Source organism: Adiantum capillus-veneris, chromosome 14 (assembly GCF_014529385.1).
Source record: "Adiantum capillus-veneris isolate H3 chromosome 14, ASM1452938v2, whole genome shotgun sequence".
In the NCBI taxonomy this organism is placed as follows: domain Eukaryota; kingdom Viridiplantae; phylum Streptophyta; class Polypodiopsida; order Polypodiales; family Pteridaceae; genus Adiantum; species Adiantum capillus-veneris.
Genome location: NC_140944.1, coordinates 79,658,012 through 79,730,100, shown reverse-complemented (window position 1 = coordinate 79,730,100; position 72,089 = coordinate 79,658,012). Strand labels below are relative to the sequence as shown.

The window sequence follows — 72,089 nt, the reverse complement described above, 5'->3', positions numbered from 1 at the left end:
CTGTGGACGATCTGATCATCCCACTCATATGTGCTATAAGCGTCGATTCGACACAGATCGGAATAGAGCATATGCTACTGAACATTTAATTGCTGTCCATTATCATTATGTCAGGTATGAAGTACGCAAAGGAACCATTATGGTTGAGCACTGTCCAAGTGACCAGATGATTGCAGACATTTTGACCAAAGGCCTCAATGAGTCACGTTTCATCCTCTTGCGCTCGGAGCTTGGAGTTGCTTCGGCCTCACTCTTTCTAGATTAGCTTCTTTGCTATTGTAATAGCTTTGTACATATGACATTGTAATCTTTTAGGTACCATGCACTATGCACACTCCACATTTTCACCTTGTGATATCTAAGTCACTTGAATATTTGTACATAGATGCATAATTCACTTTCACATCATCACCGCTGGTTCATATTTCACATTGTATAGGGGCTTGGGTTTTTCCCTTGAACTCCCCAAGGGTTTTTTCATCCAAAGCTAGAGACCTTTGTTTGAGTGGGGGTGTTGGAGCTATATATGGCTCACTCTACTGAACTTGGTCTCACCTATATATTTGTATCTTGTCCTCAATATGAATCAGTCTTTGGGAGCGTATATGGTGTGTCTCTTGTCTTGTCTCTCTCTCTTTCTCTCTACATCTCAACACTTGAGGCGCTTTGCCTTATTAACTTGGCACTGTTGGCAGTTTAGTACGTACTCTTAAACATCATGATGTAAGCCCAGCTAGTAAAATTCCATCAAACTAAGACATACGTCTTACAGATACCTAGATGACCAGCACTTGGACCATCGTGACACTCAAATAAGATTTGGTGCCTAGTGTCTGAGTCCTTTGGCACACATACTCTACTTTTGCGGAGTAAGTAGCCATCGTCAATGGAAAAGTTCTTCCATCGCTAAAGCTCTTCCTGAGTAGGGGTGGAGCTCTGTGTGTTGGAGTTTCTATTTGGCGTTGTCATGCAGCTCCACTCCCATGCTAAGAAAGATGCCAAAAAAATGTACATCAAGTTTGTTTGAAGCTTACATGATTAATAAACAGTGATTAAGGCCTGGTAACAAGCCAAGTTTAATGTTGAATGTATGTCAAATGCGGCTGAAAAGGCCAAAAACATGCCTTAACAATGATAAAAAGTGTTATGCTTGAAGTGGGCACAAATGGGATATTGTGACCTAGAACTGCAAGGCTTGATGTGCTCTACCGGCCTGTCTTTACGGCTCATCGATTGAAGCTACGGTGAAGAAGTTATGGCAATTTAAAGTTCAAGTCGATTGCAAATGCGTAACAAATTGGACAACTGCAGCTAAGGTGACAGAATTGAAATGAATGTACGGGCAAGAAGTGCTCACTCTGAGGAGCGCTGTTAAGTATGGAGCCTGATTTACCCTTGTAATTTTCTATGGTAAAAGCGCACATTTGTAAGGCCCCCATTATGAGGAAAAGCCATCGTGCGTGAAAGAAAATCACTCACCGAAAACCAAAATTTTTACGGACAAGAATCAGGGGCAACTTTAAAGGCCTCGGGGGCGGAGGCCTCCGAGACTTTTTTTTCGCCGGAATATTATGGCCGGACTGCGGCCGGAAAGTGGTCGGAAAACAACCGGTTGGTTGGTCGGTGGCCGGTAGTCAATGGCCGATGGCCGGTGGTCGGAAGTCAATGGCCAGTGGTCGGTGGCCGAATTCAAAAGCGGACTTGTCTTCTCAAGGGCGGCCACACATGGGTGGATTGGAGGGTCCGATTTGGACTTATTCGCACAAGGGCGGCTACACATGGCTGTCTCTCATAAGAGAGGGCAGCCCTTTTGGCCTATAAAAGGAGGCCATTTCTACACACATTTGATAGTGTGAAGTTGATGCAACAAGGTGAGTGTGAGGTGGTGAGAGTGAAGCAAGGCGGGAGCTCCATTAAGGGTATAATCCCTTTGTAAACTACTTCTTGTTTTGAAGTACTAAAGCCATTGAGTGGCTGCTTTCCCGTGGACGTAGCCCACATTGGGTGAAACATGTATATCGTGTGTACTCTCTCTCTCTCTCTCTCTCTCTCTCTCTCTCTCTCTCTACTCTATAATCTCGTGTATATAAATCTGTCTCTCTCCATTAAGTAATCTACTCAATTATCTATTTAGCTACGTCTTATTTCCTAACAACTGGTATCAGAGCAAGGTTTGCTCGTAGCTAAATTATCTCAAGGAAAGGATTCCTTGAATTGAGTGGGAGTTATGGCGGAGGAAGGGAAGCTCAAGATTGAGAAGTTCAACGGCAAAAACTACCAACATTGGAAGATGCAGATTGAAGACTATCTCTACTAGAAGGACCTCTATTTGCCACTAGGCGGTCTTGCGAAGAAGCCCGCAACAATGGCAGATGAAGCATGGATTGTCCTTGATCGAAAGGCACTGGGAACAATCCGGTTAAGCTTGGCGTCAACGGTGGCCTTCAATGTTTCGGAGATGAAGACCACGGAGGACTTGATGAAGTCACCTGATGACTTCTACGAGAAACCATCGGCATCCAATAAGGTATTTCTTATGAAGCGCTTGTTCAATCTAAAGATGGCAGAGAATGGTTCAGTTGCAGAACACCTAAATGACTTTAACACAAACATAAGTCAACTTCGATCAGTGAAAATCAATTTCGATGATGAAGTGTGAGCTCTCCTTATACGATCATCTCTACCGGATAGTTGGGACAGCCTTGTGATGGCTGTAAGTAATTCTATCTTTGGCACAAATACTCTTAAGTTTGATGATGTTGTGGGTGTTCTCCTAAGCGAGGAAATGTGAAGGAGAAGCAGAGGAGAAACATCAAGTGCTGCACTGTCAGTGGAAACAAGAGGAAGGCTTAAGGAGAGGTTCAAAAACCAAAAGGGTCGTGATCGCTCAAGGCGGAGCAAGTCACGCACAAAGTCAATTCTTGAATGTTGGAACTGCGGCAAGAAGGGCCACGTCAAGAAGGATTTTTGGTCCAAGAAGAAGAAGGAGACGGAGTCTCAAGACAAAAAGCCAACATCGGAGGCCAATGTGGCAGGTAAAGTAGAGCAATATGCTCTAATTCTCTCATTAGACAATGTGTCTAATTCCTGGATAGTAGATTCCGGGGCTTCATTCCATGCGACACCACACAAGCAACATTTCCAAGACTACACCAAAGGTAATTTTGGGTATGTATACTTGGGAGATGATGAAGCTTGTGAGATTGTCGGCAAAGGTACAGTTTCTGTCAAAACTGCTAACGGAAATGAATGGAAGCTTAAAGATGTTAGGCATGTTCCTTCTCTTCGTAAAAATTTGATCTCTACAGGACAATTGGACGATGAAGGTCACAACATTGCATTCGAAAACAAACAGTGGAAGATCTCAAAGGGATCTTTGGTGGTTGCCAAGGGTGAAAAATTCGGTACACTTTACTTGTGTACTGTTAGCACGCAACCTTCAGCGTGTGCAGCGACTACAGAAGTTGATAGTGCGGTGTGGCACTACCGACTTGGGCATATGAGTGCCAAAGGAATGCAAATCCTTCAAACAAAGAAGCTTCTACCAGGTTTGAAAGAAGTGGACTTAGAGTTCTGTGAAGATTTTGTTTATGGTAAACAAAAGAGGGTAAAATTTCAAAAATCAGGAAATGAAAGAAAAAATAAAAAACATGAGTTGGTTCATTCTGATGTTTGGGGTCCTGCAAGTACACCATCACTTGGTGGCTCATTGTACTATGTAACATTCATAGACGATGCGACTAGAAAAACATGGGTTTATGTCATGAAGAATAAATCCGATGTATTTTCCATATTTCAAAGATGGAAAGCCTTTGTGGAGAATGAAACAGGTACCAAGGTTAAATGCCTCCGATCCGACAATGGAGGCGAATATTGCAGCCAAGCTTTTGAAAGCTTTTGTGCTAGCAATGGCATTCGGAGGCAAAGGACAACCCCAAGGACACCTCAACAAAATGGGATTTCGGAAAGAATGAACAGGAAAACCATGGAATGAGCACGAAGCATGCGGCTACATACAGGCCTACCGCTTGAGCTTTGGGCGGAAGCTGTAAGTACATCTGTGTACTTAATCAATCGGTCACCCTCAACGGCATTGGATGGGGGAGTTCCAGAAGAGGCATGGGCAGGTAAACCGGTGAATTATGCATTTCTCAAAGTGTTTGGGTGTGAGGCTTTCATGCACATAGATAGAAGCCTAAGATCAAAGTTAGATGCAAAGTCCAAAAAGTGTTTCTTCATTGGCTATGGAGAAGGAGACTTTGGGTATCTCCTATGGAATCCTGAAGATAGTAAAGTCTTAAGGAGTAGGGATGTAATTTTTAATGAACAAAATATGTACAAAGATTACTTGAAAAGAAAACAAACAAAAGAAACAGGTGATGAGTACATGGAGCTTGAGGACGGTGAAGACTCAAGGACTGCAAACGGTGACAATGTGCAACAACGTCAACCAAATGAGGAGCCTCAACCTATTCCCCGAAGATCTACAAGAGCAAGTAGACCTCCAGAAAGGTTTGTTCCTTCCTTCAACCATCTCTTGATCTCAGATTCTGGAGAGCCGGAATCATATGAAGGAGCTATGCAACATGAATCCAAAGAAGAATGGACGAAGAGCATGCAAGTGGAGATGGACTCACTACATCGCAAACAAACATAGGAGTTGGTTGAGTTGCCTAAAGGTAAGTGGGCACTTCAAAACAAATGGGTGTACAAGCTAAAGGACGAAGAAGGTGGGAAGAAAAGGTACAAGTCTAGGCTTGTGGTAAAAGGTTTTTCTCAAAAGAAAGGTATTGACTTCAATGAAATATTTTCTCCTGTTGTAAAAATGAACTCAATTAGGCTTGTCTTAAGCCTTGTGGCTGCTCATGATCTAAATCTCGAGCAAATGGATGTAAATACGGCATTCCCTCACGGTGACTTAGAGGAGGAAATCTACATGCTTCAACCAAAGGGGTATGAAGTAAAAGGTAAGGAGAAAATGGTTTGCAGATTAAAGAAGAGCTTGTATGGTTTAAAGCAAGCATCAAGACAATGGTACTTGAAGTTTGATCGATGGATGTTGGATCATGGATTCACAAGATGCAACTCGGATCACTGCGTCTACACGGAGAATTTGGGAGATGGGAAATTCATCATCCTAATGTTGTATGTTGATGACATGTTGATTGCAAGAGCTAACATGCAAGACATCAAAGACCTAAAAGAGGAGCTGTCCAAATCTTTTTCAATGAAAGATTTAGGTGTTGCAAAGAGGATACTTGGTATGAAAATATCAAGGGACAGGACGAAGAAGACAATAAAGCTATCTCAAGAAGATTACATCAAGAAGGTACTAGAAAGGTTTGCAATGCAAAATGCAAAACCAGTTTCTACACCTTTGGCTGGTCATTTTAAACTAACGAAGGATATGTGTCCAAAGACACAAGAGGAGATAGCCTATATGTCTAAAGTTCCATATGCTGCAGCGGTAGGTTCTCTAATGTATGCTATGGTCTGGACAAGGCCAGACATTGCACATGTAGTGGGAGCTGTGAGTAGGTTCATGGACAACCCAGGTAAAGAGCATTGGCAAGCTGTGAAGTGGATACTTAGGTATCTAAAAGGGACAACAACAAATGCTTTGTATTCTGGAGGAACTGATATTTTTCTAGAAGGGTATGCTGATGCAGATATGGTAGGTGACAAAGATACTCGAAGGAGCACTACTGGCTATGTGTTCACGGTTGGAGGCACAGCAGTAAGCTGGGCTTCAAAGCTGCAGAAAGTGGTTTCACTTTCTACCACGGAAGCAGAGTATGTAGCAATGACGGAGGCAAGCAAAGAAATTCTGTGGCTTCACAAATTCTTAGAAGAGCTTGGATTCAAACAAGACAATTGTGTCTTGTACAGCGATAGCCAAAGTGCTATCCATCTTGTGAAGAACTCAGCCTTTCATTCAAGGACAAAGCACATAGAGGTGAGATATCACTTCATACGCACTCTTTTGGAAGAGGGACAACTAAAGCTAGGAAAGGTGCATACAAGTGAAAATCCTGCAGACATGTTTACAAAGGTGGTCAACAAGGAGAATTTGAGCTTTTGCTCATCTTCAATCGGCATTCAAGGATAAAAAGCCAGAATGGAAAGCAGTCACAGGTTTGGTTTGGAGATCAGTCTCCAAGTGGGAGATTGTTAAGTATGGAGCCTGATTTACCCTTGTAATTTTCTGTGGTAAAAGCGCACATTTGTAAGGCCCCCATTATGAGGAGAAGCCATCGTGCGTGAAGGAAAATCACTCACCGGAAACCAAAATTTTCACGGACAAGAATCAGGGGCAACTTTAAAGGCCTCGGGGGCAGAGGCCCTGGAGACTTTTTTTTCGCCGGAATATTATGGCCGGACGGCGGCCGGAAAGTGGTCGGAAAACAACCGGTCGGTTGGCCGGTGGCCGGTAGTCAATGGCCGATGGCCGGTGGTCGGAAGTCAATGGCCGGTGGCCGGTGGCCGAATTCAAAAGCAGACTTGTCTTCTCAAGGGCGGCCACACATGGGCGGATTGGAGGGTCCGATTTGGACTTATTCCCACAAGGGCGGCTACACATGGCTGTCTCTCATAAGAGAGGGAAACCCTTTTGGCCTATAAAAGGAGGCCATTTCTACACACATTTGACAGTGTGAAGTCGATGCAACAAGGTGAGTGTGAGGTGGTGAGAGTGAAGCAAGGCGGGAGCTCCATTAAGGGTATAATCCCTTTGTAAACTACTTCTTGTTTTGAAGTATTAAAGCCATTGAGTGGCTGCTTTCCCGTGGACGTAGCCCACATTGGGTGAACCACGTATATCGTGTGTACTCTCTCTCTCTCTCTCTCTCTCTCTCTATAATCTCATGTATATAAATCTGTCTCTCTCCATTAAGTAATCTACTCAATTATCTATTTAGCTACATCTTATTTCCTAACAAGCGCATCGGTCTTTTCGGATCAATGATTGGAGTTACGGTTGCCAAGATATTGGCCGTTTAAGATTCACCGGGGGCCGGTTCCATACCGGTCCAGTCGCCTCGGTTGGTGTCTCAGCTGGGAGTTTTTGTCTTTCGTCCAAGTTTTGGAATGCATGGAGCAGTAATTGCTTTGAGGAGTATCATGTTTGGAATGTCGTTTCTTGGAATGCAATGACTACAGGATAAACCTAACAGAAGCAGGGCCAGGAAGCTGGCTGTTTTCAACAAATTCAAAGACAAGATGTGGTCTTTTGGAATGCCATTATTACTGCACATATGTAGCATGGGGATGGTAGAGATGCCAGACAACTTTATGAGATTATGTATAATGAAGGGTTTATACCAAATAAAGTTACTTTCACAAGCGTTCTTTCAACTTGTGCAAATGTTGGAGCCGCAAAAAAAGGTGCTCAGTTGCATGCTCAATTCATAGGTACAAGTTCAAAGCTAAATGTGATTATGGTCACCTCACTCGTGCATATGTACAGTAAGTGTGGTCGAGTATTAGCTGCAAGGCTTTTGTTTGATAGCATTCTTAAGGAGGATGCTATCATTTGGAATGCAATGATATTTGGATTTTCTCAGAATGGACATGGTAATGATGCCCTTGAAATTTTTGAGCAAATGGGAAGAGAGAATGTGAAGCCACCCAACTAAAGGGAGCCCGGCCGCCCAAATCCATTGTAAATGGGGTGGCCACCGAAAACAAAAGGGTTTTGTTTTTTGTGGGAAAGCAAAGAAAGGAAAAGAGAAGCATGGCATCGACCAGGGAAGGAGCACAGCGAGGAAGACAAGGGAAGCTCACGTTGGACTGCACAATGGTCGGTCGGGCTCGTCCATGAAGCGAGTGTTGACGAGCAGCCCAGGGTGAACAATTTTGGTGCTATCTCCATCACAAACGGCACTTGTCAAATCTGCGCTGCCACGTCAGGTAGAGGTGGTTTTAACACCTCCCTAGCAACGACGGTGCTGTCGTTGCTAAAGGAGGAATCGTGCTATTATTAGCGGGGGGGGTTTGCATGAAGGTGAGTGAGAAGAAAACGAGAGCGAGGAAGGGAGAAATCATCTTGTGGGAAGAGGACGAGCAAGAAGAAACTTGCAAGGGTGAAGAAGACGGGGAAGCATGAGCATGAAGGTATTGCAAGGAAAGAGCTTGGAGAAGGAGAAGAGAGGGAGCTTGCTTGAGGTCGAAGTAGCAAGGACGAAGCCGAAGCAAGCAAATTCGGGAGTAAGCAAGCAAAGCTTTCTCTCTCAGCTTGCACAAGGAGCGTTCTATCTCTCTCTCTCTCTCTCTCACTCTCGGCCATTGGTAATCGAGGAGACTTCCTCTTTCAGCTAGGCAAGGAAAGACCAATCAAGGCTCGTAAACAGTTATAAAAGACGAGAGCTAAGCTTCGGCATAGCAATCAGGGTAATCTTTGAGAGCTCGGAGCAAGCCGAGCGTGAAGCGAAGTCAAAAAGTCTAGAGCTAAGGAAAAGGCAAGAAGAAAGTCGAGATAGTGATTAAAGTCATATCAAACAGATGGAACCGACACAGTAGGATTTTCCTCGTTGGCAAGAAACTTAGTTTAATTATTTCTTTTTGATGAATTGCGGAGCTGTTAATGGCCCGAGGTGATAATGGGAGTTTAAGCTCCTAAACTGTTATTAGCGTTAATTAATGGTGTCGTTAATGGCATTTCTTCTTGATTGCATATCAGTTTCGTCGGTGTTACCAGTTTTCGAGCAAGTTTTGTGTGTTGATAGCATTACCAAGTAATTAATAGCTGCTATATTATGTGGTGCGGAAATTTTTCACTCTCAATTTTTCCACAGCCAGCAGCCCGGCGCTGACCGGGCTCAAGTTTCGAACACTTGTCCCCCGACATCTCTGGTGAACCCGATGCGAAACCTGACTCGGGGTGGGAAAATTTTTGAAGCCTATGTCTACACCACAAGAGGCAGCCATGCAATAGATGATGCAATAGTTTGCAACATATATGCAACATAATTTTCAAGAGCGGATTTGTAAAGCTTGTCAAAATGTTACAGAAAAGCTACAAGAATTTGAGGGCCGAGATATTTCAAAATTTTGCAATTTGTATGAGCAGTCTATGGAAGATAATGGTATTGAAGACCAGGATTCAGTGGAAGGATTTCATCTGATTGCAGTGCCGGAACTTAGGGCCCGGATTAAAGAAATTCAAGCGGCTTAAGGGCCAAACTGGCAGGGGTTTTAAGAAGGCGTTGCAAGAGGAATATTTTCTGGAGGATTCTCAACGAGTGACCACACAGAGTTCGAAAAGAAGTTTGATCAGTTATCGTCAGCAAAACAACGTTCCTTGAGGGATCAAAAGGTGGAATTGTTTATTCAAGCTGCTGATCCGCGACTACAAAAGAATTTGGTCCAATTATTGGAGGATCCGGCGGGAGAATTGGGATTGACATCAGATTGGAAAATAGTATCTGAAGCGGTGAACATGATCGTAAAACGACAGAAGCGAGTTGATAAGCAATCGTGAGCGAGGTACTAGATGATGATGAAGAAGAGACTAAAGAGAAGCCGCCCTCTGGAGTACCCAAAGTGGCGGGTCCTGTTCTTGATGATCTGGTTAAAGGTATTCAAGAACTAAATTTGAATTTTAAAACTGTTAAATTTGAAGGGTTAGCTGCAAAGGCGTCTACTTCTGAACCTAAGTAGCAGCAGCCACCACGTAAAATATTGGGATCGATGCATGTGGCGCGATAGTGAAGACCACAGGTATGTGAAAGAGTGTAATGAGTTTGATGAAGCTTATGAGAAGAATGTGGTTTTCTAGAAAGACAAGAAGATTCATCTTAGGGCGATAGGGAAAATGCTCCGCTTGAACTTTGGCAGAGGCGGAATGAAGAAGATAGTGGAGGAAATACAACATAATGTTGCCCTTGTGAAAGCAGCTACATATGGGCTGCAAGTTTGTGGTAAGGAAGATGATGATGGTACATGTGCAAAGGGCCAGTTGTGGCCATATGCTCTAAAGACAGTAGAAACAAGTAAGGTAACATACGGGAAGTTACGACAGGTAGGGAATTCAATTCGAGAAACTACTAGGTGGGCCAATCCGGTGGATTCTCTTTTGGTATATGCTTATATTGCTAATGCCCAAGCCAATGAAGCTATGGTGGAAGAGAAGCGGAAAAGAGATGAAGAGATGGCTGGGGCGTCAAAAAGGCCAACGAGATCCAGCAACAAGAAAGAAGAAGGGCCTGCTCCTAAACCTGCTCCTGAGGTGGTTATGGAAGAGGCTCCGAAGGACAAGAAGCAAGGTAAGCCTAAAGGGCCCTCATATAAACTCAAGTCTGATATTGAACTGGCTACAGATTTGAAGAAAGTTTTTGAAGAACGTATCCTAAATAGTAAAGTGGAGCTCACATTGGGGGATATTCTTGGAATTGCTAAGCGCGAGTTCCACGAAGATACCATCGACATTATAAAAAGAAAGCGGCGAATACCGAGTGATCAAGAGTCAGATCCAGTTAAAAGCCAAGTGGTTCGTCACATTGAAGCAATGTTGGAAGATTATGAAGAGTATCTAGCAGATCTTGAAGAAGAAGAGCCAAAACCTGTAGTGGTTCCAAGCCCGATTATATTTGAGGTAAGAAACATGCATTTTAATGAAGATGAAGATGAAGAAGTTATACCCAAGAGTTAGGCAAGAGCAACGACAGAAACAATGGTAAAGCTTGGCAACATTGAGGAGCCGGTCTTAGCCCTCATAGACCATGGTTCATAAATCAATCTCATGGCACAGAATTTGCACCAAAAGGAGAAGTGGCCTATTGATGTGGATCACGGGTGGCAGATTCGAGCTGCCAACATGCTTCTTGGGGATCTTTACGGTGCATGTGTGAATGTTAAGGTAACTATTGGGGATGTCTGTGATGAGCAAAACTTTTTTGTACAGGATCATTCCTCCTACCCATTGATTCTAGGACAACCCTACATTACGACTGTCCAGATGGAAACTAAGGTGCTAGATGATGGCTCGGCTTATGCCAGGGTTCAAATCCTGTTACCATATACATGTGGTAGTGATGTGTGTGAACACATTAGGACCGTCGGGGCATTTTTTCCCTCTTTAGGATGTTTTTTCCATTGTATATACGCCCATCACTCTAGGGCTATCGATCTTTTCATTGCACACTAAGTAACACACTCTCTATTGCGTGTCTTGAGATTCCTTCATCTTCTCCGCCGTCCATTGTATATACGCCCATCACTCTAGGGCTATCGATCTTTTCATTGCACACTAAGTAACACACTCTCTATTGCGTGTCTTGAGATTCCTTCATCTTCTCCAAGCTGTGTGCGTTTCTCTACAACCCTAATTCCAACAATTGGTATCAGAGCAGGTTGTGTCCGCCCGGGCTTAGTCGCTAGCTGCTCCAGCACACGCCTGCTTACTTTCTCCAATTTCAGTGAGCTTTGGCAAGCGTTCGCAGGTCGACAAATACTTCGATTTGGGCTCATTTCGGCCTCCATTTCCACAACAGGCAGTGCTGCACAGGCTATTTTGTCATTTTGTGCAGAATTTCTGTCAGTGCCGTTTTTTGCATTACAGGTGCCTTACAGTCTTCTACGGTTTGTGCTATATAGCACGTGTTTTTCCCGCTCCATTTCTCCTATTTTCGGGCAGTTTTCACATCACGTGCAACATTTACCATGGCTGACAACAACAACACAGATGTGTTCAAGATGTTTGCTACTGAGGACATGTTGGATGGGGACAATTACCCTATGTGGGCTTATATGATGCAACATGTTCTTGTGTCAAAGGGCATCTGAAACATTGTGCAGGGCATTGATGTGCGTCCTGGTTCTGAGGATGTAGGCGATGTTGAGGATGTTGTAGGTCTTGCTGCAAAGATTGCTGCTGTTAGAGTTGTTTTGCCTACGGCAGAACAAGCTCGTTGGGATGTAAAGGATGCGCAGGCTCATGCATTGATTGCGTTGTCTGTGAAGTGCACCATTGTTCCTCACATCTGTTCAGCAAAATCTGCAAAACAGGCTTGGGATATTCTAGCAGGTCTTTATGCAAGCCGCAATGAGGCTAAAATTGCTTTGCTGCGTAAAGAGCTAGAGCCGAAGATTATGCATGAGGAAGATGATACGGACACTTTCCTTGCTAGTGTCAAGGATATCAATGAGCAACTTATTTCTGCTGGAGAAGTCATTTCAGACAGTTCCCTTGTGCAAACTGTTCTTGATGCCTTACCAGATTCCTATCAGACTTTTGCTAGTACTTGGAGACTTATGACCCAAGGAAATCCAAAAGTTGTCAAGTTTGATGCATTATGCACATTGCTGTTACAAGAGTCACTTTCCAAAAAAAATAGGACTAGACAACGTGCAGTTGAACAGGCTTTTATTGCTTCTCAAAGAAAGGGTGGTAAAAACAATGCAGCCACTTCTTATGGTTCTGCTGCGAGTGGCAAAAATTCTGTTCATCATGCTTCTGCTGGTAGCAATTCGTCTGGAAATTCTGGTGATAAGGGCAAAAAGAAGATGCGTTGCCATTATTGTAAAGCCAATGATCACTTGATCAAGTCGTGTCCTAAGTTGAAGGCCAAAGAGGCTAAGAAGAAAGAGGGTGGTTCCACTGCACATGCTGTTTCCACTACAAATGCAGCCATTGTTGAGTCTTCTGTGAAAGGAGATTGTGATGCTGATGTTGATGCAGAATGGGCTTTTAGTGCAGAGTGCACTTACAATCCTGCTATCCATGATGCATGCTTGTCAGTTTTTGCAGATTCACATGTGTGGCATTTTGACAGTGGTGCTACAAAGCACATTACCTCACATCGTGAATTGTTTACCTCTCTCGAGTCTGTCCCTCATGGGAATTCAGTCACTTGTGCCAACAACGCCTCTTATCCAGTTCAGGGAGTTGGAAAGATTGTGCTCACTACTGCTAATGGCAGTTCCTTCACACTTGTTGATGCACTTTATGTACTTGGGATCAAGAAGAATCTCGTGTCTGTATCCGCACTTGCTAGACTTGGAGTTGTAGTCAAATTTGTGGATGACAGATGTACAGTTCATGATCTCAATTTTGGTGATGAAATTGTTGCATCTGGGCTTTTGTGCCGTGGGCTGTATAAGCTCACTTTGTATGACAAGTGTGGACAAAATTTTGCAAATGTTGTTGCAGATTCAAGGGCTATTTCAGATGCAAAACTTTGGCATGCACGTTTTGGTCATCTGAATTTTGCCAGTTTGCTGCGTTTGCAAAAATCTGATATGGTTGCTTCTTTGCCGCCTCTTGAAGCACCTGTCAAACATGTTTGTGAAGGATGTATTTTGGGTAAGATGCAGCGTTCTAAATTTCCAAAGGATGGTTCAGTTCGGGCCACATGCAGGTTGCAACTTGTGCATAGTGATGTTTGTGGGCCCATGCAAACTCCGTCCTTGGGAAATTACCTATACTTCGTGACTTCCATTGATGATTACTCCAGGCATGCATGGGTATTTTTGCTTAAAGTGAAATCCGAAGTTTTTATGTGCTTCAAACAATTTCTGGCTATGGCTGAAAATGTCTCGAAATGTACTATGGGCACCCTCCGTTCCGATCGAGGGGGGGAGTATATGTCTCATGAATTTAATGCATTTCTGGCTAGTCGTGGGATAAAACACCAATGTACAGTGCCTTATACACCTCAGCAAGATGGTGTTGCTGAGAGGAAAAATAGGTCACTGATGGAAATGGAACGATGTATGGTCAAAAGTCAAGCTTTGCCGCATTCTTTTTGGCTTGAGGCCATCATGTGTGCCACTTACGTACTTAACAGGTGTCCTACGAAAGCTTTGCAATCTATTACTCCATATGAAGCATGGCATGAGAGAAAGCCATCTATTGAGCACATGCATGTTTTTGGCTGTTTGGCATATGCTTTGGTGCCACAAGTGCAGTGCAGAAAATTGGATGATAAGGCTGTGAAATGTATTTTTGTTGGTTATAGTGCTGAAAGCAAAGGTTACAGGTTGTATCATCCGCAAAAAAAACGTATTCTGGTTTCACGGGATGCAGTGTTTGTGGAAGATTCTGTTCAGCCCTTGCTGTCATGTAATAGAGACAGTAATGTAAGCTCACAGGACATTTATGACACTTTGTTGCCTCTTTTCAGTGGTGGAAATACGAATATAAGTTCCAATGAGGCATATGTACAGCCTATGGGGGTTTCTCAAAATGTTTTAGATCAGCCTATTACTAATGGAGATGTACATGATGTACTTGATGAGGAAAGGGCTGAAAATGAGCAGGCTAGAGGTATGCCAAAATGGCTGGTGCACACTTTGCGTGACAGTAAATTGGATGCACCTTTGTCTAGTCATACTCGTTCAAGATGTCTCCATGCATCTTATGCATCAGATTGTTATGCTTTGGCTGTGTCTAGCTTACATGATGTTGAGGAGCCTCTGTCTTTTGATGAAGCACAGAATTCAGAAAATTGGATGGCTGCCATGCAATCAGAATATGATGCACTTATAAAAAATTACACATGGACTTTATGTGATTTTCCTCGTGGCAAAAAAGCCATTGGTACAAAGTGGGTTTACAATTTGAAACGCAAGCCGGATGGTGAGATTGATCGCCATAAGGCTCGACTTGTTGCAAAGGGTTATGCACAGCAAAAAGGCATAGATTATGAAGAGACTTTTGCTCCCACTTGTCGTATGACTACTGTGCGTTTTCTATGTGCATTGGAAGCTCATTTTTGTTGGGATGTACATCAATCAGACATTGTTACTGCTTTCTTGAATGGTGACATATTTGAGGAAGTTTATGTAATGCAGCCTCGCGGTTTTGTCATAAAAGGACAAGACGACAAAGTGTGCAAATGTAACAAGGCTTTGTATGGGTTGAAGCAATCTCCTCGTGCTTGGTATGAGAAAGCTAACACTCATTTGATTAAACTAGGCTTTCATAACAGTCCAACATAAAGCACATTGAATGTAAGGCGTGAGGATGATGTACTTCTCATTGTGGTTCTTTATGTGGATGATTTGCTGATCACTGGGCCAAATGAGAGACATAATGCTGAATTTAAGGCTGATTTGCATGCTACTTTCAAGATGAAAGATTTGGGGCTGTTGCATCATTACTTGGGTATACAATTTAAGCAGTGTGATGGTGGTATTGCCTTGTGTCAGAAAAGTTACATAGAGACATTGCTATGTAAGTTTGGACTTGAGGATTGCAAACCTATTGCCACTCCCATGGAAACAGGTTTTAAGTTGAGTCTACATGATGCTGGTGATCCTGCTGATGTCACTCTTTACCAAACTACCGTTGGCTGCCTCATTTATGTATGCAACACAAGGCCATATATTCAGTTTGCAGTCTCACAGGTCAGCATATTCATGCATAGACTAGGGTCTAAGCATTGGCAAGTTGTCAAGAGGATTTTCCGCTACCTTAGTGGCACTTTACATCTTGGCTTGTTTTATCCCAAGGGAGGATCATTGCCGCCAGACTTACATGCTTTTTCGGACTCAGATTGGGCTGGTTGTTTTGACACGCGAGTGTCCACAAGTGGTTTTTTTTTCATGTTTGGCAGTTCATGTATATCATGGTTGAGCAAGAATCAACCTAATGTGGCCACTTCGAGTTGTGAGGCTGAGTATAGGGCAGTCTTCACAGCTACGGTTGAGTGTGTATGGCTCAGACACCTTATGGCTGATTTGGGTGTTAGACAGGACACTGCCAACACTATCTACACTGACAGCCAGAGCGCATTGGCAGTTGTGAGGAACCCAGTTTTTCATGCTCGCACAAAGCACATTGAGGTGCATTACCACTATGTCAGGGAGAGGCCAACACAAGACAACCTTGCAGATCTTTTCACAAAGGAATTGTCTCGTGAGAAGCTTGAAGCTTTCCGCAAAGCTTTAGGCTTACTCCCCTTTCTGGATTGATCATGTCCTCAGGGCATGGCACTTCCCTTTACTCATGTGCCAGCTCTCGCTCATTGCATCACTCCAGGGGGGGATTTGTTACCATATACATGTGGTAGTGATGTGTGTGAACACATTAGGACCGCCGGGGCATTTTTTCCCTCTTTAGGAGGTTTTTTCCCCCGTGCATTGTATATACGCCCATCACTCTAGGGCTATCAATCTTTCCATTGCACACTAAGTAACACACTCTCTATTGTGTGCCTTAAGATTCCTTCATCTTCTCCAAGCTGTGTGCGTTTCTCTGCAACCCTAATTCCAACAAAGCTGAGATGGCAAGAAAGCGGTTCAATTTCTAATTCTATGTGTTGATCATGCTAGAAACAAAGACAATTTACGTGATCGTCCAATGCCAAAGATACGTAAGGAGTTTAAAGAACAAAGATTTGCTCAGGATTTTCTTGGGGTGCCACTATAAAGCGGGACTATGGTGGTCCAAGTGAGGAGAAGTTCTCGCAAAGAGAAACCTTCTCTTCAAGAATTTTGGGGTTGACATCTGATGGTTCAGTATCTTACAGGAAATTTAATGATTTAACTAAATGGGAGAAACAATATGTTTCAAGCATTCAAATGGACTTGCAGAGATGTGATGTGCTAGAACCGGATGATGTGATTTCAGGAATCTACGAAGAAATCTCTTATGTTGATACTATGTCAGAGCTTGAGGATATCAAGCAAAACAGGTTAGGAAGTGGAACTGAAGTTGTTAAAGTGCACTCAATGGACATGTACGAAGAACTGGACATATAGGAGGCACTTATGCATATTGAGGATGACTTGGATAAAGAAGTTGAAGCACAGGTAGAGATGAAGTACAAGACACTTGCAAAGAAAGTGAGACCTGTGGCTACACCTCTACCAAAGAGAAGTGATGGAGTAATTAAAGAAGCTTCTCGACATCCTATGCTCAGGAATCCTAAGAACATTGGGCACAAATTCACTAAAGAGACATTGCAGCAGTTGAAGGTTGGAGAAGATGGTTTTCTCAACGAAGAGGAAATCAATTGTTTTCAAGGTATGCTCGAAAAACATGGTAAAGATTTTGCCTTTGAGCCAAGTGAGATTGGGTGTGTGGATCCAAGTGTTGTTGCACCTATGGTTATAATCATTGTTCCTCACATGCCATGGAGCTTACGTCCTATTCTAGTTCCTAAAGCTCACTTGCCAAAGCTTATCAATTTGCTTAATGAGAAGATACAAATGGGAATCTTGGAACCATCATGTGGGCCATACTCTAACCGATGGTTCATTGTTCCGAAGAAAAATGGTACTTTAAGGTTTATACAGGATATGCAACCTGCTAACAAGGTAACAATCCGCAATGTGGGTACCGGCCCAATTTGAAGGGGATCGGGGAGCACCACAGACGGAGAGTGAGAGAGAGAAGGAGACACACAACACAGATATGGGTGGGGAGACTCAATGGAGTGAGCAGCCCCCTATACACTTATGCTATGTATAAGGTATACAAGTCAGTGAGCGCCTAGACTCTGGGCGGTCGGGCAAGGCACAGACGCCTATACCCCAACAACCTCCCACTTAAAGGCGACTGTGCCTTTAAGCAAGAGAACCTAGTCTAAAGACTACAAAAGGTGAGAGAAAATCGCTCTCAATCGATGCCCACTAGCTGGCTGTGATTGTGTGCATCCGGCTGTCCTGCTCCCGTGTAAGTCCATACACCACCAGACGTACCGCACACGTACTGCAAGTATGTACGCAATACCTGCATATCTCCCTCGTGCACTATGCCATCATCAGTCAACAAACGACTGACAACCCCAACTGCAAATGCTCCCACTACAGCTACGATATCCGGTCTCAAGATCAGCATCTCATACATGAGACCACCGAATGCCGATGCAATGCTAGCGGGCCCTGCTAGCTCTATGGAGCATGCATCAACATATTTATCCCTGGCAGTAGGCATCTCTGACTGACAAGGCGTGTCAGCCACATGCATCTCCTGACTGTCCGCAAAAGATGCATCAACCTGTCGTGCAACCTCAGAGCAAACCAGCTTCTCTAGGTGTCTGCTGGAAGACATATCCTGCACAACTATATCCCCATGCTGACTGTCAAGCATAGAAAGGAATGATTGCATAATCGTTGACATCTCAGTCTCCTCTACAATCATCCATTGCAAACATGACCACTCAATCTGATGTGACTCACTAGAGCTCTCATGCTCTAACTCCGTATGCATAGACTCTTGCACAACGTCCTCCTGTCGTGACTCACTAGAGCATGACCGCTCTACCTGTCTATCCTGCATAGAATTATCTCGCACAACTGACTCTCTGCTTTGCTCAGTCACTAGAAAAGCATGCATGTCTGACTCTGTCACCTCTCTGTGTGACTGCTCCAGTCGTGCCCCAACTGTGTGCACAACGAGCTCACTACTCTGCACTCCATGCAAAGCATCCTGCAACCCACAAGCAAAAGAGACTCGCTTGCTCTCTCGCTGTCTACCTGGCTGCATGATCACAGAGACAACACCATCTCTTGCATGATCCACATGCAATGGGTAACCTGCACCACTCCTGGCACCTCTCGCAATCACTAGCGAACCCAAATGCAACGCAAAAGATCGCTCAAGCAGCGATCCCCGACATCCACTATCCCGTAACTGTCTGACTGAGATCAAATCCCATCTCAGATCTGGCACATGACGCACATGACGCAGGGTAAATCTCATACCACAGGACAAGGACAAACATACGTCTCCTGCACCCTCAATGTCATACACAACACCATCAGCCATGTGCACACAACCAAGTCTCCCACTAGAAAACGTGTTAAACCACTCACGATGCGACGTGACATGGAAAGTAGCATCTGAATCTAGTAACCAATGTGAAGACAATGTGCAATCCGATATGCAATCCGTAGACATAAGATCATCTGAAGACAAGCTAGATGTAAATGTGACATCGCCGTCACAATCATACTCGGTAACCACCGTACTGATCTCACTAGCATCTGTCATGCCCAAATCTGCATCACGCATCTGTCGCCTCCATTGTCTCAAACGCCTGAAACATCGACGCCTAATGTGCCCTCTATGTCCACAATGCCAACATGTCACCTGTCGGCGTACTCGTGAATGTACATGTCTCACACAAGTCCGTGATGACTCAGATCTATCATACATATCATGTAATCTGCGCCAAAGTGCTCTCGAAGTAGTCTCATACATAACAAGAGCATATACAGATTCCGCAAGGTGCAAAGAGAGCATAGATAGTGCCATCTCCTCTAGCTCCTGCCACTGATCGTCAGAAATGTTTGAAGGTCTACCTGCATCACCACTCAATGGTCGATGCAACCCTCGCTGTGTCAATGCGTCAAGCATACACTCTCTCCATGCCGCAAAGTCTGACCCATCAAACATGCGCATCTGTGAGAGTTCACAATCTGATCGATCACCTGTCTCTACCATGAGCACAATGTAGCAAACTAGAAAGCAAAACCACCTCACCAACAACACCTGGAAACTGTCTACCAATATGGCCAGAAACACAATGTAAAACCTATGAGACACACTCCAAAATAGAGCTCCCGCAATGTCAACCAAATCAGCCCTAAACTGGCTCGAATCGCATCAACAAAAGTCTGCAAATATGGCTCAAAACCTGATGCAAAGTTGCACCAATAACCGTGCAAAACCTTGCACAAAATCACAAGTCAATATGACTCAATCGCGCATAAATATCTGACAAAATTTTGGCAGAGTCTCCTTTGTAACTAGAGCAAAATCTCAACAGTAAGCCTCAAAGAGACAATAATATATGCCACAATGGCCAATCCGGGAATAAACTCGACCGGAATCACCTCACAAAGTCATACATATGAGCATACCCGCTCTTGCTGGAGTACCACTCAACGGCACCTCAAATGACATACATGTGAGTGATGATTGCTGCCAAAATACCTTTCAATCGATGACCAAATGTCTGCCAAATAACTATAGCAACATTTCGCAAAACCTTGCAAGATCTGTCGCTATGCGCAATACGAAATACGGCACACAAGGGCATACACAAGTGACTCCAAACTCCAACCAAATGATGACTGAAAATCACCTGTCAAAGTGGGAGTAAACTCAACCACTAAACTGTCAAAGAGCAACCTACGGATACGTAGAAGCTATGGCGAGAACCTGGATAAAATCCAACAGAGTTTCTTCTATAAATTGAGCCAAATCTCAAATAATCTCAGCCACAAACAAATACACAAATCCATATATGGCATACATAAACCGCCAAGACCATGGCAACATAGCTCACTCTCGCATGAGTGGCTCTCTGGACAAATGCATATCCAAAAACCTGTGTACACCTATGAATTTGCTGGTTGCTGCAGAAAATACTCCGTGTGTGTGAGATATACCAAAAACAGTGTTTTTGGGACCCGAAAGTGCACAAATAAACCTACTGCTGTACCTGCTATAATTCAAAGCAAATAGACATCACCATCGCGTCCGAATCGTGCCAAAACCTTGACCTAGACTCCTGGATCATGTAGATCTGACTCTGTATGACGGAGCTACGCAAAAAACTGCGTTTTAGAGCCCGAAAATGGCAAAAACGAGCTGCACATAGTCTTGAACTTGCTCCTGCTCCACTCTGCGTGATGAAATGTTCTGTCAATGCAAGCTCCAACGCAAGAGCTCTACCACAACAGCATCCAAGCACTCGAATGTCAAGCTCTCCTCCGCCGAGCACTTCTCTAACGAGCTCCACTGAGCTCAAAAGCTCCTCTCACCAAGGAAGCCGCAACCGCTTCCTCGACCAAGCTTAACCACACCAAGCTCCTAAGCTCCAAAGAAAATGCTCCTCAAGCTAAAATCTCTCTCCGTGAAACTCCACGATCGAACTCCACCGTCGAGAGCGAGTGAGCTATCGCCTCGAAGCTCTCAAATCCGTCGTGTTCTTCGCGGTCACCATAGCTCTGATACCAATTGAAGGGGATCGGGGAGCACCACAGACGGAGAGTGAGAGAGAGAAGGAGACACACAACATAGATATGGGTGGGGAGACTCAATGGAGTGAGTAGCCCCCTATACACTTATGCTATGTATAAGGTATACAAGTCAGTGGGCGCCCAGACTCTGGGCAGCCGGGCAACGCACAGACGCCTATACCCCAACACAATTGTGCGTGAATTTGCTGAGGCTTTTGTAGGTAGGTAAATTTACTCTATGGGTGATCTTTATTGTGGATATGATCAATTTCAGTTAGCTTTGGAGAGCAGGGATCTTACTATGATGCGTACACCTCTCAGATTGGTAAGGATGTGCACTTTGCTGCAGGGTGCTACTAATTTTGTAGCTCATATAATGAACAACATGAATAAGGTATTAAGGGAGTTTATCCCACATGTTACTATGCCTTTCATTGATGATCTACCGGTTAAGGGCTATGAGGAAGGCTCAAAAGATGAAGTAAAAGATCAGAGGGGGTGCCGATAGTTTGTTACTCAACATATTGCTGACTGTGATGCTATTTTATATAGGCTTGAAGAATTTAACTTAACACTTTCAGGGCAAAAATCAACTTTTGGTGCCGAAGAGGTTATAATTGTAGGGCACATGTGGAGTCCAGCAGGTAGAAGGCCAAGTCTAGCTAAAGTTGAAGCTATTCAAAAGATGAAGGAAACGTGATCTTCGGTTACTGAAGTTCGTCAATTTCTGGGTGCATGTGTATTCTATCTTATTTGGCTGCCACATTTTTCTCATGTTGCAGAAGTGCTTTATCAACTGTTGAGAAAAGGTAAAAGATTTGTTTGGGAAGAAGTTCACACACGAGCTATAAGGAAATTAAAGAAGATGGTCCTTGAGGCTCTGACCTTGAGGAAAGTCGACTACAAATGCAAAAGGCCAGTAATTTTAACAGTTGACACTAGCCCGACAGGTATTGGATGGGCTATAGGTCAAGATGATGAAGAAGAGAATAGGTATGCTGTTCGCTTTGGAGAAAAAGTGCTCAATGCTCCTCAAAAAGGCTACCCACAGGTTAAGAGAGAACTTTGGGGTGTTGCTACTGCTCTAAGGTTTGATAAAGAATACTTTATTGGAGCTTCAGTTGTGGTAGAGACAGATTGTTTGCCACTGATAGGGATGATTGCATATTGCTCTACTCCAGATATTGCTATGCTACGATGGATAGCCTATATTAAATCTCTTAATCCTAGATTTTGTCATATTGCAGGTAGAGATAATCCTGTTGCAGATATGTTATCAAGAGCTAGGTTTGAAGATGAAGAAGAGATGCTGACCACAAGTGATGATGTTGGCTTGAAGTTCTATTCGTCTTCTTATCTGCATGCAAACTGTGGAAATATTGCTCATACTTTTGAAGTATTTTTTGAAGAGTTCTATGAAGGAGAATGGATTTTGACTGGTCGCTACCTTAGCACTCTTACTAAGCATGAAGGGTGTGTTGGGGAATAAAGCCCAATGTGGTCGCCCAGGTAAGTGGGCAGGCCGCCAAGTATGTACACATATTATTTTGTAAAAACCTAATAAGAACTCACTATGCTCTACACATTACAATAGAGTGAGTTCACCATATCGCCGTGCTCTTATTCTCGCACTCTCTCTCGCGTCGCACTTCCGCTCGTACTCCTTCAACTGGTATCAGAGCTCAGATCGAGGCTCAGGGCAGCACTGCAGGAGGCTAGAGTCACCAACTCAGATTGGAGTGAAATTCGACAGGCGAAGACACGGCCCCAAATCTCGTGGGGGAGCTCGAAGGCCTTGGTGTTGTCAGAATTTCATTCTGAGGTCATCTTGGCCATTGTTCGGCTTCGACAAAGGTCTGCGGAGGCCATTTTCGACTACGTGGTCTCAGCGGGTGCAGATCCGACTCTGCAAATTTGGGGTTTTTGGCCTACCACTGCAGGTGCTCAGGATATCGACACTCCCAGAGTGTTGATTTGTGGCTGTCTACACATCGAAGGATGGCTCACAGTTCTTGGAGGCGTGTCACAGACGACACGGGCGCATCTACACACAGACTGTAGGCGACATCCACTAGTTCATCAGGTAGCTTGTGTTTGCTGCTTGATATTCCAGATTTCATCCTGACATTGCAGGTACTTCCACATGGGATGTATTGTCAGAGATAATGTATGTTTGTTGAGGGTTTGCTAGCTGTGAGTCACGCAGCAAACAACCGCCGCAGCGATTACAGCATATAGTGGGAAATTTGTGGATGTATGACTTTGTGGGAAGTCTATGTACTGTCAGATTTACTGCAGCCTTTGTTGAGGGTCGAGTGAGGTTTTATTGAGCTGGGGGATTCTCGAATGTTGAGATCCTTTTGGTGATACAGGTCTTGGAGCGATCCCTCAAGCACCCTTAGATAGGCAGCTAGGATGTATTGACTGTGAGTTAGACAGTTGGGATTGCATCTTTGCTTTACTGCCGTTGAGGCATTGTCGCAATCTATGCTTACAGGACAGTGACAGGACAGTCAGAGACAGGACAGGTTTACCCACAGCTTACAGTGTCAGAGAGACAGTGTTTTTGAGTTGTTTTTTGGTCTGTTTTTTAGTACACCAGAGCCATTTTACAAAGGAGACTCTGCCGAAATTTATGCAGAATCTGAAGCTTTCTTGGTTCATTTGACAGGTTGATATTGGTTTAGAGGTCAGTTTACAGGGGAAACTCTGCCGAATTTTTCCCAGGAAAGTAAACTACTGTGAAGCGTAGCTATGGCTGGATCACAGGACACTTCTCTTTACAAGATCAAGAAGCTGGATGGAACCAATTTCCCATTGTGGAAGAAGCAGATTTGGCACGTGTTGATACAAAAGAAGAAGATAAAACCTATAAAGCTCAAGGGGATAAAACCAGAAGATATGGACGAAGATGAATGGAGCGAAATGGATGAATTGGCACTTTCTACCATTATGCTGACTTTGGCAAAAAGCATTTACTTCAATGTAGCAGATGAGATGCTGGCTTATCAAGCATGGTTAAAGCTGAGTGATCTTTATGAGAAGCAGAGTGCAGCTTCACAGGTATACTGGCTTAAAAATCTTGTTGACTTGAAGATGAAAGAAGGGACACCTATGTCCAATCATCTGAATGAATTCAACACAATCTATAGTCAGTTGTCAGCTCAAGGTGTCAAGTTGGATGAACCTGTCAAAGAGTAGAAAGTACATCCTTCTAGGCTATGGTAATTCTGGTCAGATGGGGTACAGACTTTGGGATCCCGAATCCAGAAAGGTTGTCCGCAGCAATGATGTTCACTTTAATGAATCCAAATATCATTCTAAACCAAAGAGGGTTGAGGAGATTAGAAGAGTTGTCTTCCAAGAAGATGGACCTGCACGTGCAAGACAAAATGTCAGGGCTCAAGAGGAGCAAGAACAGGATAGAGTGGAACCACAGGTTGTGGCTGAGCCTGAGCCACCTATTGTGCATAGATCTAGACGTGTCACGCGACCTCCTGATAGGTTTGTTCCATCTATGAACTATGTCATGTTGTCTGATTGCAATGAGCCTTCATGTTACAAGGAAGCAGTGCAAATGAAGGACTCTGGGAATTGGCAATTGGCCATGCAGTCAGAGATGACAGCTTTGCATAAAAACCAGACATGGAAGCTGGTTAAACTACCATGGGGCAAAAAGGCTCTACCCTGTAAATGGGTTTACAGGTAGAAGATCACCGCTCATGATAGTCAGCCAAGTACAAAGCAAGGCTTGTTGACAAGGGCTTTAAGCAAGAACAAGGCATTGACTTTGATGAAGTCTTCTCTCCGGTGGTCAAGATGACTACATTGAGATACTTTCTTGCATTGGTTGCCATATTAGATTTGGTGTTGCACCAAATGGATGTCAAGATAGCGTTCTTGCATGGTGATTTAGATGTGGAAATTTACATGCAGCAACCAGAAGGGTTTGTTGAGAAAGACAAGGAAGATTGGGTATGCTAGTTGTCAAAGAGTCTTTATGGCTTAAAAAAATCACCGACGGCATGGTACCATAAATTCCACAAGTTTATGATTTCTCAAGGCTACAAACGTAATGAGTTTGATCACTGTCTATATACAAAGAAGGCTAAGGATGGTAGTTGGCTGATCCTTATTTTGTATGTGGATGACATGTTGATTGATGGCAAGCACTTGGAAGAAATTTCAGCTTTGAAGTCAAAGATGGCAAAATCGTTTGACATGAAAGACATGGGTGAGGCAAGTCATATCCTTGGTATGCGCATTGAGAGAAAAAGATCAAAGAAGTTGATTTGGCTATCTCAAACAGAGTATACTGACAAGGTTTTGCAACGTTTCAATATGGAGAAGGGAAAGGCATTGAGTGTTCCATTGCCACCATATGTGAAACTTAGCAAACAAGATTGTCCTGTGTCTGAGGAAGAACATGCTGAAATGGATAAGATTCCATATGCGTCTGCAGTGGGTAGTTTGATGTATGCAATGATTGCTACTCGCCCAAACATTGCATTTGCAGTGGGAGTAGTAAGTCGATACATGTCAAACCCAGGCAAGAAACATTGGGAGGCAGTGAAAGAAATATTGAGATACCTGAAAGCTACAAAGAGTATGCGTATATGCTATGGGAGTCAGGAGCTAAGTGTAAAGGGTTTTACAGACTTAGATTATGCAGGTGACTTAGATAACCAAAGGTCTACGTCAGGGTATGTCTTTACATTGGCTGGTGGAGCAATATCATGGCGTTCTAGATTACAAGATTGTGTTACTCAGTCTACTACAGAGGCTGAATATGTTGCAGCATCAGAGGCATGCAAAGAATCAATTTGGCTTAATCGACTAGTAACAGATTTGTGAATCAAAGAAGAGATGCCTGTGTTATATTGTGATAGTCAAAGTGCTATACAATTGGCTCGCAATCCAGTTTATCACTCAAAGACAAAGCATGTGGATCATTACTATGCCAATAGGTGTCTGGCAAATGCGGTATATTGTCCTTGCCAGAGAGGATCTTACTAATCAGGTGGAAGGCAAGGCTTTGCGTACCAAAGCTACCAGTTCAATATGCAAGTTCTTGCTTGAGGATGTTATTTCCAGGTATGGATGTGTTGGTAGAATTACTGCTGATAGAGGAGAGCTAGATGCAGATGAAGCTCGGGATTCCTTTGCTCACTTGGGCATTAAATTGGCTCTCACTACAGCATACAATCCAGAGGGTAATGGCAAAAGTGAAAGAGGGTATCCGCCTATTGTTAAAGCTTTAGAAAAGGCATGCCATGGACATATTTGTGATTGGCCTAAACTCCTACCATTTGCTTTATGGGTTGATCAAACTACACATAGTTCTGTTATAGGTTTTATGCCATTTGAGCTAATGTACGGAAAAAAACCCATTATTCCTACAGAGGAAGCGGTTATCTCTTGGACCATAATGCCATGGGATGAAGGTATGTCTACAGAAGATTTGCTTGCATTACACATTCGCCAACTAGAGAGGCGTCAGGAAGATATTGAACAGGCTACAGTAATGTTTAAGGAAGCAAGGTTGAAGAACAAAGCAGCGTTTGATGGTAAGCACAGACTACGACCTCATGCTATTAAAGATGGGGATTGGGTCCTTGTATATGACAGCAGCCTGGAAAACCAGTACACTGCTATGTGGAAGATGGTTAAACGATGGTTCGGACCATATGTAGTACTTTATGTTTATGATAATGCGACCTACATGTTATGCGATCTTGATGGCACTAAGCTCAAGGTGCCTATTGCAGGGAAAAGAGTAAAGTTGTTTAACCAATGAGATGGTGAGATTAATATTGGGGACTTCAACACATATCAACCTCCTGAAGACAAAGTTATGTATGCATCAGACAATGAGTCTGATGATGCTCTTGATGATGCTTTATAAGTGCAGGTTTAGAGGGGGTGGATGTCATGCAGCTCCACTCCCATGCTAAGAAAGATGCCAAAAAAATGTACATCAAGCTTGTTTGAAGCTTATACATGATTAATGAACAGTGATTAAGGCCTGGTAACAGGCCAAGTTTAATGATGAATGTATGTCAAATGCGGCTGAAAAGGCCAAAAACATGCCTTAATGATGCTAAAAAGTGTTATGCTTGAAGTGGGCACAGATGGGATATTGTGACCTAGAACTGCAGCGCTTGATGTGCTCTACCGGCCCCTCTTTACGGCTCGTCGATTGGAGCTACGGTGCAGAGGTTATGGCTGTTTAAAGTTCAAGTCGATTGCAAATCCGTACCGGATAGGACAACTGCAGCTAAGGTGACATAATTGAAATGCATGTACGGGCCTGAAGTGCTCACTTTGAGGAGCGCGTCAGTCTTTTCGGATCAGTGATCGGAGTTATGGTTGCCAAGATATTCGCCGTTTAAGATTCATCGGGGGCCGGTTTCATACCGGTTCGGTCGGCTCGGTTGGTGTCTCAGCTGGGAGTTTTTGTCTTTCGTCCAGGTCTTGGAATACATGGAGTAGTAATTGCTTTGAGGAGTATCATGTTCGGAATGTCGTTTCTTGGAATGCAACGACTGCACGATTAATCTAACAGAATCAGGGCCAAGAAGCTAGCTATTTTCAACAAATTCAAAAATAGGATGTGGTCTTTTGGAATGCCATTATTATTGCACATATGCAGCATGGGGATTGCAAAGATGCCATACAAATTTATGAGATTATGCATAATGAAGGGTTTATACCAAACAAAGTTACTTTTACAAGCGTTCTTTCAGCTTGCGCAAATGTCGGAGCCGTAACAAAAGGTGCTCAGTTGCATGCTCAATTCATAGGTACAGGTTCAAAGCTAAATGTGATTATGGTCACCTCGCTCGTGAATATGTATAGTAAGTGTGGTCGAGTATTAGCTGCAAGGCTTTTGTTTGATAGCATTCTTAAGGAGGATGCTATCATTTGGAATGCAATGATATCTGGATATTCTTAGGATGGACATGGTAATGATGCCCTTGAAATTTTTGAGCAAATGGGAAGAGAGATGTGAAGCCGCCCAACTAAAGGGAGCCCGGCCGCCCAAATCCATTGTAAATGGGGTGGCCACCTAAAACAAAAGGGTTTTTTTTTAGTGGGAAAGCAAAGAAAGAAAAAGAGAAGCATGGCGTCGACCAGGGAAGGAGCACAGCGAGGAAGACGAGGGAAGCTCACGCTGGCCTGCACAATGCTCGATCGAGCTTGTCCATGAAGCGAATGTTGGCAAGAAGCCCAGGGCGAACAATTTTGGTGCTGTATCCATCGCAAACGGCACTGGTCAAATCCGCGCTGCCACGTCAGCTAGAGGTGGTTTTTACACCTCCCTAGCAACGACGGCGCCATCGTTGCTAAGGGAGGAATCGTGCTATTACTAGCGGGGGGTTTTTTGCATGAAGGTGAGTCAGAAGAAAACGAGAGAGAGGAAGGGAGAAATCATCGTGTGGGAAGAGGACGAGCAAGAAGAACCTTGCAAGGGTGAAGAAGACGGGGAAGCATGAGCATGAAGGTATTGCAAGGGAAGAGCTTGGAGAAGGAGAAGAGAGGGAGCTTGCTTGAGGTCGAAGTAGCAAGTCCGAAGCCGAAGCAAGCGAATTCGGGAGTAAGCAAGCAAAGCTTTCTCTCTCGGCTTGCACAAGGAGGGTTCTCTCTCTCTCTCTCTCTCTCTCTCTCTCTCGGCCATTGCTAACCGAGGAGACTTCCTCTTTCAGCTAGGCAAGGAAAGACCAATCAAGGCTCGTAAACATTCATAAGAGAAGAGAGCTAAGCTTCGGCATAGCAAGCAGGGTAAGCTTTGAGAGATCAGAGAAAGCCGAGCGTGAAGGGAAGTTAGAAAGTCTAGAGCTAAGGAAAAGGTAAGAAGAAAGTCGAGTGATTAAAGTCATATCAAACACATGGAACCGACACAGTAGGATTTTCCTCGTTAGCAAGAAACTTAGTTTAATTATTTCTTTTTGATGAATTGTGGAGCCGTTAACGGCCCGAGGTGATAATGGGAGTTTAAGCTCCTAAACTGTCATTAGCATTAATTAATGGTGTCGTTAACGGCACTTCTTCTTGATTGCGTATCAATTTCCTCGGTGCTACCGGTTTTTAAGCAAGGTTTGTGTGTTGATAGCATTATCAAGTAATTCATAGCTGCTGTATTGTGTGGTGCGGTAATTTTTCGCTCTAAATTTTTCCACAGCCAGTAGCCTGGCGCTGACCTGGCTCAAGTTTCGAACACTTATCCCCCGACAATATGCAGAGACATGTTGAGCTGGCTGTTCAGAGACATGTGAGTGTGAGGGATCCCTTTTTAAAACTGCACTCCACACTTTAGCATATGATTGATCCTGTGCACACTTGCCACGTAATGACTCCAAAAATCCAGTCTTTAGTTCCGTGAAAGCAAGTGAATTGATCTGAGGCATCCGACTTAGTGCATTCCCTACTACATTATATCACCCCTTGCAATATCATAGCTTACAATCATAATCTTGAAGGATTTCTGCCCATCTAGCTTTACGGACCTTCAAGTCTATTTGAGCAGTAAACCATTTGATACTCTCATGGTCAAAGACTACTTCAAACTCGGTACCATATAAATAGTGTCGCCACTTTCTAAAGCGTGAATTATGGCATAGAGCTCTATCTCATAGACATAATAATTCTATTGAGCTCTACCTAACTTTTTACTTTCAAAGGCTATAGGTATTCCCTCATGGAGAAGTACCGCACCAATGGCTTTATCACTAGCATCGGTCTCTACCACAAACGGCTTAAGTGGGTCGACAATTGCTAGGATAGGAGCAGTGGCTATAGCTACCTTGAGCTGTTCAAAACTGCATTTTTGGGCTTCTTCCCAAGAATAGGTCTTACCTTTTGCCTTAAGTTGATCTGTCATGGGAACAGTGATTTTGGCATAGTCATGGATATACTATCGATAAAATCCAGCCATGCCTAAAAATATTTGAAGCTCCTCAATCGTGTTCGGATGTGGCCATCGAAGAATGGCAGTGACCTTGTCAGTGTCCATCTTGATGCCAGAATAAGAGATCACATGACCAAGGTAATGTATCTCTGTTTTAAAGAAATCGCACGTGCTTTGCTTAGCATACATCATGTGAGCTCGTAGCTGTTCAAACACTAATCATAAGTGCTATATGTGTTCATCTTCAGTCTTATTGTAAATGAGAATGTCATCAAGGAAAACCACAAAAAATTTTCCCAAGATAGGGACGTAAGACACTATCCATGAGTGTCATAAATGTAGCTAGAGCATTGGTTACACCAAAAGGCATAACCAAAAATTCAAAATGCCCAAACCGTGTTCTAAAGGCAGTTTGGAGATATCTTGCAGTAGGATACATACCTGGTGGTGTCCTGAACAAAGATCTTTCTTTGTATAGTATCTTGCCCATGGAGTTGATCAAACAACTCATCCACTCGAGGCAAAGGATACTTGTTCTTGATGGTTATCACATTTAATCCACGATAATCTACGCATATGCGCACAATATCATCTTTCTTTTTTACCAATAGAATTGGTGATGCCCAAGGCAAAGTGCTAGATCTAATGAAACCACGAGCGAGGTAGTCAGCCAACTGACTCTCAACCTCCTTGGCTTCTTTAGCACTCATACGGTAAGGTGTTTTACTCACCGGTTTAGTGCCTGGCAAGACAACTATGCCATGTTGCATATCTCGTGTAGGGGATAAATCCGATGGTAAATCACTTGAGAATACATCAATATACTCCGTGAGTAAGTGAGTCAGCTTTTGCCATGCAAAAGGAGAAAGTAAACTAGAGTTATGATGGGATGGAGAATCTTGTAATTCCTGTAATGTTTGTTTTACAACAGTTGCACATTGCTCTATAGAATTAAAATTGAGAGCACTTTGCTTGTTAGATTTGTTAACACTTTGTTTATCAATATAATTCATTGCACTTTGCATACCATTACTAGAATTCACCGCACTTTGCTCTTGAGAATTCACAAAACTTGGAGACAAGCAGAAACACAAAAAGACTTCATATATTAAATTTGATTTCTGCAAAATAGAAAGCTCAGCTGTACATATAAGAGGTGCAGATGGTATATTTGTCTCACCAAGAAAAAGCACATGTTTACCATTGGCCATAAAGGATAAAGAGTTGTGTTCATAACTAGTGTGCAATGTGTTTCCTAAACCATGCAGCCACTCCCGTCCTAAAACTACATCAGCACGGTCCATGTTTATAACTTGGAAGTCAAGGGTCATCGTATGATCTTGAACAATAAGCTCAACCCCTTGAACTACTGTGTCCCATACTTCTTTATCATTCCTAGACATCTGCTCTGTAAAGAATGAGGATGCAAGAGAGCTACACAAGACAAGCACAAAGCACACAGAGATGGAAAGCTTCTTCTTCTTGTTCACATAAAAGAGAGTAAAAAATGACTAAGTGCTAAAGCTGAAAAGTAGCACATATGTACATGCGGTCACTAAGTGTGGACTCGCTAGAAGCGTACTAGGCTGGCACTATAAGTGTAGTCCAGCTGTAGAATCACTGGAAGAGATCCTCCGTGTCGGTCACCTAGCGTGCCAATGAGTAAATGCCGTAAGCGGCCAAGACCCGTAGTGGATGCCCGCTCAAGGTGTAGAGCTCGACATCTCAACACTCCCCCTCGAGCTCTGCATGTCGCTGAGTCCAAGCATAGTCCGAAAACGTCGAAGCTTCTCAACTCCGAGGGCCTTGGTAAAGATATCCGCTATATGCTCCTCTGTGCTGACGTAGACCAAGTCGATGTCGCCCGCCAACACTCGCTCTCGAACGTAGTGGTAATGCACCTCTATGTGTTTGGTCCTGGCATGGAACACTGGGTTCCTAGCCAACTGCATGCTGCTGAGGTTGTCACAATGGATGAAAATCTGCTGGTCCACCTGCACTCCCAAGTCCTCAAGTAATGTGCGTAGCCAAGCTACCTCGCACGCCGCAACTGCTGCACCTTTGTACTCGGCCTCTGTGCTCGATAAAGCAACCGTAGGATGCTTTTTGCTGCTCCAAGTAACAGCAGCACTCCCAAAAGAGAACATGAAGCCACTCGTAGATCTCCTATCAACAATGCTACCTGCCCAATCTGCATCTGTATACCCATACAATGCTAATGATGCATCTGCTGCATAGAACAATGTGTAGTCAAGAGTACCTTGCACATACCTAAGTGTGCGTCGTACTCCATCCAAATGTGGCTTCCTCGGAAGCTGCATGAACTGACTCTCCAAGCCTACTGTGTAGCTCAAGTCTGGCCTCGTGATAGTCAAGTAGATTAGACTACCCACAATCTTCCTGTACATGTTGACATCCTCAACAACATCACCCTTCTCTGCACTCAGCTTTGCATTCACATCCAAGGGAATAGAAATTGGCTTACAATCAGCCATACCATACTTTGACAACATATCCAAAGCATACTGTCTCTGTGATAGCCATACACCCTCTGGAGTCCTGATCACCTCAATGCCAAGAAAGTAGCGCAACTCGCCTAAATCTTTCATTTCAAACTCTTGTTTGAGAAGACCCCCTCAAAACATGTGGGCTCGACATCCTGTATCACCTTAGCCATGTAGGCTTGGTGATGCGCTAGATACCCATCATAAGTCAATTTCTGAACTGGATTTCTGACTCTATTAGATTTGCACGGTCTTGGGTCACTCCTTTGCCCTCTAGCATCTTCTTGTACTTTACTTACACCAGGTGTCTTGACAGCCAAAATTCCAAATTCCTCATCAAGACTTTGTTCAGAACCATCTGAATCCATGTCTACATGTGAAAAACCTGATGATGCATCAGCCATAAAGGGAGGTTCATCAACCTTTTTCTTTCCTTTTGGTGATACATTCCCTGTACCTGTTGGTGGAGTAACCTGCGTACGTAGTCTACCATTCCATGGTTTCTCAACAGAGCCACGAGAAGAGGACTCTTGTGGTCCACTCAAAACCTATGACTGTGGCCTCACATTTTGTACAACCACATCATCTTTTACATCAGCCCCAATAGTGCCATGTGCATTACTGTACCAGCTGCTCATCTCATCAAAGACTACATCTCTGCTCACTCGTAATTATTGTGTAGTAGGATTGTAGCACCTCTACCCCTTTTGTTCAAGAGAATATCCCACAAGAATACATTTCTTTGCTTTAGGATCCAATTTCCTACGCAACTCATCTGGTACATGTACGTAAGCTATGCAGCCAAACACTTTCAAGTGTGCCAAATCAGGCTTTGTACCTGTAAACTTTTCCTCAGGTGTTACATCATGCACCGCAGCTGTAGGTGTCATGTTCATAATTTACGGCTTCAGCCCAGAAATGATGAGGCATGTTCTTCTCATTCATCAATGCACGTGCAACCTCTGCAATGTGCCTGTTTTTCCTTTCTGCGACTCCATTCTGTTGTGGAGTATATCTGCATGTAAACTGCCTGCGTATACCATGCATTCGCAGAAAATCTGAAAAATCATTGGAGAAGTACTCTCCCCCTCCATCTGACCTCAATGTCTTGATTTGCATATCTGTCTCCTTCTCAATCATGACTTTGAAGTCTTGAAAGTGACCAAACACTTCACTTTTGTTACACATGAAGTAGACCCATACTTTCCTTGTATGGTCATCAATGAAAGAGACATAATACCTGCAACCATGTATACTTGCAGTATCGGTTGGACCCCAAACATCTGTGTGCACCACCTCAAGTGGCTTTTTACATACATTGCGCTCATGTGGAAATGAGCCCTTTGACTGTTTTCCAAACTGGCATGCTGCACACACTTTATGCATACCATCCACCTTGAATTTGGGCAAACCTTTTACAATCTGTTTTGATTGCATGCTACGCAATCTCTGCTCATTGACATGGCCAATGCGTTTGTGCCAAATGTCAACATCAGCCACAACACTTGTGCCCTGTGCAAATAATGCAGCTTTTACCTTAGGCATGTCTACATTCAGCGTAAACATTCTGCCCACACATTTTCCCTCTGTGATCAGCTTACAGCCATTCTAGACATCTTCTACATAATAGCCGTTTGGATTGAAGCGAACCTGCAAACCCTGTTCAACCATTTGTCCAATAGAAACAAGATTCTTTGTAATGTTTGGGACATGAAGTACATCTGCTAAGTACTTTGATTTCCCACTCTTCATATTTAGAGGTATGTCCCCTACATGAGCAATGGGGTGAGTTGTGTCATCTCCTGTCTGCACATAGCCTGACACATCTGGTTTGCGCATATCTCTAAACCACTCTCCACGAGACGTCATGTGATTAGAGGCACCTGAATCCACATACCAAACATCATCTTGGGTGGAATTCTCAGCAGTCATTGTATTCATAAGATGCTGCATAACAAACATGCGCTTGTTTTTGCTGTCATCTGCATCTCTACTAGTAGATGCATAGTTGCCCTGTTCTCTCTTTCCACTTGCTTTTCCCTTTGGACAGTCACGTGACATGTGACCTCTTTCACCACAAGTCCAACATTCTCTGCTATCTGGAGTATGTTGCTGCCTGCTTGATCCTGCACCACGACCTCTTTGACTCCCCCTGCCTTGAGACTGGTTTCCCCTGCCACCTGTATTGTTTTGATTTGATTGACCTTCCAGAAATTGGCCCCTGCAACCCCTTGGGCCTCAACCACGACCTCTACCTCTACCTCTAATGGAGTTAGAATAGAAGGCCTGTTCAGAATTATTTCTGCCATGAGAAGAAGATGTGTCAAGGTTCTTCTCCTCAAGAATAAGCATAGAAATCAAATCTTGGAACACGGGGATGTCGTCTCTTGTATTCATGGAAGACCTAAAATGTACATACTCATCTCCTAGACCATCCAAGCATGCACGGACAATGTCATCGTCTTCCACTGAGACTTTAATAGATCCAAGAGCCTCAATGATACTCTTGATCTTCAAGGCATAATCATTGATTGAGAGGTTGTTCCTCTTAACCTGATTTAGCTCCGACTTTAGTTGAAGCTTCCTGGCCTTGGTGTTCACCTCGAACACTCTGCCTAAGTTTCTCCATGCAATGGCGGGGGTTTCAGCATCCTGTAGATAGCCCATCATGCCATCTGTGATGCTCATAGAAAGCCAATACATCACTTTGCTCTGGTCTTGTTGCCAGTCCCTCAAAGCTTTCCTTTGTTCTGCTGTAGCATTTGCCTCGGGAATCTCTGGTTCCTTTTCATTGTCTCCTTCTACATAGTACCAATAACCTTTTCATTTTAGGAAATTTGTTATTCTGAACTTCCATGCAGGGTAGTTATTTTTCTCAAGCTTCTCAGTAACAATCTGACTGAAACCGTCAGACATCTTGAAGTACTAAGACAAAATAGCTGCAATCTGCAAAAACCTGCAAATCTGTTGAACCTGCTATCGTGGTACCTGTAACGCTTTCCACACTCAACGAGTGTCCACAATCAAGCGTACATACAACCACTGTACTTGTACAGTAAATCTTTGTGTACTGCACTTTGGAGACCTGTTCAGAAACTTGTGCGAGGCGCCTTCGGCATCTGGTCGTGGATTGCGAACGAAGGGATTGTGATGCTCTTGCTCTCTTAGCCTCTCTTGCCTGCACCAGGCTCTGATACCATGTAAAGAATGAGGATGCAAGAGAGCTACACAAGACAAGCACAAAGCACACAGAGATGGAAAGCTTCTTCTTCTTCTTCACAGAAAAGAGAGTACAAAATGACAGTGCTAAAGCTGAAAAGTAGCACATATGTACATGCGGTCACTAAGTGTGAACTCGCTAGAAGCGTACTAGGCTGGCACTATAAGTGCAGTCCAGCTGTAGAATCACTGGCAGAGATCCTCCGTGTCGGTCACCTAGCGCGCCAGTGAGTAAATGCCGTAAGCGGCCAAGACCCGTAGTGGATGCCAGCTCAAGGTGTAGAGCTTGACATTTCAACATGCTCCACCACATACTTGTGAGAGCAGGGAGTCTGTGTAAAGCTTCACTTTCTTGACTAGCTTATAGTTCAAGAATTTATGAGTTGCACCATCATCCACTAAAATACAAACACATTGTCCGTTAATAGTGCCATGCATGAAAATCAAATCATGGGGGGCAAAGGTGGTGGGCTGCCACATTGAAGCATGCACACAACACTTGTGCTTTTCTTCCATATGAAGAACCTCTACAGCACAACATTTAGGAGATGAATCTAATGTGAGGCGTTGCACCGTGTGTATGGCTTTGTATTTGCCTTGCAAAAGAGGACAATCTTTCTTGTTATGTTGGTCCGAAAGACATCTAAAACACAAATTGTGCTTCTTTGCACGCTCAAAATCAGCAGAGGTGAGAGACCCACGCGGAGTATCTCGTGATTGCTTACACTTCTTAGCCTCTTGTGGGCGTGGAGAGGTAGATTGTCTCTTATTCCTCTTGGAACGTGTGGGAGATCTACCTAGCCATTTGTTCTTAGACACATTTCTCTTAGCAAAAGTATTCTTGGAGAAGGAAACATTTCCTTTCCTCTCTTGGTCATCATCATATCTTTGTGCATGACTAATGGCTTCTTCCAAAGTTTTTGGATATTGGGTCTTGACATGAAGATGATAGTCTTTGTCAAGACCCCTATAAAAACCCCGTATCTTTTGGAATTCATCTAGAACTTCTAGTTTTAATATGATTTTCCGATACTTCCAAAGGTACTGTGTGAGAGAGAGGCCAGGCATGCGACATGCATCCCATGCTAACCAATTCTTATCTTCTTTGCTGGAGTCTAAAAACTCTTTGGAGAAAGAAGCTTGAAACACAGCCCAGGACGAAGGACGAGCATCTATTGGAAATGTCATCCACCACTTATAGGCCTTGCCTTTAAGAGATAGACTGTTTTCGCGGTCGTCTTTATATCCGGGGTGTGTCTTAATCTATGAATATCACTCCATTTGTGTAAGAACGTATTGACCGCATCCTTGTTGCGATCACGCTCTTCCCCGCGAAACTTAGGAATGGTGATATTATTAAGTAATGCATTGATACCTTCTGCATATTCTGCAACACTTGTCTCTTGGACTGCTTGAGTAGTGTGAGCTTGGTTCCCTTGAACCGTACCACTTGTGGATCCTTGAGTCGTCTGTGAATTCATAAATCTCACAAGTAACTCCATAAGATTGGTAACATTTGCATTGAGTGCAAAGAGTTTGCTTTCAAGTATGCTTTGGCGATGTTCCAAAGTCTTGAAGAAGCCATATCTACAAGCCCATGATCTCCTAGATCATCATCATCATGCATATTAGTGTCAGCAGCACCCGTGGTGCCTTGATTTTGATCTATGTGCTCAAAATCAAGCGTGTGTGTAGGTGGGATATCCTCACTGGCCATGGTAAACACACACTAATGCAAAGAGAGAAAAAAACAACAACTTGTACCTTGAGAAACTGAAGTCTTTGTGTTTTGTATGCTACGCGATTTGTGTGGCATGCAAACCTCGTATTGTGGGAATTTAAGCGCTTCACTTATCATTCGTTGTAAGAACACCTTTGATGATTCTTCACAAAAACTAGTCGTTTTTGTGAAGGCTTTTCTTCACTTTGAAGCTACCTCCTTGAGGAAAAAAGAATTTTTGGAGGAAAACTTGCCTTCCTCCAAGAACTAAAAAGGAAGGGTGAAGCTACTTCCTTGAAGTTCGAAGCTTTCTCTTTCCTTCTAGTTTTCCTTTCAACACAAGTAGACTATCTTTCCTTGCTATACACAACAAGGACCAATAGCTTGATGGTAAAGTGTTGTCCTCTTACCCTCATGGGGTCGGTTCAACCCTCCTTCATGCAAGGGTTAAGCGGGCCTTCCTACGCATGTAGCCAATGGTGCCAACGAAAGCCTTCGGAGCCTCGGTGCCATTGAGTTGTCGATCAAGTTTACCTTGGTCGTGCGTTGTGGAGTGGTGGGATGGACCGCTGTCATTGTTTGTCCACGCGTTGCTCGCACAAAAAATCGTGTCTGCCTTCTTTTTGTTGCACAACAGAGACGTCGCTGTCTGCGGAACGTGGGAGAGAAGCAGGGCATCACACGCACATGCAAGCAGCTTTTAGCCTCCTGCAAAAAATAGCTCCGATACCAGTGAAAGGGAAGTGGTAATGCATGTGCTAGTCTCCACCCAATTGTGCTATCTTATAGCCTCCCCCTAGTGTACACACTGTCATGTCCGTGGCCTTGCCCATAGCACCCTTGTCCTTACAAGGAGGCTCTTGTTTTGACACTTTCTTTTGAAGAGGTGGTGGAGGATTGTCCACTGACTTGCCAGATCCGGGGTCCAGTTCTGATGTGGACGTTCGAGATGCCGATGATGATGGCCTATAATATAGGTGTCATTGAGAAGGCACCCCTGACCTTAGCACAAACAATGGAAAGCGCTTTCACAATCATTTGAAGAGCTTGATCCACTCTACCTACACTAATTGCTTCATTGAATGGGAGCAACAAGATTCTCATTACTTGAAGTATATTGTTGATACGATCCAGCTGCGGTTTCCTAATCCCCAAAAAGGCCAATCTTTACCACGTAGTGGATGGAAGGTTTTATCAAGACCTTCCTTTGTAATAAATAGTCCAGCCAAGGTCGGTAAACATCAACACCAACACCAACACCCCAATATCCAAAAAAGGGGTGCCAATATGCATGATGTATAGTGTGAGTTTGCCATTCAAGAGAGGGATAGTCGAGTGGACCATCCTTGATCAGCAGAGGCAAGCAAGGGCAGGACAACAAGCTCACCGTTGGGGTTCCGGCAAAAAGGACATCTAGAAGAATAAAGTGGTAAGTAACATTTTTAGTTTTTATTTGAACCATAATCTTAATGTAAACTAATATAAATAATGCTTAATATGCATGCAAACATCATAGGACATCGAGTGTCAAGGGATGTGGTAAAGTATTGGAAATACAACGACGAATAAAGTACCTACATATAGATGCTCCAAGAAGGCCACATCAATCAAGCATAGTTTGACGCTCTCATCAACACCTTGACCAGTACACAAGTACAAAGTCAACCTAACTAATTAAAGATTTTATTGTTTACTTATTTTAATGTTTACTAATTATGTGGTTTGCTTTGTTATTTTTGTAGAATCAAAGAGGTGACACAAACGAGGGCGAGGACAACAAGGGCGGCCAGGGTGACGATGAGGGTTGCTAACTTACTAACACAATCCCCTCACATTTTGAAAGCCCGTCGACCAAGAGCCCTTGTAAGTATTTCACTTTTATTTTGGATGCATGGCTAAAAGGACTTGTATACATTTTTCAATATAAAGAATTTTGTCAATAAATTGTTTCTAACTTTCTTGTGTTTCAAAAATTGTATGATATTGTTAAATCTTAAATAATAAATAAATGTGATATTTGTGTTAAAAAAAATTCCAAGGATCTTTGGATGATGCAGAGTCTTCACATATGGGGACTTCAATCATCTGAGATCCTTGGATTTTTTTTTAATAAATTGCATGTAGGGTATAAATGCGGCTATAATCAAGGCTATCAGCGTGGCAATTTGTGCGGAAATATTAAACTACATACCCGCGCATATACCCATGGAGTTTGCCACAAGTTGATAGCCACGATAACACTTGCGGTGATACCCATGTGCCCAATTCTTTCTCTCTCCAAAAATGCTTGTTGATGCGTGGCTATTCAAGGGGCATTCAACCCCCTTTCTTATAGTGAGAAAGCGTGCCAATTAACACAATGATAGAATTTGTGGAAGAGATAATGATGGAGATTGCATTAGACATGATTGATATCATGATAACGTTCACGTGAGACAAGGTATGAAAGACGCAAAGACCATGCCAAAAAAGATGAACATAGAATGGATTGTAGCCATAGGGATGGTGATTGAAGGATTTATAAAGAGCATGATGACCACATGGCTAGATACAAGGGATATGCTGGCAGTGATGATGTTGATAAATACAAAGACTGGAGTAGAAGAGATATGAACTTCAGCAAGCTTTATTGGTGGTTTAATAGTAATAACAACCTTTGGCCCCACTCCTACCCGCAACAAGCCCAACCATGGGTGCACTGCTAACCTGTTGACGACTCTAGCTCGAGATCACTGCATGGTCCGTTATCTGCATCCAATTTCCCATGCCTATACATTTTCTTGGTCCAACACATAAAGCCTATAGTGTAGGGCACAAATTCCATTTCTTATAATTATGGAGAGACAACAGTGCCAACTGTCCACCGTACTTTTGTATGGAGCATCTACATGAAATGCACTGTATAATTAGCAGTTTCACTCCTCATTGAAAGACAAAATGTTTAACTATTGACATTGATTTTATGTATCTTGACACAAAGATTGACCTTCGGCTTGAAACAATTGGATGACACATGTACACAAATATCAGGTCCATAGTGCAATTTGATTTTTATAGTTTGTTAATGCTTTTTTTACTTTTTTAGTTTGTCAATGCTTCCTTAAGTTTAGTTTAGCTAGATTTTTTCCTCACTAGAACATGCTCAATCTCAATGATCGCATCTATATATCAAATACATACGCATTTATTCTCTCATAGTTGGGCAATTCGATATATGTATTGCAGTACTCAATGCACTTTCTACATGTTTAATTTACTCCCATGTGGTTGATGTCAATCTACATATGTCCTTGTTTGGAAATGCATTTTATATATTGCAGTTCAATATTCTTCCATTTCTTAGTACGCGAACAACCCTTTATCCCAGTGTTCTCCTCCTCAGATATGTTTTGCACCAGGTTCTGTGATCGATAGTGAAGACAACACGTAACTCTCTCTCTCTCTCTCTCTCTCTCTCTCTCTCTCTCTCTCTCTCTCTCTCTCTCTCTCTCTCTCTCAACTTCTATGAGAAATAAGGAAATATTGATGACACTTGATTTAGAGTAGAGGCTAAATGGCAATTCACAGGTAAAGTAGGTTAGGAAGTAGGGTCTAAGAAAAATAATAAAGCTACAACCCTTTGCTAGATTCAATTATCCCCTTTAGTAGCCCTTTAGTGTATACTTAGCCTATGGGACACAACTTGCTTCTTCCCAATGCTCATCAAGTCCAAACTTGAGCAATTGTTGTTGCCTATTAGTTGGTTCTACTCATCTGCTCATGTTCCATAACAAAAGCTAATGTGATAGCAATCACTACCAACAAAGCAAGTGACAAAATGCACTCCAAAATCTATCAAAACATGTACGAGAAAGAGCGGTGCCTTGGTGTCACTGCTCAAAATGTTGTAGATAAAGCTGTGAAATTGGACCATTTTATAAACAGCTATAGAGGAAACCAATCATCATATATGCAATTCTTTTTTTAAAAATTGTCAATTTCAAGATCCATTATGGTGTCATCTAGACTCTTTCAAAATTCTATGTTTGAGGGTCCAAAAAACCACAGGATTAACCACATGAACCTTGGTCTATTAATGTAGCTAGGTGAACATGATATTGAGAGTGAGGTAAAGTAAGCATCGATGAGTTTCAACCATCCAACATTTTCAATGACCCTCTACTCTCGCTTTCCTTCTCTAGAGAGAGAGAGAGAGAGAGAGAGAGAGAGAGAGAGAGAGAGAGAGAGAGAGAGAGTGGGGGGAGTGCAGACTTATGGAGCTTGTGTAATGAGAGGCAGTGATGTAACTTGGTAGGTGGAACCAAATCTAATTATCAAATTTCACAAAACTAAAGGCTAAATGTGCTTGAAAAAAGAAAATTGAAGCGGTCCCATAATTATCTCATTGTCCCAATACACTAACATAAAATAGGAGATCCATATCCTTAAAGCATGAATATTCATACCAAGAAATCATTCTTAAAAACTGATACCCCACCCTTCATCACCATCTCCATATCCTTACTAATGCTTTGATGATGAATGATGATTTAAGAGAGTGACATTGAATCATGATATCTTTGATCATACTATTGTGATGGATGAAGAGTTCAAACATCAAGTTAAATAGTGAAGTTATGATAGCTTATAAGAATCCAAACTACCACATTGCCATCAAATGTTGCAGCATGTTAATCTTTGAGAGATCATCTATTGAACTCACCTTCAAATACTTGAGCCTATCTTCTCATCGCACTTTGCACCTGAGTAGCGACCCAACTTAGCTCCCACTGCCTTTGATATGAGACATACTATTAGAGAATTTGGGAGGTGTTCTCCATTATTGTAGACTATACCCCTTTCAAGTTTAGTAGGCTTAACTTCATACCCTACTTGACTGCTCCGATTTAATTACATTCAAATTTACTTTCCTCACATTTCCAACCTCCCAACTACATCATGGATGCCCAAATGTCACCCTAATCTCCATAATCCTCAAGCATCAAGAGTCATCAAAATTAACTTAGCCTAAGTCATTTGACATATATGATTTGGTCCTATAGGTCATGTTATAACATTTGATGATGATATTACTCTCTCTCTCTCTCTCTCTCTCTCTCTCTCTCTCTCTCTCTCTCTCTCTCTCTCTCTCTCTCTCCTCTCTTTCTCTCTCTTATACACACACACACACATCACTATTGGCTTTAATTTGTTTTTTCACTAATTTAAAACCTGTTTACGCACACTCACTAAACTATCTCTTGGCAACCTATTGCTACTGGGATACTTAGCTATCTTTTAGTCTTAAACTACTACTATTCATATAATAGAACGACTTCTCTTATCAGCCAAGTTTTTCCCCAATAATAGGGTGGGAGCAAACCCCTATAATTTTGATACTGGACTTCTCTCACTTAATTGTGGAACAACCACCCCTTTGTTGTCCATAATGTTAAGGCGATTCACACAAGTGGATGTGCTTCTGCCAAACTCAGTTGTGGACTGTCCACAAGCCTCCTCTCTTTGCAAACTCTCTCTCTCTCTCTCTAACATAATTGAGCTACATCTAGATCTAGCTCATGGTGACCCAAATATGTCTTAAGCAGACAAGTCCCCTTTCTTTGTAGAAACATACTAAATGTTTGAGTTTTTGCTAGTGTCTCTATCTTGTGCGTACATGTATATACACACACTCCTTGTAGTAACCAATGGATTGGGGGAGGAGGGATAACAACATAGGTGCCTAACATTCAACCTTACTATAAGCACTTTAAGAAAGAGTTTAGAAGTGTCTCTTTATAGTTATTTTTTAAAAAATTTAAAGATAAACTTACACTAATTTGTAAAAAATATCGATATCATTTAAAAAAAGCCTTCAAAAAGACAAAGCCAAATATATTTTCAAAAAGTAAATTTTCATTAAATAAGAAAATCTTCACCACAGTTTTCTCTTTTTTTTTGGTGCACTTAAGCTCGTACATTTACTTTATGAAAAGTAGAAAGTCTTTTGACTTTCCATTGCGAGAAGGCTTTTCATTTCCTAGAATGTTACCCTTCACTTGGGGGGGGGGGGAGGTGGGTCATACCAGGGCTAATACACCGGATCCCATCAGAACTCCGCCGTTAAGCGCGCTTGGGCCAAAACAGTAGTGGGATGAGTGACCTCCCGAAAAGTCCTGGTACTGCACCCTTCCTTTATGTGGAGGGGAGATAGTAGGAGTGGCTGCCCTAATAGCCGATGTAATTATGATCCCTGGATGTTGCCATGGCTTAGCATCAGCATGGTAAAACCTTGTAATATAATCCACTCACAATTGTGAGTTTTGCTTTTTTTTATAAAAAGAATGTTACCCTTCACTTATTACATTTTCAATCTACTTACCCCTTCACTTTTACATTTAAGGGTGTCTTTGAAGTCAACCAACCAATGTATGGCAGGTGGATCCCCACTCTTTCCTTGATTTTTTTTTTCAAAACTCACAATTGTGAGTGAATTATATTGATCAACCCAAAAAATTACAAGGTTTCGTCATGCTCGTGTTGAGCCATGACATCATCCAGGGACCATAATTACATCGGCTATCAAGGCAGCCACCCCTACCAACCCGCCCCCTTGTCCTTGATACACAAGGTCCATAATCATGTTCTTCTGAAATCTTTTAATTACCGATGGCCAAGATTTTTCCTCGTCCTAAGTATTCCATCTGCTGACAACAAGGCCCGAGTAGTCCTAAACCAATCCTTTGAGTGTTGCTTGCGCCCAAGCGTCAATATTAGCACTTTGATTTCTTGTATAATTTCTGCGAAGCTTACCACCTCAAAACCTCCTTCAAACACACGGCGGTTATTTCCTTGAAAATTTTAAGCTCGACAATATACAATATAGATTATGAATTTTCTCTAACATCACTTTTGATAACTTGTCTTCTAGAAGCTCTAAACAATGCCCATTGATGATTGTGCCATTGCCATTGTCTACTACAACAAACATGCGCATGCCTCAGGAGTCAATCACATACTCCGACTGAAGGTCCCATTAAAAGAAATTGGCTTAGTTGAGAAGTGAGTCATGCAAGGTGACTATAGTGCTTACATCAGCTCGGAGTGTCATAGGAAGAACTACAAAAATCACCAAAATTATCATTATTTTAAGTGCATCGACTTGTCAAGATAGGTAATGCTTTTAACTCACATGAAATGGTTATCCCTATATAACCCTAGTAACAAAAATGAATGCACATAGACTAGCAACAAGTAGACTTTTTGGCCAGCCCAAAGGGCTAAGGCCATAGTGGTGGTTTGCATTTTTTCTTAGGGAAAAATATGACATGGGTTTTATAAATAGAAAAATAAAATTAAAGTATGTTGTTTTGAGTGGCTTTTGAGACGATAGGTGCATTGGATTCCGAGTGCTGGACGTTGGGTGCAAGCTGGAAGCTGCCAGGCTTAAAGTGGGGTTAGTGGGAGGGCCTTATAATGAGTGCATGGGTTATCATTCTTCCCTCTTTTGGAGTGGAGCCTAGTGGAGATCTCCTTAGGGTTAGGGTTATATGGCGGTTCTTGTTGGTTTTAGGTGATAGTGGGCACGTACATTGTGGAGCTCTTCATTATGTGGTCCTTTTCAAAAATGCTTTAAGAAGAGAGCCCTGACCCCCCCCCCCCCCCCCCCCCCCCCCGCCCCTCTCTCTCTCTCTCTCTCTCTCGTCCAGAGATTCCAGAGGAGGCGAGTGCAGGCGAGCAACCCCCCCTCTCTCTCTGCACGCGGTGTTGGTCACTTGGTGATGGCGCTCGCACTGGAGACGCGATGTAGCTCGCACTGGAGACGCTCTCACTGGAGACGCGATGGAGCCTCTCTCGCTCTCTCTCTCTCTCTCTCTCTCTCTCTCTCGCGTGCGCGTATGCAGGTATGTAGAGGAGGCGTTTAGTGCATGGAGGAGCCTCTCTCTCTCTCTCTCTCTCTCTCTCTCTCTCTCTCTGTGGTAGAGGAAGCGTTCGATGCAACAAGGTCTTTCAGTGTGTGTGTGTGTGTGTGTGTGTGTGTGTGTGTGTGTGTGTATGCATGCGTGCGATGCAACGTGCTGTAGATGCGATGACAGCAGGACAAGAGGGAAGGGGAGTATGGGCCGTGCATGGGGGTGCTCATTTGTGCAGGAGAGACCCAACAGCAACGATCTCACCATCTCTATCTCATCAAAATTCCTTCAAGTCGAATATCCACTGCCCGCAAAAATCCTCCCTGATCATACAAATCCCGTGCCCAATGCATTATCTCCATCTCCTCATGAAGACCCTTCAGAGTGACTCAGATTCCACAACGGGGGTGAGAAAAATTTAGCTTGTTCTCTGTGAGTGAAATTTGTTGTTGAAGTAAACCTAATCGGCAGTAACTACCTTACAACCCAGCTCCTCGAGAAGCTTTTGTTTTCTGCTTTTACCTTCTCACAGAGTCGCAGTGTTGCCCTATGCAACAATCCTCTCTCTCTCTCTCTCTCTCTCTCTCTCTCATATCCAGATGTCACCCATCATTATTGTATCCCGGCCCTAGCCAAGCTCCCAACTTCCAACCCTGCTCCCTAATTTGGTGCGTGGAAAGTCGTTTGAAGAGGAGAGATCGCACGTGCTGATAGTGCATAGCTTTTGTTGGCGATCAGTGATTGAAGCCTTGCGTTCATTGTGCTGGGAAAATGTGTCTAAGCTTAATATCAAGCCGTTCTCAATTTCAAAAATGTTGGTTGGGGACAAGGGAAAAGGAAAAATTCCTTCCCAACATAGAGAAGAATAGTGTCAATTTTAAAAAATAACCTAGTTTTTTGAAATCTCGTCTTGGGAAATTCACGGAAAGGAATTTTGTATGTTTTATAATTTTGTATGTATGGGATACTAAATACCTACATGAAAGTCTTTTGTTAAGATGGGGGTGCTAAGAGGTTGAAGCGATTGAAGACGCTTGGTGGTAGCTAGTTGCAAGAAAAGCTTTGTTTAGCAAGTGTCACAAACTAACATCATATTTCTCTCTCTCTCTCTCTCTCTCTCTCTCTCTCTATTCCTAATATGGGGTAAGTTTGGTGCTCATCACTAGCACGATGCCCACCACAAAACCAATTGAGTTAACGTAGTCTAGCTAGCAACAGTGAATGCTCATGTTTTACATACTCCCACTTATGTATGTCGACAAGGATTTACCATGCATGGCTGGGAACAAGATGCAATATAATAGAAGAGGAACCACCTTGGAAAGGGACTAGATTAGGCTGAGAGCTAGCTTTGGCTACATCTACTTTAATCTTCACCAAAACAAGCATGGTAGGAACCAATTGAATGTTTCCTTTGTTGGTGTTTTTTGATTTGCAGTTTATGAGGGGTCTTAGCTTTGGCTACATCTACTTTAATCTTCACAAAAACAAGCATGATAGGAACCAATTGAATGTTTCCTTTGTTGGTGTTTTTTGATTTGCAGTTCACGAGGGGTCCGGATGACTTGCTTCACCTCCATGCTGCTCACTTTGCATGTCATGGCACAATAATTGTCATTTACAGGCCTCCAAACTCAACCATGCCAAACTAGTTGCTACTAACTAGATTCAATGGATTGCCACCTACCTCTCTTTTTTGGTTAAGTTTTGCTTTCCATTTTTTATTAGCAAAAAAAATTCCTAAGGCAGGCCTCCTGATTTTATCACTTTTTTCCCTCTTGTTTCATTAATTATTTGGTTGGGGTCCTCCCTTGCGCTATAAGCATTGTTTCCCATTGCGGGATTTAGGTCTAAGGAAGAGAGATAAAAAGGAGAGCGCGCGTTATGTATAATGTGGGAGACAATGATTTTAAGGGAGAGATTTCTATCATTTTGAGCATGCGAGCTATCTGAGTTCAACCATTACAAGGGAGGGATTTTTTCTGTTCCAGGGTCCACAGCACTAAGTTCGATGTTGGCTTTGAAGTTTGAACCCATTTCCTCTAATGAGCGAGTTTTCTTTCTTGCAAAGGCTCTAGCTTGCAAAGTGAGAAAAAGGCACTTCTCCTACCACCTTTTCTGAACCCACCCTTAGATAGCACCCTTTAACCGTTGAGTTCCCTCACACCCCATGCATGCGCTTGAGAACCATGCATTCCCTTGGATACTAGATTCCTTGTGCCGTGCATTTCAACTCCATGCACATTGATTGTGAAAGTGCCCATGTGTCATCTTCGAAGCTCTTTGAACTTGTCAAAATCACCAAATGCACATTCAAAAGGGAGTTACCAAAGGCTTCTACATTAGGAGCCCAAGGTAGTTGGGAGTCCTCCATATTGTAACACACGTATCCCTTGGATGCACGTGCAACAACACTTAGTTTCCAAGTGCGCGGGGCAACAATTGTTGCTTTTTCCCTGTGGCGCATGCATATCATAACAATACTCTCCTCAAATAGATACGAACTTTAGCAACTCAAATTGTCAAGATTTGTGACATCAAGTGCTTGTTGCAAATCAACCTTCAATGCCTCAATTTTCAGCTCACGTGACCACTAGAGGAAGCGTATTATCAACATAAAGAACAAGCACAATCAAATCATCCCCATTTTTGCGTACATAAATTGTACTACATTGAAAACCAAGAAGAATCAACTCGTGTGAATCTTCTCATACCACATGCATGAGGTGCTGGCTAAAGTTTATACAAAGCCTTTCTCCTTAATCGCAAAACTAGGAGGCCTCTTCATGCAAGTCACCGTTCAAAAAAGTAGTTTTCACATCCAATTGATGCACTTTCCAACCACAATGAGCAGCCAATGCAAGCACACTATGAATGGTTTCCATTCGTGAAGCGGGTGCAAAATTATCCTCATAGTCAATACCATATTGTTGCGCATAACCTTTTGGAACAAGTCTTGCTTTGTAGCATCAATACTACCATTAGACTTAGGGATTTTATTCATGTTTTCATTTAAAGTGTGAAGTGGTAATCACTCATGTTATTAGCATCCCATGGGAGTGTTAATAACATCAAACTCACCTTGACTTTGAAATTGGGAGTTCTTATTTTCCCACGGGGATATTTGATTTTCTCGGCGCCCCTCCTTAGTAGCCCAATAGGCTCAAAATTTCCTCGAATTTTTTAAAGAGGCACCAAGTTTGGAGGGGCCTATATAACAATGGCCCATCCTCTTAGACACCCCATTTGGCACACTCTCTAGAGTCCTCACTAGAGCTAAAACTTGAGGTTTATTCTTGGGCTTTATCATGTAAATATTTTGCACCTTGTTCCCTATAAAAACGTCCACATAAAGTTATCTCCCTTTGCACTGGGGAAAGAAGAGTCTCATTTGCCATGTACAGTAGCCTTTAGGTCAAAATTTGAAGAGTTTGCTGATTTTTACACTAAAACTTGTAAAAATTGACAAGTTTTCTTCAAGGCCCAAGGAAAACTAAGAACCTAGCCTGGATTTTGTAATTTTAATTGATTAGAAATACACAAAAGATCGATTTTGTGCGACACTAACTTGAGATGAGCCCGTTTGCACTTCTTGCTTTTTTCCCCTCTTCCTTGCTTGTTCACACAAGATGGAGGCATGACATCACAATATATTTAAAAGGTTCCCATTCTGGATGGCCAATGGGAAGCATTACAATAGTAAGGCTAGTGGTTTGCAAAGCATGCAATCAAGCTCAAACCCTACTACTCACATTTTGGCTGAAAAGTGTGTGGCAATCTCATGCTTCTAGGGGGGAAAGGTGACTCGCTCGATTTTGGGTGGGTATGAAGAAGCTTCTTATTTTTGTTGCCCAATCTCAACACACATCATTTTGATGCTCGTTCCTGATCCTCTCTTTGTTGTCGCCCTATCTTTACACAAAAATTTCACCTTGGGTAGTGCCACTTCAACTTCAAACTTAACTGGTGTCGTGCCGCTCTACTTTCATGATGGGAAAAAGAGCAAAGAAATGTAAGCTTAGATTCTTTGTTGAGCAATGATCAGGGCTTGTTAACACAAAAATTTTAATGATTGAAGTATGTCAGATGCGGATTCAAAGGGCCACCAGATGCCTTAATGATGCTAAAAAAGAGTATGTCTAAGGTCACCATAGATGGGAGTTTATGATCTAGAACTGTAGTGTTTGAAGTGCTCTATTGGCGTGTCTTTACAACTCGTCGATTGGAGCTACGGTGAGAAAGGTATGGCAATTTGAAGTTTGAGTTGATGCAGACCCGTACCATATTGGGCAACTGGAGCTGAGAGGTTTGAGATGAAGTGAACTCATGCTCCTGAAGTGCTCACTTTGTGGAGTACAGTGGTCTTTTCAGATTAGCAATCGGAGAAATGGTCGCCAAGTTATTACTAGTTTAAGTTTCACCGGGGGCCAATTCCATGCTAGGTTGATCGCCTTGGTCAATGTTCCATTTGGGAATTTCACAACCTATCAAGGGTTTGTATGGAGACTATATGATGAGTGCAGGCTAAAGGAATTTACAGATTGCCAGTCAGAGTAACGAGCTGTAAGAAACCAATGCTTGAACTTGACGTTAAGCAGTGAGGTTTGCTCAGAATGTCATCTTATGCAGAACAATGATTGCAACATATACCCAGCATGGTTGTGGCAAGGAAGCTCTAGAGAAATTAACCATATGCAAAGGGAATGCCTTTCGGCAAAAACAATCACCTATACTTGCATTTTAAAGGCATGTGACACTATACGAGATGCTGATATGGGCAATTAAAATCGTGATGATATTGTCAGCAAAGGACAAATGAAAGATTTGGCGAAGCTTTCATTAGCAATATGTATGCCAAATGTGATTATTTACGAAAGTACAAAAAGTTCTTGATGAGCTCTTTGTCCGAAATGTCGTCTTCTATAGCTTATTGAATTGCGGGATTTACACAACAGGTGGGTGAGAGAATTCCTGATGAGATTGCTTGACAGGGGCTGTTGGAGAAACATGTTGTGCGAGGCAATTCCTGAGTGAAAGTGTATGCCAGATGTGGTGCCCTTATGACTTCAAGGGCCAAACAACAACCGATAGGAGAAAGGCCACCCAAGGGGTGTGACCACCCAATAAGTTGAAAGAGGCAATGCATGTGAAAAGGAGGGGAAAAATAATGGAGACATGGCACAGGCAGCGAGCTGGAGAGGCTCGCGCAGGCCGTGAAGGATCATGGGTGAGTGCGAGAAAGAACAACAAAATCTTCAGCTCCTCTTCATGGTGGCCCTTTTCGGTAATACTCTCGCGCGGATTGGCGAACTTCCATCCTCAGCTACCACATCATAGGCATCATTCCCATGCCATGTTAGTGACCGCGGTGCCATTGGCAAGGGGGGGTGCTATTTTAAGGGAGAGGGTGGATTTGCATGAAAAATACAGGAAAAAGGAAAGTTACGAGCAGGGGGAGACAAGGAGAAGAAGGGTTTTCAAATAGGAGGAAGCAGGGAGAAGGGGGAGAAACAGAAGAGCAATCTCTATCTCTATCTCTCTCGTGGAAAAGCAAAGAAGCAAGAGGCTCTTCTCTCTCTTGCTCTCAGACATAAGCAAGGAAGAAGAGGAGACTCTTTCTCTCGTTCTTGGACGAGCAAGGAAGGAGAGAGAGTGCATGTCCAGGGTCGGGGATACAGGCTCCAATGAGGGAATATCCCTTACGTCGCAGCAGGGTTTTATTTTCGAACTCCTGCAACTTTTGTATGGCAGGTTGATTGTGTCTGCAGCACTGGCAGATTGCCCAATGATTTGCGGGTCAGGGGCCGCATGATTGCTTTGCTGATTTGCTTGACCAAGATCATTAGGTTCAGAGGCATTCTCAGCTTGCCCAAGTACTGAATCAGAGGCCTTTGATTCTTTGCCTACAGCAGCTTGCTCACCTTGGCCGGTTGGGGAGTCAGAGGCTACTTGCTTAGTCGCTTGCCCGTGATCATGCGGGTCAGAGGCTTTTGATTCTGCTTGCCCAGTAGGTTCTGCTTTCGGGTCAGAGGCAGTTTGAGGGTTTGCTTGGCCTGCATATTTTGCGCAAGGCTCAGAGGCTTGGAAAAGTGTAGCTTGCCCCTCTTCATTGGGGTCAGAGGCGTAATGTACTCCTGAGGATTGCAGAGCAGTAGGGCTTACTGCAGCGCTGGAGGAATTGAGCAGGAGCGCCCAGGTTGTGGCATGCAAAGAAGTGGGAGGCCAGGCGAGGGCCAGCAAACGGATCCTCCTCCCTGATCGAACCTCCTCGTGATACCATGTAGAAGGTCTTGGATGTTCTTGGATGTTCAGAGGGGGAGTTTCATATCTCCATAAGTGTGCCGTCTTGACTTCATTGAAGGAGGGTTGGGCCACATGCAGTACACTAAGATGGCGATGAGTTGAGTGGTGCGACTGCAATACCTGAAGTCGTTGGGGGTCGAAAACCAAGCAATGAATTTGGCTTGCATATGTTGAGGGCGGTGCTACTCATCTATCGATTGCAGTTGCATTGCGAGAAGGTCGCATTGGGGGTTGCAAAAAGGGAGAATCGAACCTCCATAGTGGATCGTGGGAGACTGTTGTTGCTATTTATGTTGGTGATGTTGGTGTTGTCCCATGGCGGTCCGGAGTAGATCCGCTTTGTGCATCATCTTCTGCTTTGGCGTTAGCTCTCTCTCATGCTGTGTGTGTGTGTGAGAGAGAGAGAGAGAGAGAGAGAGAGAGAGAGAGAGAGAGAGAGAGAGAGCTTTTGTTGTTGTTTGAGGAGACTACGGTTAATTGTAGCAGGTGAATGGCATGGGAGCATGAGCATGGTGATGCCAACAATGAATTATAGTGTTATGCATTGCATAGACCAGTGTACAAGATGGTCGTTGTATGGGGATTGGACAATTGAGCCTGCGCTTGGACTAGAGCTTGTGAGACGACTACAATGTTGGCATAATCATATAATCGACTGCTTGTATGGGATGTTGTTGTTATGTGATGGGCACTCAAACAGAGTAAAGCAACCCCCAAATGCCGCCCCCCTCCCCGCCCCCCCTCTTTCCCCTACCTCTACTTCACTCTAGCCTTTGTAGTGGCACTGCTTGCTACTTGGATTTCTTGTTTGGCTCCCACTGTACTTGCCTCTCTTTGCACCCACCATCAATACTGCTAGACAGATAAAACAGATCGTGTTATGTATTCTAGAGTTGAACTCCTCGATCGTGTGGTCATCGACCTAGTCTCACCTCATTGGCAATCTTAAGTGGTGCTGCATATTGTATAGTCTCGCATTATTGTTGAACCTTGTAAGGACTGCTATGCTAGCCTCATGGTTGATGTGATCTTAATGTAGTGGATTCTACATGAATCAAGCTCTCTACAGATTCCCAACTCTCGAGGACTGGGAAGAACATCGGTATCTCTCTCTCTCTCTCTCCATATAGGAATGCTTATGGGTAGGCCTCGTGATTTTATCACTTTTTTTCTTCTTGTTTTCTTGTTTTCTTCCCTCTCCTTGCTTTCTTCTCTCCTTTCCCTTTTCTTTTCTTCCTTCTCTTCTTTTTCTTTCTCCTTTCCTTTCCTCCTTTTCTTTTATTTCCTTCACTCCTTTCTCAACGACAGCGTGCCCCCTTCGTTGCCTTTTTCCTTTTAAAGAGGAATACCCAAACCCCCCCACCTCCCCCCCCCCCTCCTTTTAGAAACTAATGCTCTGGGAAATTATGCAAGTGGATTCAAAGGACATGGCAAATTAAGTTCTTAAAGATTGATATGTTTTTTTGGTAGTAATAGGTTGGGAAGTCTTGCTCTTCTGGTCTGCACTCAAATAATCAGGTACTACTTCTTGCACCATATTTGGCAGGCAAGGAACCGCCACGTGTTTGAGGGGGACATGGTTGCGGCAAGCTTTTGTGAAATCATACAAGAGAGCAGAGTGACGATTCACATGATCGGATGTAAACAAACCTTAGAGGATTGGTGTAGAACAATACATAACATCTTGTAATAGGGAAAGCCTACAATTGGTAGTGGCTTTTAGGCCAAGCAGATAACGTGTAATCCTGATCCTCGAGGCTCGGTCTGAGCTCGAGATTGTTGTATATTGCTGATGTTCTTAATACTATTCACTCACAATTGTGAGTTTTGCAAAAAAAAAAAAGAAACTAATACTCTTCTCCCTTGGAGTCTTTAGACTTAAAAGAAAAACCTTTAAGAGGAGGGTCTTATGTCTTTTTGTGTGAATGCACCCACGTGGATCGCCTTCCACATCCCCTTAGCATCGTCACGCGAAACTAGCCATCGCCTTGCCTGTAGGCGCCGTGCATGCCTTCCTCGCTTCTGTTATTCCCGGTCCATTGAACAAAGCTAGGAAAAAGGGGCTAGCATTATTCGTACCCACCTTCTCATAAATTGCACCCGACTTTCCCAAGCTGTATTCCACTAATCGTAAACCCGATTGTTGAACCGTCACGTCCGGCTGGCTCGACATAGTGCACATCGCTCCTAGAACCGTGGCGAGGATAAGAAACTGGCGCGCTCGGTGGGACGGCCAAACCATGCCAAAACTGGCCCTCGACAAAATCTTCATCGGCCCATAACTTGCACATCCGGATTTCGATTGACGATCTGCCACTTCCCATCAAATCCATGTGCAATGCACCACCCCTGGGAATCTTGACAAGGCTCCGAAATTTCTAGATGACACGTTCTCCAATATGACTCTGCGGACACATAACTCCCCCACTGCAATGTTTCACATGGCCATAACTTTCCCATTTGGACTTTGTTCAGCAATCCAAAAAGTCCAACATGCTCCACAATTTGAGCTTCACATGTCTATATGTTGGCATCAATTCTGCCCATCTATCCCCATCTTCCCTGCTCATCGGGGATCTGCAAAGGCTTCTAAATTCGGACCATCTTTGGCTGCACCATCATTGCCCACCCCCTTGTTGAACAGTCATGCTCAACCAAAAGCATATTTACAGAACTTGAAACCTACAACACTTCGCTAGCACTCAAGCATATTGAAAAAGGCACAATGATATGTACAATATGTGCAATAGTACAACACTGTATATCCGCTACTTCCAAGTCTCCTCAGGTGGGTTTCCGAACCCCCCTGGCTACTACCTGGTTTACATCAGGCACCAAACCTCTGTCAAAGTACAGCTTAAGCCGCACCCCGTTCACCATGTTTCTAAGAAGCTTGCCATTTGCTCTTACTAATTGATAGGTCTCGTTTGGAAAAGCTTTTTGTACCTTGTATGGACCTATCCATTTCTCCTTGAACTTATTTTGGAAGTAAAATCCAAATAACTCTCGTACTTAATCAATAGATCACCTTCTTCTATTATTTTATCATGCAAAATTTGATTAAACTTAGCAATTCACTTCTCTCACTGCTTTAAGCTGCCTCCCTGTTCATCTGCAAAGTTTGGAGACTAACGATTTGATCCTGTAGCATGCCTTGTTGTCTGGTATTGACACGCCACATTCCCTTCAGAGCACCCAATTGCATATGCATCGGCAACACTGCCTCCTTACCGTAGACCAATTTAAATGGGGTAAAATTGGTTGCCACTTTGTAAGTCATCCTGCACGCCCACAAACACTTTTCGAGATTCTCTTCCCACTCCGCCTCCTGCTTGTAAACATACTTTATCAGCATTTTTATGATTTGGCCACTTGCACTTTCTACCAGACCATTGCATTGGGGATAATAAGGCAAAGAAAACCAGTGTTGAATAGTCAGCTTCTCTACTAAATCCCTCATAAGTTTACTCCTAAACCCTTGCCCTCTAAATGACACAAGCACCCATGGCACTCCGAAACGACAACAGATACTGTCAAAAACAAACTGATCTACCACATGGGCATTTACCTCTGTCACAGCTTTGGATTCAACCCACCTGGTAAGGTAGTCAATCTCCATTACAATGTTTTTTTTCCCGCTTGCCTACTTCGGGAGTGGACCAACGGCATCCGGGCCCCACTTCTCAAAAGAATTCTGGGAAATGATAGCTCCTTGCGACTCAGCTATTAGCCTCCTCTCACCCATAGTCTGACATTCATGGCAGGTTTTGAAATAGTGCACATCACGTACTATCGATGGCCACCAAAAAACTGCTTTCAAAACAAAACCTGGTCTTTACCCTGATGCCCACTTTCCTCATGACATTGCTACAACACCATACCAATTTATTTCTTATAAAGTACCCTTTCTAGCACTTCATCCCGACCATAGGTCATAACATCCTCCCCTATTAGTGTAAACTTACGAGACTTCTGCACTATCTTCACTCTTGTAACTTGGACAGTATTTCAGAGCATTGACCGATATTAAAAAAGTCTTCAATCTCTTTCAAGGTCTCACGACCATAATAGGTGGCTGGGGCCACATGTATACCTACAACCTGCACTTGTACCTTGCTGCTTGCAAGATGATCTGCTTCTTGGTTCTGCTCTCTTCTAACATGCTTGAACTGAACCTCCTCAAAAAACTTTAACAATTTCTTGATGGCATAGAACTAATGCTTTAATGAATCTCATTCCACCTGCCATTGGCCCAACATTTGCTTGATGACTAAGAGTGCATCACCTTTCACAATCAACCTTGAGAGACCAAACTAGACACACTGTTTCAAACCTAAATGGAGGGTGAGATACTCCACCTCATTATCGGTATAAACATCTTCCAAGTCATAGGATTTTGAAAAGATCACTCTGTCGTTCGAATCTGGTATTACCACACCTCCACCTGCCTTTTGTATTACCCTCTTGTATGCTCCATCAAACCACATGGTAAAAGCTTCCGCTAAATCAAGCTCCTCCTTGGTTTCATCCCGCACCACCTTGGGATAGATTGGAAAATCAACCGCCTTGCTGACCAGAATATCTTCTAGGTGAGATTGACTTGTATTGTCAACTTTGAATTCAAACTCAAACTCTTGTAAGCTATATCACCCGTTTCATGATCCGCTTCCCTGGCTTCAAGTGCAACACTACCTCTGGCAGTAAATTATTGGCCGTCAGCACAAAAAACTTTCGCACAATGAGATACACCTTGAACTTCCTGCATGCAAAAACTAGGGCCATGACCCACTGTTCGGCTTCGGTGTAGGTTGCCTCTCAAGGACTTATTACCCTGCTTTCAAAATAAATAGGTTTATAGCTTCTTCCCACCTTTTGCCAATGGCTATAGTGCCTACCACCATGGAAACATAAAAATCATCTTCATGATTAGGAGGACACACCATAGGCAGTTGATATAAGATTTCTTTCACCCTGTCAAAAGCTACTTGAGCCTCTTCATCCCACTCAAAACCATGCACTTGTTGCCCCCTCTTTTGAAGGGGGTATACATACTGTGACAACATCCAAAAAAAAGTTGATAAATACTTTAGCATGTGTGCAAATGACGCAAAAGCCTGTGCACTGGAAGGAGGCTCCATAAAGACTAGAGCCTTGATCGTTTTTGGATCCGCTTCAATCCCATTTTGTGACATCACATGTCCCAACAATGATGCACGAGGTTGTGCTAATTTGCACTTCTTGGGGTTCAATTGACCTTCCTGTTCATCCAGCCTAATCTGTTTTTTCCCATCATATCCATATATTATATTTGTGTACAGTCCACAACCATGCATGTTTTCAACCTCTAGAAATCTATTAGGCCATGCTCTCATTCAAGGAGGGGGTCACCTTTGGGGCCTTATGAAAATTCAACAAAAGAGGGGCCACGGAAGACTTTTTTGTGAAGAAAACTAAGCATTTTGGTGGGATTTTTTATATCCATCTCCACTCCAAATTTGAAGTTGTGGTTAAAAGAAAAAATGTGAACCAAGAGCTTAATAATTACCTCAAAATTTTCAATAATTTTTAGAGCTACCACCGGTGAGATATGAGTTCTTGAGTGGATCCCAGTTTGTTCACTTTTCTCAAAAGTAATCCATAGTCTTCTCTCACCTCTTTTCCTACTTCCACACACACACACACACACACTCATTCCTCTCCATCCCTCACTAAAACCTACAACTTTCATGTCTTCTTTCATCTTATTCACCATTCCCATCTCTCCCTTATTCCATAGCTCAAAATTATCATCTCTACACACATATAGCTCAATTTCTCTCTCTAGAATCAAACTCATATTACCATAACCTCTTCATCCTTTCACAAAAAGAGAGAAAATCAGCAAATAACAAAGCTCAATGTCTACAAGAGGAGGAGTTTGATCATGAAAAATTCAACTTCTCCATGGTCACAAGAACGACATCGACAAAGTTCTACAACCGCTCATCGTTGGAGGAGATAGGTGGAAAATTCCCTTTCCATCTTGTGATTTCTATCAAGTTGTGTATATTCTTTTTTTGAGCTGTTTTTTGGTCTGCTTTTTGAGTACACCAGAGCCATTTTACAAAGGAGACTCTGCCAAAATTTCTACAGAATCTGAAGCTTTCTTGGTTCATTTGACAGGTTGATATTGGTTATGAGGTCAGTTTAAGGGGAAACTCTGCCGAATTTTTCCCAGGAAAGTAAACTACTGTGAAGCGTAGCTATGGTTGGATCACAGGACACTGTTCTTTACAATATCAAGAAGCTGGATGGAACCGATTTTCCATTGTGGAAGCAGCAGATTTGGCACGTGTTGGTACAAAAGAAGAAGATAAAACCTATAAAGCTCAAGGGGATAAAACCAGAAGATATGGACGAAGATGAATGGATCGAAATGGATGAATTGGCACTTTCTACCATTATGCTGACTTTGGCAGAAAGCGTTGTCAGGAGTTTTTTGGAGCAAGGGATTGCGCATATGTACATACCCATGCATGGTGCATCGAATAAAGGATTTCCCATTTTCCAGAGCCAGGTGGTTACGTGGGGCCCACATGTGTACAGGTAGGACAACATGTACATAGTGCAGCGATTTTCACTATTACCAGTACCAGTGTGTTTTTTATACAATAATGAGGAGTTGGTAGCGCGTAAAACTTCTCGAGGAAGCTATCCGCGGGCCGACGACGTGAGGTCAGCAGGTGCGTCAGATGGCATCTAGTGGCGTCAGGAGGGCGAACGAGGTCAATATTTGTACGCAGATGAGGACGGACACAACGTGGGTGTTTGCTTGTGAGAATTATGCAGAAAGGTCATCATGAGGACCTTTTTTTTGGGGCCACTTCACGTGGTGGCGAGATGCATTATTGAAAAAAGTCGAGTGCTAGGTGTGCGGATGATGCAAAAAGGTGACAACTATGCACTGCGAGGTCAGTTTTTGGCCTGTTCGGGGTCCGTTTGAGGTCATCTAAAAGGCCAAGGGTGCCCAAGTAAAAAAGCTAAGTGTGGGAACTGAAAAAAGAGAGAGAAGACCAGAAAAAACGTGGAGAAGAGAGGAGGAACAGCCGCAGGTGTGTTTTTTGCTCATTTTGGAGCCTGTTTTGGCCGTAAACTGCTCATCCGAGGTCGGATTTGAGCACTTTGACATTGTAGACTGGGGTTTTGGGCCGTTCCGGACGCGATGGCGCTGTCCATTTTGCCAAATTCCTCACTCTTTTTCTGCTGTTTTTCTGTGTAATCTTCTCCGGTGAGTGAAGCTTCTTCTCCAATTTGTGATTGTATCTGGTATCTTTTACCCATATTGTGTGAGCTGTTTGCCCCATTGGTGTTGGCCCAAGCTCATTTGTATCTAAACATCAGAATTTCTTCTCTTTTGAGCTGAGTTTTTTTGGGTGTGTGTGTGTGTGTGTGTGTGTCTGTGTGGAGTGGGCAAGTGGATAGTCTCTCTCCTCTCACTCCAGAGATGTGTTCCCTGTCTCGGCCAGGTGTGTTGTGTAAGCCGAGTGGTGCCCCATAGTGTGTGTGTGTATCTTCCCAAGAGTGTGTGTCGGGTCGTTATAGAGGCGCTGTGTGTGTTTTCATCCCGCTCACATTCTTTTGGCGCCCCCACGGAGGATCTTCTTCGAGTACCTTCTGCTTCGAGCTTCGAGCTTCGAGCTTAGGGATTATAGGTTGCAGGTTGCAGGTTGCAGATTACAGATTACAGGTTACAGGTTACAGGTTACAGGAACAGGGACAGGGACAGGTACAGGTGATTCACACAGGTACAGGTAGCTGGAGTACAGTGATGTCACTTGCAGTTGTTGTGGGAATGCATCACTTGGCGCCTATTTGAGCGCATTGTCTGTTGGATTGTACGTTACTTGTGGAAACTGCCATTGTACGCCTTTGTGGAGCCATATATGGTTTTATTTGGCAGTCCCAGCCATTTCTGAGACTTGGTCTGGAAGATAGTCATTTCTGAGACTTGACTATACGCGATTTGCATTAGCTTTCGTGTGAGGGTCGATAGCGTGAGGTTTTTATTGAGCTGGGGGATTCTCAAATGTGGAGATCCTTTCGGTGATACGGGTAGCTGGAGCACCCTTTTCGTGACCTCGCCATAGGCTATGTACTAGTGAGTCCTACTTGATGCTCGGGTTCTATTGTTGACAGTTTATGCATACATAGACAGTCTATATTTTGGGTTCCTACTGCTCTACTTCTGGGGAAACTCTGTCGAAATTTTCCCAAGTTATGATGGCTGGTTTTTTGGTATTTTGAGCCATTTATGCTGTTATGCTGCTGAAATTTTGGCAAAATCAGAGGTTGAGTCAGGTGTGCCTTCTTGGGAGCTTCATGGTTGGCTTTAATGGATGATCAAAATGGCCCTCAGTTCACTCCTTTTCATTTAACGCAAAGAATTCAGATTAATGTTCATGTGTCCAGGAAGATCTTTTTCCAGCAGCGCATAGTCTTTATGTTTGGGCCCAGAAGATTGAGAGAGATCCTGGAATGTCCTTTGCCTGTTGTCATTCCGATGATCAACTATGAAAACTCATTTGATGTGCATGTGTTTGTCCTTATCTAAAGTTGAGCTCCATTGAAGTTTCTGGGGATTGGGAAGTGAAAAGTTTTGGGTTCTTGCACGTGTGTTCGAAGGGGTTCTCAAAGCATCATAATTTGGGTAGCCATGGCTTTCTCTTATCCCGAGTTTCATGGAAGAAGTGATGAAGATGTGGAAGAATTTTTGGAAAAGATGGAGGTTGCCTGCATTAGCAACCAGATTCATGACCCTACGCAAATGTTACGCCTTCTCCAAATTTGTTTGAAGAGTGATGCACGAGCTTGGTCCAAAGCATTTGAAGAGGAGTTGCGTATGGCTGATCCACCTATAAGATTGAGTTGGGACAATCTAAGGCATGGATTGGAAGTGGAGTTTGTGAAGATAGAAGACCCTGACAAAGTGTGGCAAGAAGTACAGGCTTTGGTGCAAAAGGAAGGTGAGCCAGTAGATGCGTACATACGTAAGTTTTCATTGGCATGGGAGCGAATGTGCAAGGCTTTAGCACCACAGGTACCCCCGCCTGACATGATGAAGAAGGACAGGTTCTTGGCTGGTCTTTGGGAGAATATACGTTGGAGAGTGGAGCTAAAGAAGCCTAGGACATATGAAGATGCACTAGAGGTAGCAAGGAACAAAGAGTGGAAGCTGAGGAAAATGAGCCAGTTAGGGGTGGAGTCTTTGCCAATGAGGTCTGAATTTCAGCCTATAGAGTCTTTACAAGGGCGCATGTCAGGGGTTCATCATGAACCAGTGGTTCCTGTTACTACTCAGGTTATGCCAGCAGTGGTCACTACAGCAGTGCAAGATGATGGCCTAAGGCAAGACATGAGGCAAGTGGTTGATCTGATGAAGAATCTCAGCCTAAACATGTTAGGTCAAGTGGGAAATAATCGAGGTCGAGGGCGGTTTGCAAATCAGCCAGGAGGTGAAGAAAGACCTAGGAATGGTGCTGGACAAAGTAATAGTAGGTTTTGGAGGCAGACGCCCACATGTTATAATTGTGGAGAGTTGGGTCACATCAGCCCGCAATGTGATAAGCCACCAAGGATGGGGGGAGACATGTATCCATTGCCAAGACAGGTGCTAACTAGATCAAATGATTATGGCATCGAAATTAAGGGAGACGAAGGAACCAGTGGACTGACCCAGGAGGAAAAGGGAAAGACAAAAGTGCTAAGTGTAGTCACCTTGGAGAAGGCATCAAAGCTAGAGGATACATTAGTGATGCCTATTGGGAAGAGGACCACAGAGGATAAGGAAGGAAGAAGTGCCCCAGGTCCTAGTAAGAAGAAAGGAAAGAGCCATGAAGGCGAGGATGTCAAGGCCAAGAGGAAAAGGAGAACTCGTCGAAAGTTTCATGTTTCAGATTTTCCACTAGGGGATGGGCAATTAAGCTATGACTTGAAGGAGGATCTGACGAGCAGGAAGGCAGATGTTACTTTTGGGCAGCTTATAGAGATGGTGCCTAAGCTAAAGCGACAGTGGAAGAGGATGGTTAACCCAATGGAGAAAGAGCCAGAGAGAGGTTCAGTGAAGGTGTTGGCAATGGACGAGCTACCAGACATTTGTCCAATAGTAGATGTGTGGCATAAAAGGAAAAATTTGGGACAAGGTTATGTGGATGGCGGAGCCCAAATATGCGTCATAACACACTCATGCGTTGAGAAGATGGGTCTCACAGTGGCTGGGGTGTCAGGTTTTCGGATCAGATTGGCAAACCATCAAAAAGTAAAATGCTTGGGTGTTGTAAAGAGCTTAGAAGTGGAGGCATACGATGCAAAGGCAGTGGTTCATTTTCATGTGATGCCAGCAGGGTTGGGAGCATATCCTATTATACTGGGCAGACCATGGTTACGTGCAGTGGGAGCTGTTCAAGATTGGCGACATGGTACAATTAGCCTCTATGGAAAGACAGGTACCAAGAAGCTTTATAATATGGACACAAGGAAACGATTAGAGGAGCTTTATGAAGATGAGGATGAGTCTAGTGATGAAGACTCTTCCACGGTGACAGATGAGGATAGTGATAGCACTACCAGCAGTGACGAGGATGCTGATGTTGCATTTATTTTGATGGATAAAGAAATCCAGGAGTGTGGTTTAGTCGCATTTGCGAATGAAGTTGAAGATGAAAGTGAAGGGCCTTATGAAGTGATTGAAGGGCTGATGCAAACCAAGGTTGAGTTGTCAAAGAAGCAGGAATTAATGACGCAAATGATTAGTGGAGACCTCTCAGCTATGGAGAAGGATATATTTTTGCATATGCTGGCTAGTTTTCCTGATTTGTTCATTACTTCATATGAAGAGATCAGAGGGTTCAAGGGTGAAGAGATGCATATAGAGCTGAAAGAAGGTGCTAAGCCAGTACGGCAAAGGCTAAGAAGGATGGGTCAAGAGAAAATGGAAGCCTTGCGGGTAGAGGTGGACAAGTTATTGAAGGCAGGGTTCATAGTTCCAGTGGAGACCACAGAATGGGTGAGTCCAGTAGTAGTCAGTCCAAAGAAGGATGGGAAGTGGAGGATTTGTGTAGATTTTAAGCCCTTAAACGCAGCCACAAAGAAGAACCCATATCCTCTTCCATTCATCGATCAGATCTTGGATTCAGTGGCAGGTTATGAGAGGTACAGTGTGTGTGATGGTTTTTCAGGCTATTTTCAATTGAAGATTGCTCTTAAAGACCGCACAAAAACAACATTTATTACGCCATGGGGCTGCTATTGCTACACAGTGTTGCCGTTTGGGTTGTCAAATGGACCATCTTTCTATCAAGAAAGAGCAAATTGGGTGCTGGAACCATTCATTGGTAGTTGTGTTAAGGCTTTTATGGACGACTTCTGTGTCTATAGCAGTAGGGCTGAGCATCATGAGAAGTTGCAGATGGTATTGGCTCGATATGATGAATGTGGAGGACAACTAAATCCAAAGAAATGTCATCTAGCACAGCCAAGGGTGAAGTTATTGGGCCATATGGTGTCAGAAAATGGCATTGAGGCTGATCCAGATAAGGTGAAGTCTATTATTCTTCTTCCATCACCTATGAGTACGAAGCAATTGGCAACCTTTATACACAAAGTGAAGTACATGGCACGGTTTATTCCATTGTCTTCGCAGCTTCTTTATCCATTACAGCAAGTGGCAAAGCATGATCCATTGCAATGGGATGACAAGTGTGAAGAAGTGTTTCAAAAGGTGAAAGAGGTGTTAGGGGGGTTGTCAGCCATGCAGGCTCCTGATTGGGAGAAAGTTTTTTATGTAAATCCATCAGTGGGGGATGATGCCATTGGAGCCATGCTATTGCAAAAGGGGAAGGGCAGCCATTATATGAGGCCAGTGTATTGTGCAAGCCGAGTGAAGTTGGTAGCGGAGAGAAAGTTATCGGAAGTAGAGCTAGTGATGGCTAGTGTAATATTTGCTTGTCGACGATTTCGTCATTACTTGCTACCACGGCCTTTTGTTTTCTTGACGAGTTATGCCTTTTTGCCACAGTTAATTAATGGTATTAACATGTCAAATGTGGTGAAGAAATGGGTAATTGAGCTGCAAGAGTTTGAGTTCTCTTTTCTAGTGGAAGATAGTACAAGGGCTACCCTAGCTGATTTGTTGACCTACAAGGAGAATCCCCTTATTGTTAAGGAAGAGGTGGTGAGAAAGGTAGTTGAAGAAGTGCCACAGATCAGCAATGCACATGTGTTGTTCTTTGATGGTTCATACAGAAAGAGCCATGATGCAGCTTCAGGGGGTATAGCACTTTATGATCCAGAGGGGAAGCTAGTATGCAAGAGAGGGTTCAAATTGGATGCTCATAGTAACAATGAGGCTGAATATGCTACATTGGAAGCCGGATTACACATTTGTTTGAAGCATGGGGTTCGAAGGTTGAGCATAAAAGGTGATGCCTTGTTAGTGGTGAAGCAAGTGTTGGGTGTGTGGAAGAGCAAGAACACCTCATTGAAGGAAATGTGCTTCAGAATTAAAGGCCTGTTAAAAAAGTTTGAAGCATGGAGTATCAGACACATTGAACGTGCTCTAAATGGAGAGGCACATGAAGCAGCTCAAGGCATGATTGGGGAGCTATTTGTGTTGAGGACCACTTTACCTCTTTATCATGGCCGGGAAAGTTTGGCTCAAGAAGAGGAGTTTTTGCTAACAGGAATCATTCCAAAGGAGATTCAGAAGTCTAAGAAGTATGGCTTTGTGCGTAGAGCATACAGGTACAAATTGATTGGTGATGTCTTATACATGAAAGGGGCTGATCTCGTGTTGAGACGTGTACCTTGGCGGGAGGAGCTTTACAGAGTGTTGGAAGAGAATCACGAAGGCGCATGTGGTGGCCATTTTGCTCTAAAGATCACCTTGCATAAGATTTTGCAAGAGGGGTATGTATGGCCTAGTTTGCACAAGGATGTTCACCATTGGTGTAGGTCTTGCAATAGGTGTCAAGCATTTGGGAAGAGAGTGTTGAAGCCAGAGCTACGAAAAACCATTATGGCGTTTGATGTGTTTGAAAAGTGGGGGATTGATGCAATAGGCCCGTTACCTATCACAAGCAGGGGCAAAAGCTATATTTTGACGGCAGTGGACTATCTTTCTAGATGGGCAGAGGCTACAGCAGTAAAACAGATCACTGCAAAGGATGTGGCAAAATTTGTGTATGATGAAATATGTTGCAAGTTTGGGGTGCCATTAGAGCTACTTTCAGATAAGGGGCCAGGATTTAGAGCTAAACTGCTAGACTTCTTATGCACAAAGATGAAGATTAGGCACCAGCATACCACTCCTTATTACCCGCAGTGTAATGGCTTGAATGAAAGATTCAATGGTGAGTTGGTACAGATTCTTTCGAAAGTGACAGAGCACCAAGGAAAGAATTGGGATTTGGAATTGCCTAGTGCATTATGGGCTTACCGTACTTCGGTGAAGACAGGTACAGGGTTTACTCCATTTCATTTGGTGTATGGAAAGGAAGCACTATTGCCTGTGGAGGTAGAGTTGCCTGCGGTCAAGATGTTAGAGAAGTTGCTTGGGCCGCCTAGTGATGCATTCAAAGAGAGGCTCTTGCAATTACAAGAGGTCCAGTTGGATAGGATGAGCGCATTGGAACATTATGGGCAGATGCAGGATAAGGCTTTGGCAAAGATAAATGAAAAGGTTAAAAGTAAGGGTATCAAGAAACATGACTTGGTTTTGCGCTACAATAGTAAGCTGGACAACACCTTCCAAAAGAAGTTTCAGATTAAGTGGGAAGGCCCTTTCAAGGTAGTAGAGTGTTTTCCAAATGGCACATATCAGCTGGCTAACCTGGATGGTGTTCTACATAAGTCAAGGGTAAATGGATTGCGTCTTAAATTGTATCATGCTAGATTGATGATGGTGGAACAAGATGAGTTGTCGGTGGAGCAAGAAATGTTGGTGAAGGATGAGGAGACTTGTGATGTGGCGAGTCTCATATCTCTCTTTGCTGCTGCTGATCATGAATGATCTAGCAGGCTAGGGGATGGGCAAATTATGTCAGGAGTTTTTTGGAGCAAGGGATTGCGCATATGTACATACCCATGCATGGTGCATCGAATAAAGGATTTCCCATTTTCCAGAGCCAGGTGGTTACGTGGGGCCCACATGTGTACAGGTAGGACAACATGTATATAGTGCAGCGATTTTCACTATTACCAGTACCAGTGTGTTTTTTATACAATAATGAGGAGTTGGTAGCGCGTAAAACTTCTCGAGGAAGCTATCCGCGGGCCGACGACGTGAGGTCAGCAGGTGCGTCAGATGGCATCTAGTGGCGTCAGGAGGGCGAACGAGGTCAATATTTGTACGCAGATGAGGACGGACACAACGTGGGTGTTTGCTTGTGAGAATTATGCAGAAAGGTCATCATGAGGACCTTTTTTTTGGGGCCACTTCACGTGGTGGCGAGATGCATTATTGAAAAAAGTCGAGTGCTAGGTGTGCGGATGATGCAAAAAGGTGACAACTATGCACTGCGAGGTCAGTTTTTGGCCTGTTCGGGGTCCGTTTGAGGTCATCTAAAAGGCCAAGGGTGCCCAAGTAAAAAAGCTAAGTGTGGGAACTGAAAAAAGAGAGAGAAGACCAGAAAAAACGTGGAGAAGAGAGGAGGAACAGCCGCAGGTGTGTTTTTTGCTCATTTTGGAGCCTGTTTTGGCCGTAAACTGCTCATCCGAGGTCGGATTTGAGCACTTTGACATTGTAGACTGGGGTTTTGGGCCGTTCCGGACGCGATGGCGCTGTCCATTTTGCCAAATTCCTCACTCTTTTTCTGCTGTTTTTCTGTGTAATCTTCTCCGGTGAGTGAAGCTTCTTCTCCAATTTGTGATTGTATCTGGTATCTTTTACCCATATTGTGTGAGCTGTTTGCCCCATTGGTGTTGGCCCAAGCTCATTTGTATCTAAACATCAGAATTTCTTCTCTTTTGAGCTGAGTTTTTTTGGGTGTGTGTGTGTGTGTGTGTGTGTGTCTGTGTGGAGTGGGCAAGTGGATAGTCTCTCTCCTCTCACTCCAGAGATGTGTTCCCTGTCTCGGCCAGGTGTGTTGTGTAAGCCGAGTGGTGCCCCATAGTGTGTGTGTGTATCTTCCCAAGAGTGTGTGTCGGGTCGTTATAGAGGCGCTGTGTGTGTTTTCATCCCGCTCACAGCGTTTACTTCAATGTAGCAGACGAGATGTCGGCTTATCAAGCATGGTTAAAGCTGAGTGATCTTTATGAGAAGCAGAGTGCAGCTTCACAGGTATACTGGCTTAAAAAGCTTGTTGACTTGAAGATGAAAGAAGGGACACCTATGCCCAATCATCTGAATGAATTCAACACAATCTATAGTCAGTTGTCAGCTCAAGGTGTCAAGTTGGATGAACCTGTTAGAGCTATGTTCCTGTTGATCACATTGCCGGAAAGTTGGGACACTTTTCGCACAGCTTTGAGTAATTATGCACCTCCAGATGGTTTGAACATAGCAGGTGTAGAAGGAAGTCTGCTTACTGAAGAAACCAATAGAAAGACAATGGACAAAGGCAAAGGAACAGCCTTAGTTGTCAGGGGAAGGACCAAAGAAAAGTACAAAGGTGGAAAGAGGAATCACTCTCGTAGCAAGTCCCGCAGTGCTAAAGCCAAGAGTGACATAGAATGCTACCATTGTGGCAAGAAGGGTCACATGAAAAGAGACTTCAGAGAATGGAAAGCAGAAAAAGGCAAAGAGAAAGCTGAAGACCATGGTGAGAAGAACAAGTCCTCAGTGAAGATTCAAGAAATAAATGTGACAAACACTGTTGCAGAGGATGACAGTCTAGTGTCAGGAGACATCTACTTCTTGAAGAATACAATGGACTCAGCTCTTCTTACAGCATCTGATGGAAATGCATTGAGTGACTGGATTATAGACTCAGGGGCATCACTTCATGTGTCTCCAAAGAAGGAGTGGTTTACTTCTTATGTGACCACTAAAGATCATGTTCGGCTAGGCAATGGGCAGACATGTGAGATCTTAGGTGTTGGAGATGTTCAATTGAAGTTTAAGAATGGCTCTTCTTTCAAACTGAAGAATGTGAGACATGTTACCGCAATTACAAAGAGCTTGATCAGCACAGGTTTACTTGATGATGCTGGCTACGTCACCACTTTTGGACAGAACATGTGGAAGATATCCAAGGGTTCTATGAGAGTAGCACATGGAGTAAAGTATGGAGGACTTTACATGATTTATGTATCAAATGTCTCTAAAAATGTAATCAATGTAACCGAGCAGCCGAACGTTTCTTTGTGGCATAGCCGGTTAGGACATATGTCCAAGAAGGGAATGGAAATCTTGTCTCGTTCTGGTTATTTGACTGGCTTTTCATTTAATGATTTTGAATTCTGTGAACATTGTCTGTATGGTTAGCAAACACAGCAGCCACATAAGCATAGAAGCAGTAGAAGAGATACACAATTGGCACTTGTTCATAGTGATTTGTGTGGACCTATGCCTAACCTATCTCTAGGGGGAGCTTCTTACTTTATGACATTTATAGATGATTACTCGAGGAAAGTATGGGTTTACTTTCTCAAGCACAAGGATGAAGCGTTTAGTGTTTTCAAAACGTTTGTGACACTTGTGGAGAATCAGAGTGGCAAGAAGCTTAAATGCTTACACACTGACAATGGTGGAGAGTATGTTTCAAAGGCCTTTCAAGACTTTTGTGAGTCAAAAGGTATAAAACGTGAACTTACTGCTCCTTACAATCCTCCTCAAAATGGTGTTGCTGAGAGGATGAATAGGACCATACAAGAGAAGGTCAGAAGTATGTTGTCTAATGCACAGCTGCCAAATGGGTTTTGGGCTGAAGCTGTATCAACAGCTGTTCATCTTGTAAATAGATCTCCTAGCAAGGTTTTGCAGAAGGATTCAGTGCTAGAGATGGTATGGTCAGGCAAAATGCCCTCATACAAGCATCTCAGAGTCTTTGGCTGTGAGGCATATACTCACGTTCCAAAGGAATTTAGGAACAAACTTGAGCCAAAGAGTAGAAAGTGCATCCTTCTAGGCTATGGTAATTCTGGTCAGATGGGGTACAGACTTTGGGATCCCGAATCCAGAAAGGTTGTCCGCAACAATGATGTTCACTTTAAAGAATCCAAATATCATTCTAAACCAGAGAGGGTTGAGGAGATTAGAAGAGTTGTCTTCCAAGAAGATGGACCTGCACGTGCAAGACAAAATGTCAGGGCTCAAGAGGAGCAAGGACAGGATAGAGTGAAACCACAGGTTGTGGCTGAGCCTGAGCCAACTATTGTGCGTAGATCTCGACGTATCACGCAACCTCGTGATAGGTTTGTTCCATCTATGAACTATGTCATGTTGACTGATTGTAGTGAGCCTTCATGTTACAAAGAAGCAGTGCAAATGAACGACTCCAGGAATTGGCAATTGGCCATGCAGTCAGAGATGACAGCTCTGCATAAAAATAAGACATGGAAGCTAGTTAAATTACCACAGGGGAAAAAGGCTCTACCTTGTAAATGGGTTTACAGGTATAAGATCACTGCTCATGATAGTCAGCCAAAGTACAAAGCAAGGCTTGTTGCCAAGGGCTTTAAGCAAGAACAAGGCATTGACTTTGATGAAGTCTTCTCTCCGGTGGTCAAGATGACTACATTGAGATGCTTTCTTGCATTGGTTGCCATATTAGATTTGGTGTTGCACCAAATGGATGTCAAGACAACGTTCTTGCATGGTGATTTAGATGTGGAAATTTACATGCAGCAGCCAGAAGGGTTTGTTGAGAAAGGCAAGGAAGATTGGGTATGCTAGTTGTTAAAGAGTCTTTATGGCTTAAAACAATCACCGAGGGCATGGTACCATAAATTCCACAAGTTTATGCTTTCTCAAGGGTACAAACGTAGTGAGTTCGATCACTGTCTATATACAAAGAAGGCTAAGGATGTTAGTTGGCTGATACTTATTTTGTATGTGGATGACATGTTGATTGCTGGCAAGCACTTGGAAGAAATTTCAGCTTTGAAGTCAAAGATGGCAAAATCGTTTGACATGAAAGACATGGGTGAGGCAAGTGATATACTTGGTATGCGCATTGAGAGAGATAGATCAAAGAAGTTGATTTGGTTATCTCAAACAGAGTATATTGACAAGGTTTTGCAACGTTTCAATATGGAGAAGGGAAAGTCATTGAGTGTTCCATTGCCACCATATGTGAAACTTAGCAAACAAGATTGTCCTGTGTCTGAGGAAGAACATGCTGAAATGGATAAGATTCCATATGCGTCTGTAGTGGGTAGTTTGATGTATGCAATGATTGCTACTCGCCCAGACATTGCATTTGCAGTGGGAGTAGTAAGTCGATACATGTCAAACCCAGCAAGAAACATTGGGAGGCAGTGAAAGGAATATTGAGATACTTGAAAGCTACAAAGAGTATGCGTATATGCTATGGGAGTCAGGAGCTAAGTGTAAAGGGTTTTACAGACTCAGATTATGCAGGTGACTTAGACAACCGAAGGTCTACGTCAGGGTATGTCTTTACATTGGCTGGTGGAGCAGTATCATGGCGTTCTAGATTACAAGATTGTGTTACTTAGTCTACTACAGAGGCTGAATATGTTGCAGCATCAGAGGCATGCAAAGAATCAATTTGGCTTAATCGACTAATAACAGACTTGGGAATCAAAGAAGAGATGCCTGTGTTATATTGTGATAGTCAAAGTGCTATACAATTGGCTCGCAATCCAGTTTATCACTCAAAGACAAAGCATGTGGATGTGAAGTATCATTTCATCAGGGAAATGCTCGAGGATAAGCAACTTCAGCTTGTCAAAGTTCACACCACAGAAAATCCTGCTGATCTACTTACAAAAGGACTTTCCTCAGAGAGCTTTGCGCATTTTCGCAAGCAGTTAGGTGTAGGGTAGTACATCACTTCTCTACATCTCTTGTATATTAGCTTGTATAGTAGCTTCTCTCACACTTAAAGTACCACATTGGACTTTAAGTGGGAGGTTGTTGGGGTATAAAGCCCAATGTGGTCGCCCAGGTAAGTGGGCGGACCGCCAGGTATGTACACATATTCTTTTGTAAAAACCTAATAAGAAATCACTATGATCTACACATTACAGTAGAGCGAGTTCACCATATCGTCGTGCTCTTCTTCTCGCACTCTCTCTCTCGCGTCTCACTTCGTCTCGTACTCCTTCACCAATACTCTGCGTGAGAAGATAATAAGACATAGCGACCAATTTGTGAGCTTCACCTTTCGTGTGAGAGAAGCTTTCAAGCTACACATTTCAAGTGAGAGAGTGTGAGTTCAAAATCTCCAAACCACTATTGTGTATGTTCCTCCATCATCAATAAATTGAGATTTGGTGCATCAAAGGTGTGCTTCGACGTTCAAATCTTTGTCCTTCCACTTGTGCAATACAATTTGGTGAATTCAAGGTGACTTGTGTATTTTAAGTTTCTATCATTTTGATCTTGTTTGAGAAAGTGTTTTAGTGTGTTTTCATTGCCAATTTTGTTTCCATTGTAAGAGGGTATGGTGGTGAGAGGTCTCCCACACCCTAAGATTGTGTGTGTGTGTGTGTGTGTTTTGGCAATGTTTTAAAATTCACCAAGCATTGGGTTAGTTTTGTATAAGCTCCATGATAGCATCATAACAAACCATCTCTATTTGCAAGTCACAAACAAGGTATTATGCAAGTTCCATTCCTCTCTCTCTCTTTCCTTTTTTCTAGCTCTCTCTGCTCCATTTGGTGTGTGTCTTGATGTGAGATTGCTTGTGTGTGTTTTGTGGTGCATCGTCTGGGTTGTGATAAAATCTCTCTTTGCATCCTAGTTCAAATACCATAACCATGTGGTGCCCCTTCACTTGTTTGGTTGTGGGTTTGTTGTTGTTTTTCTTGCTTGTGGTTGCCCCAGCCCCAATTGAGCTGCACAGGAGCCTTGAGGGGTGTTTAGAGGTCGCCTCTCTATTGCGTACCCCGGAGCGCCTGGGTACTAATGGGTTGATCATCAAGATGCCTACAAAGTATATGTACAAGCAAGAGATAGAGAGGGAAGATAACCTTGAGAAAGGCTTATGGGTGTACAAAACATCCTACAAGGTACCAGCTATGAATTAGCCCATTAGAGTTGGTCAACGGTAAGAAGGAAGCACTACTAGTGCATGCATAGTTGGAAGATTTGAAGGGTATGTGGCATGTCAATGCCACTTTCGCAAGATTTTTTGTAGGATCAGATTTCTAGTTTTGAAGCCTTGAAAATGAGCAAGGAGGCATCATCAAATTTCTATATGAATTAGCAATAGAAGCGGGTTACAAAGTTCAATTAGAACTTACCAGATAAGAAGATACAAGAGGACAACTGGTGATTAAATATGAGAGATACCTTGATTTCACCTTCCAAAATAAGTTCAAAGAGAAGTGGACATGTCCTTACAAGGTGCACAAAGATTTTCCTAATGAGACATATCTGTTGGTGCAAGAAAGTGACAAGTTTTCTAGGTACATGGTGAATGATGTGCAGCTTAAGTTGTACTTTGATATGAGTTTTGTGCCCAATG

General features: G+C 43.2%; 1 long non-coding RNA gene and 1 pseudogene across 2 annotated transcripts; both read left to right on the top strand.

The window, feature by feature from the left end:
- Nucleotides 1–43,314: 43,314 nt before the first annotated feature.
- LOC147442653 (5S ribosomal RNA) lies at nucleotides 43,315–43,434 on the top strand (annotated as a pseudogene).
- Nucleotides 43,435–44,906: 1,472 nt separating this feature from the next.
- LOC147442652 (uncharacterized) lies at nucleotides 44,907–52,390 on the top strand. 2 transcript variants are annotated; one of them, XR_015190207.1, is made up of 3 exons: nucleotides 44,907–45,147; nucleotides 46,701–50,440; nucleotides 51,946–52,390. It is a non-coding gene; the product is annotated as an uncharacterized LOC147442652 (long non-coding RNA). The 2 variants fall into 2 exon arrangements; XR_015190206.1 differs by lacking the exon at nucleotides 46,701–50,440.
- The last annotated feature ends 19,699 nt before the right edge of the window (nucleotides 52,391–72,089 follow it).